General features: G+C 33.4%; 9 protein-coding genes across 9 annotated transcripts; 6 read left to right on the top strand and 3 right to left on the bottom strand.

The window, feature by feature from the left end:
* Nucleotides 1-326: 326 nt before the first annotated feature.
* LOC105800897 (uncharacterized) lies at nucleotides 327-3,342 on the bottom strand. Its single transcript, XM_052623713.1, has 4 exons — nucleotides 3,159-3,342; nucleotides 2,436-3,064; nucleotides 1,006-2,342; nucleotides 327-759 (listed from the first exon to the last, which is right to left on the bottom strand). The coding sequence occupies exons 1-4, from the start codon at nucleotides 3,340-3,342 to the stop codon at nucleotides 327-329; spliced, it is 2,583 nt and encodes an 860-aa protein (XP_052479673.1).
* Nucleotides 3,343-4,701: 1,359 nt separating this feature from the next.
* LOC128034844 (uncharacterized) lies at nucleotides 4,702-6,663 on the bottom strand. The gene is made up of 3 exons (XM_052623714.1): nucleotides 6,562-6,663; nucleotides 5,101-6,415; nucleotides 4,702-4,925 (listed from the first exon to the last, which is right to left on the bottom strand). The coding sequence occupies exons 1-3, from the start codon at nucleotides 6,661-6,663 to the stop codon at nucleotides 4,702-4,704; spliced, it is 1,641 nt and encodes a 546-aa protein (XP_052479674.1).
* Nucleotides 6,664-23,434: 16,771 nt separating this feature from the next.
* On the top strand, nucleotides 23,435-26,999 carry LOC105802223 (triacylglycerol lipase OBL1). The gene is made up of 5 exons (XM_012633728.2): nucleotides 23,435-23,824; nucleotides 25,077-25,270; nucleotides 25,361-25,394; nucleotides 25,483-26,090; nucleotides 26,488-26,999. Exons 1-5 carry the CDS (start codon nucleotides 23,512-23,514, stop codon nucleotides 26,788-26,790), a joined length of 1,452 nt encoding a protein of 483 aa, XP_012489182.1. The 5' UTR covers nucleotides 23,435-23,511; the 3' UTR covers nucleotides 26,791-26,999.
* A 3,023-nt stretch (nucleotides 27,000-30,022) lies between these two features.
* LOC105802222 (triacylglycerol lipase OBL1) lies at nucleotides 30,023-32,397 on the top strand. The gene is made up of 5 exons (XM_012633727.2): nucleotides 30,023-30,332; nucleotides 30,417-30,610; nucleotides 31,111-31,144; nucleotides 31,311-31,912; nucleotides 32,002-32,397. The coding sequence occupies exons 1-5, from the start codon at nucleotides 30,023-30,025 to the stop codon at nucleotides 32,293-32,295; spliced, it is 1,434 nt and encodes a 477-aa protein (XP_012489181.1). The 3' UTR covers nucleotides 32,296-32,397.
* Nucleotides 32,398-34,868: 2,471 nt separating this feature from the next.
* On the top strand, nucleotides 34,869-37,316 carry LOC105802219 (triacylglycerol lipase OBL1). The gene is made up of 5 exons (XM_012633724.2): nucleotides 34,869-35,304; nucleotides 35,389-35,582; nucleotides 35,682-35,715; nucleotides 35,810-36,426; nucleotides 36,742-37,316. Exons 1-5 carry the CDS (start codon nucleotides 34,992-34,994, stop codon nucleotides 37,018-37,020), a joined length of 1,437 nt encoding a protein of 478 aa, XP_012489178.1. The 5' UTR covers nucleotides 34,869-34,991; the 3' UTR covers nucleotides 37,021-37,316.
* A 14,170-nt stretch (nucleotides 37,317-51,486) lies between these two features.
* On the bottom strand, nucleotides 51,487-52,319 carry LOC105802221 (uncharacterized). Its single transcript, XM_012633726.2, has 2 exons — nucleotides 52,076-52,319; nucleotides 51,487-51,991 (listed from the first exon to the last, which is right to left on the bottom strand). The coding sequence occupies exons 1-2, from the start codon at nucleotides 52,211-52,213 to the stop codon at nucleotides 51,620-51,622; spliced, it is 510 nt and encodes a 169-aa protein (XP_012489180.2). The 5' UTR covers nucleotides 52,214-52,319; the 3' UTR covers nucleotides 51,487-51,619.
* Nucleotides 52,320-55,115: 2,796 nt separating this feature from the next.
* LOC105802220 (triacylglycerol lipase OBL1) lies at nucleotides 55,116-57,135 on the top strand. Its single transcript, XM_012633725.2, has 5 exons — nucleotides 55,116-55,477; nucleotides 55,564-55,757; nucleotides 55,842-55,875; nucleotides 55,960-56,576; nucleotides 56,660-57,135. The coding sequence occupies exons 1-5, from the start codon at nucleotides 55,165-55,167 to the stop codon at nucleotides 56,927-56,929; spliced, it is 1,428 nt and encodes a 475-aa protein (XP_012489179.1). The 5' UTR covers nucleotides 55,116-55,164; the 3' UTR covers nucleotides 56,930-57,135.
* Nucleotides 57,136-58,985: 1,850 nt separating this feature from the next.
* Nucleotides 58,986-62,972, top strand: LOC105802218 (triacylglycerol lipase OBL1). The gene is made up of 5 exons (XM_012633723.2): nucleotides 58,986-59,440; nucleotides 61,500-61,696; nucleotides 61,773-61,806; nucleotides 61,896-62,512; nucleotides 62,593-62,972. Exons 1-5 carry the CDS (start codon nucleotides 59,131-59,133, stop codon nucleotides 62,857-62,859), a joined length of 1,425 nt encoding a protein of 474 aa, XP_012489177.1. The 5' UTR covers nucleotides 58,986-59,130; the 3' UTR covers nucleotides 62,860-62,972.
* Nucleotides 62,973-63,890: 918 nt separating this feature from the next.
* On the top strand, nucleotides 63,891-66,371 carry LOC105802217 (triacylglycerol lipase OBL1). The gene is made up of 5 exons (XM_012633722.2): nucleotides 63,891-64,255; nucleotides 64,748-64,941; nucleotides 65,018-65,054; nucleotides 65,140-65,753; nucleotides 65,843-66,371. Exons 1-5 carry the CDS (start codon nucleotides 63,949-63,951, stop codon nucleotides 66,167-66,169), a joined length of 1,479 nt encoding a protein of 492 aa, XP_012489176.1. The 5' UTR covers nucleotides 63,891-63,948; the 3' UTR covers nucleotides 66,170-66,371.
* Nucleotides 66,372-66,850: the final 479 nt, after the last annotated feature.

The raw sequence follows: 66,850 nt of genomic DNA on the forward strand, positions 1-66,850 counted from the left end.
GCATTCTTTAATCAAAACGGCATCACTTTATAGCAGAACGTCCCCCATAACGTGATGAATGTAGTCTTTCTCATGTCCTCAGGATGTATCTTTATCTGATTGTACCCCGAAAAACCATCCATGAAGGAAAATAATGAATAGCCTGCCGTATTGTCTACCAATGCGTCGATGTGGGGTAATGGGAAGTTGTCTTTCGGGCTAGCCTTATTCAAATCCCGATAATCCATACACATTCGTACCTTTCCATCTTTCTTTGGAACTGGTACGATGTTGGCCACCCACTCAGAATACCTAACTTCTTGCAGAAATCCGGCATCAAACTGCTTTTAGACCTCCTCCTTTATCTTCAACACGATATCAGGCCTCATCCTTCTGAGTTTTTGCTGCACTGGCTTGCAATCTTCTCTTATAGGGAGACGATGGACTACCATGTCGGTACTCAACCCTGGCATATCCTGGTATAACCATGCAAACACGTCCTTGAACTCTCGGAGTAATTCAACGAGGTCATGTCTTGTCTTTGCAGAGATATCTGATCCGATCTTCACCTTTTTACCCTCCTCTAAGCTCACGACTTCTATTGATTCCCTGTGAGGTAGGATTTGTTTCTCAACCATTTCTACCATATTTGACAAGTCAGGAGACAAACCACAGTCTTCGTTGTCTTCAAAATCATGCGATCCCTCTAAACACATGTTTCGTTCAAAAGGAGACTCTAAATTTGTAAGAGTGACATTCGCATCACTGATATCATGGGACCTGTTATAAGTATGAAAAACAATATGGATTTAGGAATTTGTTTGGTGCAATATGGTCATGAATGAAATGCAAGTGTAGTTTAAGAGAAACTTAAAATAACTGCTCTTATGAAAGAAAGATTTGCTCCAAAAATGTTTGCAAACATGAACTTTATTAAAATAACGATTTTCTGGACATGAGCCTATTTCACAAAAGAATCCTTATCACTTCTAGGCTAAAAAGCAATAAGGGTGTTTTGGACATTACTCTGAGGAAATCCTAAAAACTACAGGTATTTCTTCTGCAGTCCAGTTGTTTAGCTCCCTTTCCGACTCGTAAGGACGAATATCTGGCAAAGCTCTTCCTCGTGTCGCTCCTTCATACACGGCATGAATACTCCCTAGCTCCGTGTTAATACTTCTGACCCCTAGCATTTCTAGATAGACAAATCCTCCTGATACAAAGGTTTTGGAAAGGTGAGGAAAAGTCATGGGTTCCCATTCAACTTCATCCCCGGTCAAACGAGCCCTTCTTCTCATTCGTTTCTTTTCCTGCTCTATCCTCTTCTGCCTAGCATCTGGCTTGTATCCTAAGCCAAAACGGTCCTGCTTGTCTTTCAATACTGGAGCCTCAACTCTGCCCTGAAGATACTTCCCCAATCCTTTTCTCGGCGAAGCTCCCTTTCCTACTGTCAGTTGCAGACCCATCCTTGTGGTCTTTGATATTCTCGGCATCGGGATCTTGCTCCCCTCAAGGATGAATGTTGCATTTACAAATTCCAAGGAACGGAAAGAGCACTCGATTGCATCATCGCTCGTTTCTAGATAAGGCGCATCGTTGGTCACAGAAGCAATGATATCTTCTTCAGCGTCTATCGTCACAACCCTGCCTTCTGATACCAGCTTCAGTTTTTGATGTAACGATGAAGGTACCGCACCTGCTGAATGAATCCATGGCCTTCTTAATAGGTAACTGTAAGAAGGCTTGATGTCCATAACTATGAAGTCCACCTCATAAATAGTTGGGCCAATTAACAGGGGAATGTCAATTCTTCCCATGACCCCCCTCTCAGTACCATCAAATGCTCGAACCACGTTCTGACACGACTTCATATGCGAACTATCCACAGGTAGCCTGTTGAGCGTGGATAGGGGCAATACATTTAATGCCGATCCATTGTCTACCAGAACCCCCGGTAATATGCATCCTTTACACCTTGCAGTGATGTGTAAAGCTCTAGTAGATCCCATACCCCCAGGTGGTATTTCGTCATCGCTGAAAGAGATGAAGTTATCAGCGCTTATATTGCCGACCAGTCGATCTAACTTGTTAACAGAGATATCGTCAGCCACGTAAGTTTCATTTAGCACCTTCAGTAATGCATTTCGGTGTCCCTCCGAGTTCAGGAGTAAAGCTAGCACAGATATGCAAGCTGGTTGTTTGTGTAGCTGGTCCACAACGCTGTACTCGCTATGCTTGATGAACTTCAAGAACTCTCTAGCTTCATCCTCCTTGATTGGTTCATTGACCAACAATTCAGGTTCGACCGTCTTCTTCTTCCCAATCGAAGTTTCTTCTCTTATTGGCTCTACTCGAGCCTTCACCTATTTGTCATGCCCTCCTTCATCATGGTCCTCTTTATTAATCACGTCCTCCTTCCCCGGGATTGTCACATTACAATTGTAATTCCAAGGAACCCTCCTGTTATCCTTGTAAGTAAACACGGCCAGTTTTTGAATGATAACCTTTGGTGTTATTCGTGCCCCAACCTCACTGTTCTGAGGTCGCGAAATGATAACCACATGACGGTTAGCCTCCGGGACTCCCAACGCCAACTCTGACGTGCATACATGATTCTCCCTCTGAATTCCTTCACAAAATTCCACCTCCTTATTATCCATCATACCCTGTACCAAGGCTCTGAACTCCGTACACTCTTGGATTTCATGCCCCACTTCATTGTGGAACTCGCAGTAGTTTTCCCTCTTTTCACAACTTTCTTTTGAGACGATTAGTCCCCTTTTCACCATCTCCTTCCAGACCCATCTCAAAGGAGTTTTTACATCCGCAATGTTTGCCTTGATTCTTCTGTCTTCACCCACCATATTTACCCCACCATCAGTGTGATTCGGTAATGGATTTTCTGCTTTGGTGGCTTCATCAAATTTAACGACACCCATACTAATGAGCCTTTCAACCACCTTATTGAAGGCAGTACAGTTTTCTATGGAATGTCTCGTGATTCCCGCATGATAGTCGCACTGTGCATTTGCGTTGTTCCATTTGGGGTACGGGGGCTGTAAGGGCTTTAGATAGAATGGGGAAACTACGTGTGCGTCGAATAAATTTCGGTATAGTTCCCTGTATGACATAGGAATTGGCGTGAATTGGGGCCTCTCCGTATTTCGCCTTGTACCGACCTCCTGTCTCGACGAGCTTTCTTGATTGGCGGCCGTCTTTCTGGTGACTCACATCACATCGACTTGAGTAGCCCTTGTTGTACATGCTCGTGTTGTTCACCTCACTCTCATTCCTCCTCGAGGCTGATCTTCTGTTACTCTCTCCAGCATCGATCTTCCCACTCCTGATGGCATTCTCAATCATCTCGCCATTCATGACTATGTCAGGAAAGCTTTTTGTGGCACTTCCTAACATATGTGTAATGAACGGTGCCTTCAGGGTGTTAATGAACAACATGGTCATTTCCTTTTCCAGGAGCGGTGGCTGAACTTGGACTGCGACCTCCCTCCATCTCTGTGCGTACTGCCTGAAGCTTTCACTCGGCCTTTTCTCCATGTTCTGAAGGGTGATTCTGTCAGGAGCCATGTCAGTCACATGACTATATTGTTTCATGAACGATTGTGCCAAGTCCCTCCATGATCCAATCGTGGCACAACTCAACTGATTGTACTACTAGGATACTACTCCAGTAAGGCTGTCTTGGAAACAGTGTATCAAAAGTTGGTCGTTGTTAACATAACCCGTCATTCGCCTGCAGAACATGGTGATGTGAGCTGCTGGGCAGCTTGTCCCATTGTACTTTTCAAATTCAGGCATCTTAAATTTATGAGGGAGTACTAAATCTGACACTAAACTCAGCTCTTTCGCGTCAATGCCTCGATAACTCTCAGCAACCTCTATCGCCTTGAACTTCTCTTCGAGCCACCTGCATCTTTCTTCCAACTGCTTCGGTAACTCTTCCTTCACTCTTTCCTTCTCAACCATTTCATCAAAGTCAGGGATGGCAGAGTTAATAGGATTGTTTTCGGGATTAAAACCTGGCCTAGTTTGGAGGTTCGAAATACCAGCTCGAAATTGCTGAGGCATGATGGTGACAGTAGATTTGCGCGGGTATTCAGCTTGAGCTTGCTCATGTGGAGGGGTGAAACCTGGAGGATAGAAAAGTTCATCATCATTTCCCTCATCGACATCTGCCATGGGGCCCTTTCCTTTGTCACCTCCCTTGGTTATCAGTCGGGTTAGCTTTGCCACTATATCCTCTTGAGATTCCCGCATCTTCTCAGACATTTCTTGCTTCATCTTGTCTAACCGTTCCTGCATTTGTAACTGAAGCCGGTCTTGCATATCTTTCTGGTGCTGTTCAAGCTTTTCTAATCTCTGATCCATATCTTTTGTCTTTGCTCGAGTCTTGATCGGTGTTGGATTGGTTGGTTGGTTTCGAGTTAAGCGAGCAATAATTTTAATTAATTAGGATCAATTCAAAGTTTTGAATGCATATGATGCGATGCATGAGATGAATGCAGGAAAGGCGTTAATTATGATTCAATTCCACTTGGAAAACTTTATTAGAAAACAAATCTCTTTACATAGAATAGACTACAAATACGACTTCGCCCTAATACTTAAGACCTTGATTTTTTGAAGCAACGAGGATAACTCCCGTCCCCGGTCTGACTCCAATTCATACTTTACGCTCAACGTGTCAGCTTGTACTGCCAGAGTTTATAAGTGATCAGCTACTTCTCGAATCTGAACCAAGGCTTGTCCCATGACACGATCCCTGCTTTTGACCTGATTCTGGAGATAGTGAAGCTGTTCGCTTTGATGATCTTTGTTTTCCTCCAAATACTCAATCCTGGCTTCACAGTTCTGCAATGCCACCTCTAGTTCTTCTATAGTTTTCTTCATTTGCTCAATTCTACTTAGACTTGCTTGCAGTTCCACCACTGAATTACGATTTCGGTATTGATGAACAATCTTCTCAAGTTCGGCCACTCTAGCCCTTAGTTTATCACTTTCATCTTGATTTTCTAACAAACTCTTCTCAAGCGATCTATTTTGCATCTGGGCTTCTTGGAATCTTTCTTCCCATCTGCCAGCCTTGGCTTTTTCTTCTTGAACCTCTTGACGCCATTTGCTCGAGGTTTTTCCCAACCAATGATTCTTCACGACGACGTAGTCTCTTATAATCCGTCTTCAAGCTGTTCAGATCCTCCTCGACTTTGCGCTTCCCTTTTCTCAGGCCTTCAGTTTCCTGCTTTTGAACATCTATGTCCAACTTTAAATTCACCTTTTCTTCCTCCATTTGTTCTAGTTTTTTCTCTAACTCTGCATTCTTCCTTTCGAGGTCTTGCTTTATGATTTCTAGCTCAGAAGGGACGACGCGCAAATGCTCCTCTATCGACTGACTATTTTCTGAACTTGGCCCGATAATGTTGTCATTGATCCTCCTAGCACGCCATTCGTTATATTCAGAAGTTGTCATTGGACCGACGGCTAACCTCTTCATTTTGCGAGTCTGATTCCACGCATTGGCCATCTCACGAGCCTTCCTTTTGTAGCCATCATCCTTATATGAGAATTCACACTCAGCTAGTCCTTGAGTGGCAGGCACAATCTGTCTTAACCTGTACTGTCTTAACACTAGCAATGGGGCATAGCCAACAGCTCCCCAAATCCCGAGCAACGGAACCCAGTCGAAATCGCCACACCTATATAGGATCTCATCTGGAAGCAACCACGGAGCTCTCCACTTGATATCTTCTTCTTGCAGATTCTGAAAGATTGCCATCCATTTCTCCTCTGTAATATCATCTCTCCTTGATGCAGCCACTATCTCTTTCAACGGTGAATAACTTTCAGAGAAGACCTGATATGAAACCTTATCAACCTTCCATAAGTGGCTATGGAACCACCCAAGTAATAACTGCGCACATCCAATAAATCTGCCCTCTCCCGTTCTTCGGCATGCATTTAATGACCTAAAGGTTTCTGCCAAAATCACCGGAACTGGCGTAACTCCCTTGTCAAGCCGGTCGAATAAATCAGTGACCGCCTCATCAACATGTCCCAAAATCTTAGGGAACAAGATTAGACCATATATACTTAGAGCAAAGATGTCCACTTTCTTCCTCGCATCTGGGTGTGCTAAAATGAGGTCCTTCAAGCTTTTCCAAGGAATACACCTACTATCCCCTTTTTGCTTAATCCGAGCTGTAACCCACTGCTCACTCATCCTTGTTATACTCATCAACTTCCTCAAGAAGGTTGGTACATTCACCGCTTTCGAATAAATTCTATCCACCTGTACCTTCGAACACCGAAGTAAAGTCGTGTACTCCTCTATTGTAGGCACCAGGTCAACCTTTCCGAATGTGAAGCAACTGTAGGCCGGATTCCAAAACTGGACAAGAGCTCGAAACAGACGCTTGTCTACCTTCATGTCAAGTAAATAAGGTAAATCCCCATAATTTGAATAGAATAACTGCTAACCTCATTATCCCATTGATCCCAAATCTCCTTCAATTCCTGCAAGTTGTTCTGAGCTACGCTAACACGAGTGAAGTCTCATAACTCTGATACGTATCCCACGACCAAACTATCACCCTTTTCATGCTGTATCTTCTCAGACCAAGTCCGGACAGCCGCATTGTCTTCCACTCTATCAAGAAACCCATTTCCCATGATAAACTTTCTATATGGCAACCGAATATGAACCAACGCCTTTATAATGAAATGTCATGCAATTATGATGTCATGCAATCAAAACAAAAGAAACCCAAGTTAGTATCACATATAAAAATATAATCCAAACAAGAACACTTATTTAGGAATCTACTAGGGTTTGGTATAGTTCTACCTAGGGCAAGTTCCTAAAGCTCACTATATGAGGTTTAGTTTCTAGAGTAAGGGTACCCGAACCAGCAGATTCCTCGATCCTCACCCATTATAGGCTCATACAGATCGAGTTCAGTTCAGGGGGACACATTTCCCTATGGCTGCACGGAGATGAAAATCTCACGAAGACATAGGTACGGATGTATCCCGGAAGCGGTCCACTATCCTGCACGGAGGTGAAAACCTCACGAAGGACTAGTTTCTCGCTCCCACTTAAGGGTAAAATGCAAAATGCAAATGCAAAGTTGCCAAAGTTCCATGATAAAATATCAATGAGTGCAAAGGGAAAATTTTTAAAAACTTTTTGATTTTCGACACAAAAACAAATATGATCAGTTTATGGCTCGACTCTCTAAATGTCCCCAGTGGAGTCGCCAAGCTGTCGAAACCGCTTTTTTTGAAAACAAAAATTTAGTTGTCGACTTTTTAAAAAAATAAAAACTGGAGTCGCCACCGATCCTTTATTAAGGTGTGACCGGCCCACCTTAAAAATTATTTTGGTCTGCGAATTTTGAGAAAATAGGTTCGGAGTCGATTCACATACGAGGAAGGATTAGCACCTCGTAACGCCCAAAATTGGTACCAAATTGATTTTTAAATGCATTGGTGTCGAAAATTTGAAAAGATTTTAAAAGGAAACTTTTATTTCGTGAATGGATTAAGACAATTCTTACTTCAAAGAAATAAAACACTACACCCATAAGTTAGGGCACAATGTTTTAAATCTTCAAAATACTCGAATATTGCCTTTTGTTTTGAAAACTCTTATTCGAGGGAAAAAATGTCATGACCAGTAAGTTAGGACCCAACATTCTAAATTCCCGAGAATAAGTTTTTATTTAAAATTTGAGTTTATTGCAAAACAAATAATTGGTATTCTAGATTCATCGAAAAATAATCGCAATCCAGTAAGTTAGGACACAATCTTTCCCGAGAATCATGAATACCAAATATTTTGGAATTTGTAAAACAGGAGGATTTCAAAACTTTGAGAAAATCAAAATATAAATTTTTGGAAAGAGATCTTTGAAAAGGTTAAGGTATAACATGAAATAGTTACTCTAATTTCAAATATAAATGAATAAGTATTTACAAATATATATGCAAGCACAATTTACAAGTCAATTAAAGATACGAGTGTGAATATATTTTAAAAAAAGTATACATGTAAGAGAAAAGGAATGAAATGTATAAACAAAAACCTTGTAATAAATTATAAAAAAATGTATTTATGTATATGAAAATTACGAAGATAAGATTCAGTAAAATAGATATATGTATATGTATAGATATTTACAAAATAAGAATGTATAAGTATATATAAAATATAAAGTATATAAAAGTTTAAAAAAAATATAAACATATATATATAAAACATATGTATAAAAATGCAAGTATTCAAAATTTTTTAAAAAAATACATATATAAAAAACGTATATATTTTATACAAGAATATGCGTATGTACTACATGAAAACATATATATATATATATATATATATATATATGTAAAAACCATGCGTGTAAGAATATAGAAATAATGATAATAATGATAATAATAAATAAATAAAATAAAGTAAAAATGAGAAAAATAGCTAAAATGGGCTAAATTGAGCTTAAAAACAACAAATGGGGTAATTTTGAATAAAATTTTAAAAGAAAGGGCCACTTGAACACGCGTAACATAGGAGGACCAAAGGAAATTATCCGTCCTTCCAAAACGTCACAAGAAAAAGGGGCCAAATTGAAACAAAAATTAAATGTGCGCCCAATTTTGAAGAAAACAAAACAAGTTTAATTGAAATCTGCTGCAAACAGGAGGGGCCAATTGCATAAATAGCCCATATGACGTCGGTAGCGGATCCTCCCTCCGGGTCGGGTCACCGCAGTCGAGGCCCAGAAAACGGCGCCGTTTTGTCTCATTACTTAAAACATATTTTTTTCTCTAAAAATCATTTTCATCAGATTGAAAAGAAAAAAAATAAAAAAAAGGCTCCTTTTGCTCTGCTAGGGTTTTGTCCCTAGCATCATCGCACCACCGTTCAGGCGGTTTGGTTAGCCCGAATTCAGGCACCGATTTCGACGTTCGGCCAAGCCCCGATTTGAGCGAAGTCGCCGTGACTTCGACGGAGAGTCCTCAAAGGTACTACCCCCTTTTTTGATTTTTGTTTATGAAATAAAAATAAAAAAAACAACCAAAAGAGTAGAAAATCTGTAAGAAAAAAAAAACCAATTCACCTTCAAAAACTTTGTACTTTCTTGTATTTCCTTTCTATTTTTTGGTATCTATTTTTCCCCGTCCCCCTGTTACAGATTATAGAAGACCCTTTTATAGGCCGAAAAAAGAAAAAAATACAATTATTTCGCTTGTTTTTTTCTCTTCGGACTCTTTGAGTCCGCATTCGCAGGTGAACGTGGAGCAAACGGCGCGCCTGGGGTGGTCGATTCCGAGACGTGCGGCGCCTGGGAACTGCTGGAGGCGGAGTTGGGCAGACATGCGGCTGCTGGGTGTATTCGGGGCTAGGGTTTCCTTTCTTTTTTTGTTTTTGGTGTATTGGGCTTGTGCAGGCCTGTATTTGTTGGACTGTTAATTTTATTTGGACTTGGGTCAATTGTGCCCTATTACAATCAATATTTAAAAATTTTAAAGATTCAAGAAAATGTATAAAAATTATTTTTAAAATTAAAATTATCAAAAATATATAAACAATATAAAAAACAATTTTGATAGTTTAAAAAAATTAATTAAATGCTCACATCACAGCCAGGGATGGAGGTTGAAACAATCATTTCTTCTTTCGATATAATATAAAAGATATTGGTAATGGGAACAATAAAAAGTAAATGGATGAAATATAAATGGTATAGTGAATAATTCTTCTAAACTGCAGATTTTCCATTGGTTTCTGGATAAATTTTACACTGCTTTTTTGGGATTCTTCATACAAGTTGTGGAAGAAAGAGATATAAAATGTAGAGCTGTTCATATCACATTGAATAAGGCCACCGTCATTTAAATTTCAACCTTGATATTCTAAACAAATTTCGGATATATTTTCGATCAAGTTTGTAACTACATCATCCATCGGCCTTTTGTTTTGGTTATTAATTTATAAAATGAGCAAATCTGATTCATTTTATTTGACAACAAATTTAAATTTAACTTAATCAAATTAAATTATTCGAATTTTTGGATTAATTTCAATAAGTAATTTGATTTTTAAATTCAAGATAAATTAAATTTTACAATTCACATAATAAATCGTGTAAATACAAGTTAAGTTCCTGTCAGTTTTGAAAATGAGTAAATTAATCCCTCTAAAAAATTATAAAATAATTAATAATCTTCCAAAAATCAAAATATTTATAAACAAATTTTAAAAAGTCTTAAAAGGTAGTAAAATTCTTCAGGTTCATCCTCAATATTGACATGGTATTGAAAGAAGCTATTCGAATCGAGGGATATGGTTCAACAAGATGTGGATTATCCAAGTTTCAAGTCACAATACCGGGTAGATATGGGAGGAGATTATGCCTAAAATGGATAATGTCCCTTGGTGTAGGTTGATTTGGTGTAGTTCCCAAATTCCAAGACACTCATTTATTTCTTAGCATATGGTATAGGATAAGCTTCCAACAAAAGACAAGTTTATCCCTTGGGATTATCAAGTTAGCCCTGATTGCGATCTTGTAGATCAACAACCGAGACAAGAAGTTGTGTTTGATTGGATTGTGTTCACATATTTGAAAGATTGATAATTTATTGAAACAAATCTTTGGGTTGTGTTGATGCTGTCGAATGAAGATAAATTTACTTGGTGAAACATATCTTGAGGATCAGATTGATTGTATCAAATCCCTTGTATCAAGGATGTTGAATCGGATCAAAACTTGGAGATACCAATTGTCCACCTTACTTTGGTGATTATTATAATATTGTATCTAGCTAATTTAGTTGTTGTTTAGAAGGGATTGTGATTGATCTTATTATATTTTAGCAAGTATCGATATCATTTATATATTTGAGAGACTTGTATAGGATTATGTACCGGATATAGAGAGCACTTTTCAGTTCATCAAGGAATGTTATTTGTGAAAGTAAAACCTTTGTGGTTGGTTTTTCGAGCTAAGTTTTTCAGGGGAAGAATTTAGTGGTGACAAATTTAGTCTTTGAGTACAAAAGTGAATATTCCTCACTGGGTGTGTTAAAACTAAGATAATTGGTTTATTGGTTTCAAAGATAGTAGATTATTCTCACAAAATTAGGTTTTAAGACGTAAGAAAACTGAATTATGTAAACAATCTTGTTGTCCTTTGTTTTTATTATAGTTGTCGTAGTTCGAACAGAAGTGCCTACCTTCGCTATCACTTCTGCTCATACTTTGTTCTTGCAAGTTAACAACTAGTTCAGGTTAATAATTGGTATCAGAGCTTCTCAATTAGCATAGCTAGTGGAGATTTCTAGTGTTGCTAATTGCAAGATATGGAAGGATCATTAACCGCCCATCCTTCAATGTTGAATTACGGAAATTATGCCTACTAAAAGGCAGAAATGAAGGTTGGTATCAAGTTCATCGATGAAAAGGCTTAACACTCTATTTTTACTGGATTGCAACCACCCATGATGGTAATTGAAGTTGGAAAAGTACCCAAATCTGGGCTAGAGTGGACAACTGATAAGGAACAACTTGCTAATGCTAACTCCGAAGCATTATAAATAATTTTTTATAGAGTTACCTAGCAAGAATTCAAGAGGATCTCAAAGTGCACCATTGCTAAAGCGGCCAGGGATATTCTGTAATGACCCGATAGACAGGGGGTGTCGAAAAGTGCATTTTCGGGACTTCGTTCCCATAAATTAGACTAGTAAATATTTTTATGTAGTTAATTAGGTTTCAGTTAAATGAATTTGCATGAATTAAGAGTAATTAGGTATAAGGACTAAACTGCATATAGGGTAAAAGTTGAATTATAAATTAAAGAATAATTAAAGGGACTAAAGAAGCAATTTTACCATTATTTTTTAGTAGGACGACATTAGGTAAGATATTTGTAAAATTATTATATATATTATATAATATGAAACCTTAATATTAAGTATATATATATTATATAATTATAATAACAACAAAAGTAATAAAAGAATGAATATATAAAAAAAGAAGAAAGCCAAACGAAATAAGAAAGAAAAGAAAGAAAGAATAGAAAGAAGAAAAAGAAAGAGACGCACGACCTTAGGGGCTTCAAAATTTTCAAGTTCAATTGGTTAGTCAATTTAGTCCCATTTTCTTGTAATTTTGATGTTTTGGGAATCTTGGTGTTAAGTATTACCCGACCCATATTTGGCACTTTGACTATTGAATTAATTTCATGTGTATATGGGATTATGTGAAAAATATATTTGTTATTTTGATATTGAATTGAATTAAAGTTGATTGAATTGGATTGAATTGATATATATATATATATATGTATAAATGTGATAATGCAATAATGTGCTAATATGATAATTAGTATTGGTTGTATTTGGAAAGTGAATTGGAACCCTATTAACTGTATCGGGCTGAGTCGGATATAAATGGCATGCCATTGGATAGGAGGAGTTCAGAGATTTCTTCGACTTTGAGTCGATGAGGCATTGGGTGCCAATTTACTTCGGTTTAACTGATGAAACACTGGGTTTCAAATTTATATAGCGCTGGGCGCATATTACTTCGGATTATCCGATGAGGCACTAGGTGCTAAACTGGTGTGTTGGTTGGATCCGTGTATCCGTCCGAGTCCGAGTCGTGTTAATAGGGGTAATTAAATAAAACGGTACTATGATTTATATTGGATGATATTGTACGTGAATTGAAAATGGGACAGTGAATTAAAACATGAAAATGAGATACATGAATTATGTATTCATGAATTGGATATGGAATGGTTAATGTTATTGTTTAAATGATATGTGGATCAAATTGTGAAAAGCTATTATATAGCAAATGATGAGAATTGATTATGGTATAAAATGATGTATTTATGATTTGAGTATTGATAAGCTAATGTCATTGTATGAATAAATGTGGTTTTAAATTTTCAATTGTGCTATAATTAATATGTACATATTATATTATTTTGTCTTTAAATATTCGGATTATAGAAATACCACTGAGTTTTACTCAGCGTACAGTTTTGTTTTTCGTGCGCAGGTTAGGTACTTAACTTTTGATCATCGATTCAGCATCTAACAACGATCCCAAACTCAAATGTGGTGATGTTTATCTTTTGTGTCGGCATGTACCTAGAGTGTCTAGATAGTAGTTATTTTGTGGATTGATTGTAAATGAGGTTATAAGTTTAATATTGGTTTGGTATATACATATAAACATGCGTTAGTGTTTGAAGCCATATTATGGCATGGTAAATTGTACTAAATTTAGATATGTGCATGTGAATTTAAGTTGGTGTTTAAGTGCTCATGAACTAGGCAAAATGGATTGAATTTGGTATGTTTATAATTTGGATTTGAGTGATGCTTTGATGATATGAATTGAGGATATAAATGTGGTACCAATGAAGGTACATTGGTTAGGCACCTAGGATGATTATTTTGACATGTTTTGATTGTATTTGATCGTGTTTTGAACTGGTTGAACGAGTGGTTTTTGAATTGTTTAATGTCCAAGCTTGCAGGGAATGATAAATTATCGTTCAATGCACCTTTTAGGTCTACATAGGCAGACACAATGGCGCGTGACTTGGTCGTGTGAGACACACGGATAGCACACGGGCGTGCGAGGCCATTTCAAATGGTACACGGCTTGGCACACGAGCGTGTGGCTTGGCCGTGTGACCCAAGTCAGAGAGTTACACGGGCACAAACACGGGCTGGAACACAGCCGTGTTCCCCTTCTTCAAATGCCCACACGGCCGTGTGAACCCTATAGTTAAAATTTTTTTCAACATTGTTAATTACCTGTAAGTTTTTCAACATTTCTTGGAAATGATGTTTAACGAGCTTGTACCCTGTCGAGAAAAGTGAATAGTTTATCCATCATGCCAACATCTATTGATCGGTTAAATATCAAACAACTGAAATAATGGCGAATACATACCTAGGTTGATCACTTTTGCGCGTTGAGCTGCAGAATCGTGCTGTCCATGGTAGCTCACTGCAACATGTCTTAGACAATAGCTATGGTGGACACGTTTTCACTCTAGCACTTTCAACTCCACACTTTTTCCCACTCACCTATCAGATATCTTGGGGTTCCCGGGATATATTTTTTGAAGATATCTCAAAGTTCGAAAATAATGCATTGAAAAATCTGATCGACCTCAACCTCCTGTGAAAAAATTGATCAAAACTCAATTGCATTAAAAAGAATTACAAACTAAGATTTAAATAAATCGAGTAGTTCGAGTTTCGATTATAAGTCGAATTGAATTTTACAATTCGAATAATTCAAATATACGATTGATGTAAATACGATGCTTCTAAAGATCGAATTAAATAATTATTAACTTTACATCTCAACAAATTATAAAAAAACTTAAAAAATATTTTAAAAATCAAAACCATAAAGAACACTAAATTTTAAATCTTAAAATCTACAAAACCCTAACTACACTTTAAGAAAAACAAAACCTTAACCCTAAAAAATCGATTAGAAAGAAAATACTTTCTGCTAGACGCGTTTCTGAAAGCGTCTTTTTGTCAATACATTGAAAACGCTCCAGTTGAAAGCGTCTTCCTGCAAATCAGTTAAAAACATTAAGTGTTTTTTTTTTGTTATTTTAGCCCAATCTCATAATTTTACAGAAACTCAATCTAATTTAATAATTATTTTAAAAATCATGATTTTTAAGAAATTCACTCTTCAACGTTACTTAGTCATTAAATTAATGATTATTACTCTAATTTATTGGGCGATGAAAAATTTGAGACGCTAATTTTACAATAAAACTCAACACTGTTCACATAATTTATTTTGGTATACTTAAATGGAAAATAATAAAAGATTTTGGTATATTTTAATAAAAAACCGTAATTAGTTGATACTGATAGTTATTGATGAATTTGTACTACAAATGAATTAATAAGGGTAGTTTGCTTGTCTGGAAATGCGTATAAATATATAATCGAATTGCTGATATTTGCAGTGGTGCAAATGTAACAGCTGGACCCCAATTTCCAGATAAACAAGTAATTTTTAAATAAATTATTATTTTAATATTATTCAGGTTTATTTTACCGTTCATGTCTAGGTTTATGACTGTCTTTTTTAATAATATTGTCTACAAGGTTCAAGCCTACATTCTCTCTTTATGAGTATAATTAATATGTTTTACTATTACACCTAGCCACTTAGTGGTAATAAATTATTATTTTAAAACACCATGTAATATTATAAATTTATTTTAATAATAAATTAAAACAATAATTATTGTTACGTTGATATACAATACTTATCTTAATGAAACATTTTAATATTTTTTGATTACTTTATGGAGACAATAATTGTAATGCTTAATAAAGAGTAAAAAGAAATCGTCACTACACCAAAAGAGGGCTTTAGCGGTATTTTTTGTGGCGTTTGTAGGTAAAACGCCTCTAAAAATCAGGCATTCGCGGCGTTAATTAAGGCTTACAGTATAGTGGTTTATAGTTTGGGGTTTGATGGTTACGGATAAATAATATGGTTGATGATTTTAGGGTTTCAGATTGGGGCTAGCTTTTAACAATTAATTAAGCGCTTTTGTGTTTAATCTTGGATATTCTAGATTAATATAAATGAAAATAATATAAATATAAATATAAATTAATATTTTAAAAATATATCAAAATGGGTTAAATCCCAAAAATATAATACTTGATTCGTTATGTATTTGTATAATAATAAATAAGAATTAGAAAAGCAAAAGAAAAATTATAACAATTTAGTCTAAAATATTAAAATTTAATTACGTATATAAAAGTAAACTTTTAGTAGTGTACAAATGTTTTAATAATTAATAAAATTTTATTATTATTGTATTATCATTGTCAAAAGTAATTAAAAGATACAATTAATAAAAGATACAATTAAGAAATAAATAAATAAATAAAAGATGTGAGATTTAGTAGCGTTTTCAGCAAAAACGCCGTAAAAAGTTATTAAATATTTGGTGAAAACGGTGTAGTTTTGTTTGAGAATTGAATGGCTTTTGCGGCACAAGTGTAGAAACGCCACTAAAGGTTGGATTTAGCGGCGCTATGTGGAAAACGCTGCAAAATTTCCGATTTTAAGTAAACGGTGTCGTTTTATCTGCCACATTAACAACATTAGTGGCGCTATGTTAAAAACGCCGCAATAGTTCAATCTGGTAAGACGCTGTCGTTTTTTAATTCGTGTCTTTCATCCCAATTACTCCCAATTCCACTTAGCTGAAATTCCCCCCAAATTTCTCCCCAAAATTGCCCTCGATTTTCCCCCAAAAATCCCCCAATTCTAGAACCCTAGGCTGCTGCGCCCCAACCATCTCTGCTACATTGCTCGTCGACCCTTCTGTTGCCGCTCGTCAACCGTCGTCCGTCACAGTCCTGTACCACCGCAGTCCTCTGCCGTCGCTAGGGTACAACAAAAGATAAGGTTTTCCTCATTCTCTCCTTCACTGAAATAGTTTTGCACCTGGTTCCGTCTGTCTTACAACCTCACATACATTGTTTTACACCTTTATTGATAACTGAATGCTCAAATTGTTGATGGGTTTTAGACAATTTTTTAGTATCGTGTTTTGGACAGAAAAAATTGGGAATTTGTTCTTAGAATTTTATCTATACCCGTTGCATGATTTAGTTCTTTATTTGTTTATTTCCTGTTTGTATTTTAAAAAGAAGTTTGAAACTTTTCATAATTTTGTTCATAATTTTGACTATCCTGTTGTAAATAAGAAAATGAATTTGCAGGCTTGTAATACTGTTTGTTCATAATTTTGTTAATATTAAGGTTCATAAGTTTTAAACTGTTTGTATTACAGGATTTGCAGGCTTGTAGTATTGGATTAATTAAACTGCGTTTTATATGCATAGTTGTTTTGTCATTATCCTTTGATGGCACTATTAGTGAAGAATTTGAGCATTATATACACCTTCAATTTGCGTTTAATATAAGCTTTTCTTGAGCTTATACCATGAAATAAAAATTTAATATGAAACCATCATATGGTACTAATAAAATGGATACAAAATTGAAATAGTAGATAATGTTTGAAATTACAGTTTTTAAATTCTTAGAGCACCAATTGAATTGCAAAATATCAAACTTTAGATTTAAAATTTTCATGCCAAATGACCTAACCTCCCTTGTATTTGATAGATTCTTCTCCGGAATTTTTTAACTATAAATTGATTCCTATAGTATGAAGTAGTTAGTTAATTGAAATTAATGTTAGTACCTATCATTTATGATGTTGTTAAATTTGACTTGAGAGACGTAGAAGCCACGTTTTCAGTCAAGTCTTGATCGAAATTATTGGAAATTTGGTTTCGTGTTTTGATCACCAAAAATATAGCATAATTAAAATATGTATATAGCTTAAATGAAATAAAATAAAATAAAAGAAATCTGGTCCTGCTCCTCCTTCAGCTCTCCCTCACTAAAACAACGTTGAATATATAGTTAGATGACAAAATTCATTGGTCATATGCAGTCAAATAATATAGAAATGCTTAATCCAGTGCATTTCATTAATGAAACATCTTATTTGTTTATATGACAAAATTCATTGGTCATATGCAGTCAATTTCTTCCCGCTAGCTTGCTGCCTCTTTCGCTGCATAAGTCGTCTATTCTTTGGCATGGAAGGTAAATTTTCATTCTTCTGTTGTAATGTATCAGCGTCAGTTAATCATGTAGAAATAAGTTTGAAGATAAATAAGTTTGAAAATGATGAAAAGACCTTAGTGGTAAACTTGTAGAAATAAAAAAGAAAAGCATGCAACTTTAGAATCCAAGGGTTTTATGCTTTTATATTAGATTTACATTTATCTTTTTTCTGCAAAAAAAGTCAGTAAACATATACTGCAGAAAGTAGTGTTTCTTTTGTTGTCAAATGAGTAAGACATGTACCTTTCCACCCCTAATTCAGTGGAAGATTAGTTTAAAAGCAAATTAGCCAATACTGTCAAGCTCGAACTCGATCGAATATTTATTTTTAAGTTCCAGCTTCACTCAAGATATAATTGAGTTACTTGAGTTTGAACTTAATTAAACTCGTTTACCACTTTTTGCATTAAAATAGTTAACTAACGGAGTTGACTGTTAGTTAATTGTTTGAACTAACTAGAAACATTATAAAAATAAAGAACCAAGTTACTTTAAACTTGAGTCTAATGACTAAATTTTAAATTTAAGTTTAATAGAAGGACCAAAACTGTGAGAAAAAGCTATGTTCAAATGTTCTAGTCCCTTCTCGATGGATAATTTTCAAATTTCCTTTTAAAATCATAATTATCTCGGAATTATAAATATAATTAAATTGTGTCATATATGAATAAAAATAAAATTATGTAACAACTATATTTATAAATGAGGTTCTAGTTGAAATGGAAAAATAGAGATGTTAAAAGCTATGTGTGTATTTTCTATTTTATATAAAAGATATAAAGAGATAAAAATATCTTTAAAATTATATAGTACATTTTGTAAAATTAGATTAGTTTAAAAGCAAACAAAGTTAGCGATGTGTTATTATATAATACATAACTTACATTAGTATTACACATAACTTACATAACTTAATTAATTAATATTATACATAACTTACAACTTACATTAATATTAAACATAAATTACATAACTTACATTAATATTATACATAAATTACATAACTTACATTAATATTATACATAAATTACATAACTTACATTAATATTAAACATAAATTACATAACTTACATTAATATTATATATAAATTACATAACTTAATTAATTAATATTATACATTAATTACATAACTTAATTAATTAATATTATACATAACTTACATTAATATTATACATAAATTACATAACTTAATTAATTAATATTATACATAACTTACATAACTTACAACTTACATAACTTACATTAAAATGTTTGGCAAAATTACATTAGTATTATACATAACTTACATAACTTAATTAATTAATATTATACATAACTTACATAACTTACAACTTACATAACTTACATTAATATTATACATAAATTACATAACTTAATTAATTAATATTATACATAACTTACATAACTTACAACTTACATAACTTACATTAAAATGTTTGGCAAAATTACATTAGTATTATACATAACTTACATAACTTAATTAATTAATATTATACATAACTTACATAACTTACAACTTACATAACTTACATTAATATTATAATAAATTACATAACTTAATTAATTATTATTATACATAACTTACAACTTACATAACTTACATTTTTTAATTATTCATAAATTACATAACTTACATTTTTTAATTATTCATAAATTACATAACTTACATTACTATTATACATAAATTACATAACTTACATTAATATTATACATAAATTACATAACTTAATTAATTAATATACATAAATTACATAACTTACATTAATATTATACATAAATTACCTAACTTAATTAATTAATATTATACATAACTTACATAACTTACAACTTACATAACTTACCTTTTTTAATTATTCACAAATTACATAACTTACTTAATTTTCATAATAAATAACTTACATAATACATAACTTATATGACTTACATAACTTACATAGCATAATTTTCATAATACACAACTTACATAATTTTCATAATAAATAACTTACATAATACATAACTTACATAGCTTAATTATACTTATTCCTAAATCCTAAACCCGTGCAATTTATTGTCAAGATTAGGCTTCAAGAAATAAGAAATGGACCGGTCTTGGATGAATTTGTCAAGGGTAAGCGACGGTTATCGAAATGGAGTACAAACTTTTCTAAATTTTGCATTTCAATATGCAAGCCAAGAGAACATGATTCTTTGCCCGTGTAAGAAGTGTGTCAACATAAACTGGCATTATCGTGAAGTTGTATACGAGCATCTAATTGTTGATGGGTTTGTTCGGGGTTATAAACAATGGTTTTTTCATGGAGAATGCCCGCTTAGTACTTCCTCTTCAAGGATGGATGTATCTTATGATAGTACCGCTTACCATCATCATTAGAGGGATGACATGGAAGGATGTTATGGAAGCATTTAATATTCACAATCATGGTTTACAGTCGTTCCCACCCGACTTTGTGCCATCTGAGCGATAGAAGCAGAGGTTCAAAAGAAATATGAAGAACTACAGCTACGACTTCAAAAAGATGCGGCATCGAGAGAAGCAGAGCAGAGCAAAAAGTACGATGAATTTCAACAGCAGCTTCAGATTATGATGAAGATGTTTCAGCAGTCGCAACTTCCGCCGTCATAGTGTATATTGTATAAATATTTTTATCATTTTAACTTTTAACGTTTTTGTAAAGAAAAGTATGAATTCACTTTTATTTATATCAAATTAATATTATTTTAGTCATTTAATTTGAAATATTATATAAATTTATTGTTTTTGGTTAGTTTAGATCTGGTTGCTTTTGATTTGTTGTTGCAGGAGGGCTGAAAAAACAGAAAATTTTATTTTAAAAAAATCCCAGATTAGTGGCGTTTTTTAAAAAAGCGCCGCTAAAAGTCATATCAAATAGTGGCGTTTGTGAAATAAGCGCAGCTAAAGAACACTACTTTTAGCGACGTTTTTGGCCACGCGCCGCTAAAGAACATGATCTTTAGCGGCATTTTCTTCCTAAGCGCCGCTAAAGAGCCGCTAAAGAACATGATCTTTAGCGGCGTTTTTTCCTAAGCGCCGCTAAAGAACATTATCTTTAGCGGCGTTTATTTTCTTAGCGCCGCTAAAGAACATGTTCTTTAGCGGCGTTTTTTCTGTAAGCGCCGCAAAAGTTAGCGATGTTGTCGTTAGCGGCATTTTTTGTGGCGCTTCTTCAAGCGCCACAAATGCCTTTAGTGGCGTTAAAAAGCGCCGCTAAAGGCCTAAAAAAACGCCGCTAAAAACCTGTTCTGGTGTAGTGCGTGTTTTCAAATAATTGGCCGACAGGATTTTATATTTTGTCTTTTCAAAGTAATAAGTATGGACTATGGAAATATAATATTATTATGAAAAGGTTAACATGCAACTTCGTCTACTTGGCTCCATGAGTCTCTTCTTACGCTGCCAAATCGCTGGAATTGTTTATTAACGATATATATCTTGCTCGTTCGTTCCAATTTTTAAATTTACGCACCATAAAATACAAGGACTGTCGAGGGTTGGTTTTGGTTTTAAGTTTAATGAAAATGGTTGGGAGTTTTATTGGGTAATATGGATGTTGGTTGTTGGGAATAGGTTTGAATGACTTTTTTTTTTCTTTTTTTCTTTTTATGATTGGGAGTTATTTTTGGTAAAATCTATATTTATGCTTCCGTTAAAAGAAAATTATGATTCCTAAACTCACACATTTCCCTTTGGCAGGATTCTATTAATCGATTTAATTAGGTTACCTGAAGATTTTAGTTAAACAACACTTATTGAACATGAACCATGTTGTATTGAATCGATGGACCACTTGGTAAGATGGATGTGGTTGTGCCTGTGCATGTTGCTTTACAACTTTTTTTTTCTAGTAAAGGTCGACAAATGTCCAAGTGCCCAAAAAGGATATTGGGTGGAGTCTGGATTCTTCTTTGGTGGTCTCCTTGTATTGTAACGTTGCCAATACACCATGCGGCCTGGGATATTATTATCAACTAAATTGGTCACTTTCTCTCATTTTCATTACAGAATTGCAATCTCCATGCCTAGCATTTGTAGACACTTAAATGTTGTAAAAAAGGTTACAGATTGTTCAAAAGTTTGAAATCAGAATTAGCATCAGTTGAAGGGTTAAGCACAAATTATTTACGGATAAATATGACAAGCAATTTACATACGAGATTCCCGTTTAATTCAATTTTCATAAATCATTTACACAATTATCATTATAGAACCATTTTGCAATTACAGACTACAAACACAAATGATTATATTTATCTAATATATTGATATATTTATTTATTTAAATATGTACAGAATTAAAGTATATACATCTAAACCACAATCAAAATTTATATATAAAATGAATCATTAAATTAAAATCCATATATAATTTTAATATTTACCATTCCAATTTTGTGTCAATAATGGAGTAAGCAAGGCTTTTCTGAAATCAAAATTGATAAAGGAAAAGACAAAGAATATCTATATTTTGGCCAAGCAAAAATAATAATACACTATTAATTGAGGAAGCTGATTTAGGTGTGTATTTTATTTATTTATTTATTTTCTGCTCAGCTACGTTAGTTAACAGTGTACACTGTGATTAGTTTATTTTATTTGACTTGAAAGAATAACAGTTTTGGTTGGTAGAGCGATTGTTTTCTACATGATTATTAGCTGTGGAAAAATAAAGCTGACTTTTAAACTCTGATTTAAGTATTTCTGACTTTTATGATAATTACTTTGAATCCTTTTATTGTATATTTTAATTAATTTGTATGTTATTTTAATATTTAAAATATGATTTTGAAAATTTATATTATTTACTAATAAAGTGTTTAAAATTTATATTAATATAAGTCTCATGTACTATTATCAGTGATTTTATCCAATGGTAAAATCAGAATTTTTTTGATGGGATGGAATTAAATTATATATATTTTATAATAGTAAAATGTAATTTCGTCATTTTAATACTCTATATATTTATAATTTTAGAGAATTAAATCAAATTTTATTATTTTTAGTGAGGCCAAAGTATAATTTTACCATTACTAATTTAAAATTTTATAAATTATAAAGGGCCTAAATAGAAAACTTTCCTCATCATTAAATAAAACAAAAAAATGGCGAAAGGCTTATAAATAAATACTAATAACTTTATTTAAACAAGCCTAAATAATAATTAATTATAAATAAATACTAAAACTCAAGATCCTAAACCAAGAATTATTAATATTTATTTATAATAGTTACTATTAATGGAATTATTAGTATTTATTTACAAGTCCTCCATATTTTTTGTTTAATCTAACAATGATGTGTCATATTATTATTCACTGATGGTGTATGAGACTTATGCATCAATGATGCACAGAGTGTAACAAGTACAATACAATTACAAACTCCAATGACTTTTATTATTATTCATTGTAACTACCATTTACAAGAACCTTATCTGGATCGGACATGATTTTTATGGGAACTGCGTAGAAGAAAACTTAAATATATCAAGTAGGTATATAGAAAAGTAAAAGAGATATGGAGAACAAATCCGAATAACAATTGACAGTGTTTAAAAACACGTGGAAAAATAATAATCAACCCTCTATAATTAATCCAATGCATGTCATTTGCCAGTATCCTACCCAACTTGGAGCCCATCTCCATGTTGCTTCTGCCTATAAATTTGGCATCAAACCTCAATAGCAAAGCATCCCTAAGCTGAATTCCCCCTCCCCCAATCATACAACTTAGTGTTTTCTTTTTGTTTGCAGCGGAGCCATGGAAGTGACGCCAGGCAGAAAGCAGTTCTATAGCAATTATATGCTATTGAACCCTAAGAAAGCCTCTTTCTTTGATCTAACCGCCCTCTTATTTTCTAAAAATTTAAAGAAGAGAAAATTTATCGAAACCAGTATCGAAACTGAGGACAGTTTCTGGTATAGACTTGTTATATTCCTCTCTACTCTGTTACAGAAGTTTCTGCTTTCCATAAAGATGCCAATGGCTTTGGCTGGCCAAACTTTTGAGGATATGCTCAACCTTTTCACTAACAATGGTGGCTTGTTTGGTCTCATTAAAAAGGTCATGACAGGTATACACACTACATATTCACCAACATATAAAGTAATTTACTTACATCTATTTCTTTGTTTAGGGTTTTTTATTTATGCATTACTGTTTTCGCTTATATTTACACCCAAAGATGAGCAAATTGATATCTTAAGCATAAAATAATATTGAAAAATTGGCTTCCAATATGTAAATCTATATGTATATATATTATTTCTATTTTCACCATTTGTATATCTTTTGCAGGACAAGAGCTCCTCCAAATTTCTAGTAAAATGGGATATTAATATTTAATTAAGTGGTCACTCTTCACTAAATAAAATGAATTCTCCATTAATTTTATTACTTGAATATTATGATGAGAACATTAACTAAAAATATTATGATTAAGGGATATAATTTAATAAAAGATGCAGATCTGAGTTTATTTTGACAAATGTTGATTATATTTTTAATTTAATGAGTATAAACAATACAAAATAGAAATATATTGTTTTATTTATATGCAAATGAGTTTACGTTCTTTAAAAAAAAAATTTGAAAGGAATCTTGATATCACCACCATCATTTTCTTTTGCTCAATTATATTTACAGTTTAGTAATTGAATTTTGCTGAGAGGTTTAGTGATTGAGTTAATAAACACAAAAAGTGCTTGAGAATATGACTTACTTCAGTTAAATTATTACTGTAGCAATAAATATAATTAATAATTGGTAAAGGCATTACAGTTTAAACTAAAGAAAAGGAGTTTTGTTTTAATTTTATTTTCAACCTTTTGAAGATTAATCTAACCATAACTAGTTAACTTGACTCCTAACAAAAATAAATCTAGATCAATATTTTTAACCGTAAGAATGTGATATTTTCGATCTTAGTTACCCTAGTTTCAATTTCGACATTTTTCTTACAAATCTAAGATAATATGAAAGAATCACCATTTCATTTTTTAAATAGAAGTTTTGGGTTGAATTATCATTATTCCCCCGAAGACATAAGTATAGTGCATGCATGGAACTAAAAATAAGAAAATTAAGGAGGCTGACGAGCTTTTTTTGTTCATGCTGTATTAAATATTTCTGTCTTCTGCAACAAGACTAAAGTGAAATTTCATCCTTATTGTAGAAAGCTGAAAAAAAATATCTTAGCCGAACAAACCAAAACCAAAAAACAACAAAACAGATTAAAAAAAAGAAAAAAACCAAACTAATATAGAAACCGTTCATTTAAGAGACGACATACAGCGATGAATTTTAATTATCTGTACGATGAACAGGGAAGGTGGTGATTCCAAGCCGAGAAGCAGCAACCTATGTCTCTGCTGTTGGATATACGGACTTGAGAATGGATTTAGACAAACAAATTATATACGGGAATTCTATGTATTATCCAGCACTTGCGATTATGACTTGTAAAGCTGTTTATAATAATGCTGCTTACAACAAATCTATAATCAAAAACAATTGGGGGGTACGATAATTTTTGTTTTGTTTAGTTTTTATTTCTGTTGATAATCAAACATCATTTGATTCTTACATTGTTTGTTGTCTTTGTCTGCAGATGGAAGTCATCGGATTCTATAATTATTGGAACGGTATCAACAAATACATTCGTTACTTCTTTTCGTTTAAAATTATCACTTTTAACAAATCGACGTTAACTGGATGGATTTGCTTTGACAGATTACCTGAGGCAACCGGATACCCAAGTGGTGATGTTCCGAAACAAAACTTCGGAGCACGACACTATTGTTGTTTCCTTCCGAGGAACACAACCGTTTTGTGCCGACGATTGGTGTTCGGACGCCGATCTGTCTTGGTACGAATTCCCCAACATTGGGAAGATTCACAGTGGTTTCTTGAAAGCTTTGGGGATGCAGAAACTTGTGGGTTGGCCCAAGTTTGTGGTTCCAGATCTTACCCGCAAAGCACCCTTGGCTTATTATGACATAAGGGATATGTTGAAAGACCTTTTGAAGAACAACCCTCAGGCGAAGGTTATAGTGACGGGCCACAGTTTGGGCGGCGCCTTGGCTGCTCTTTTCCCGGCGATTTTGTTTTACCACGACGAACAGTTGGTGCTTGAGAGAATGGAAGGCGTTTACACGTTCGGGCAGCCCAGAGTTGGTGACGAAGCCTTTGCCGGCTACATGGAGAAGAATTTGAACAAAAATGGGATCCAGTTTTACAGATATGTTTACTGTAATGATATAGTTCCTAGGGTTCCTTTCGACGGTATGTTCAAGCACTTTGGTACCTGCGTTTACTACAACAGCAAATATCAAGCAAAGGTAAATTTTTTTTTACAACATTATATAAAATTTAAAATAAAATAAAATACAAGATTTCGGAACCAAAATGTTTTAGATGAAGATATTGTCTTTTTTTCTTTTATGTTCGAATAGATATTGTCAGGATCCTGTCATTCACTATACACATGTGCTTATTGACAGACACATGATACTATATGTCAGATAATTTAGAAATTAAAAAAAAAAACCCAGATCTGCAATAATTATGTGGTTGATATAAAACTTGAAAATGGTTCCCTCGTTTCTCATCAAGAAATTAATTTTCCCAAGGGATGAAGACAATTATACGATATCCTCATTGGGTATGAGCAATGCATTTATTGTTTTATAAATATATCCCCTAACCTTTTTGGTAAATCCTATTTATTAAATGCAGATAGTTGAGGAAGTACCATACTTGAACTACTTCTCGCTGTTTGGATTCTTTCCGATGCATATGAACGCCATTTATGAGGTGATAAGAAGCTTCACAATGAAGGTTAAATATGGAGCAGATTATACAGATGGGTGGCTGATGTTTGGTGTGAGATTATTTGGAATGTTAATCCCTGGAGTTGCAAACCATTGTCCCCAAGACTATGTCAACTCCACTCGTCTTGGCAAACCCGATGATGTTTTATTCCTTCCTCTCCACACTAAAAAGGCACTTGGTTTTGAAGTCCCTTTGCTTGCTGCCTAATGCATCTTCCTCCATAATAAATATCTATCTGTGTAAACTTATCGGGCTTGGGATTTGGGAGTTCATGATGAATTTCCATTTCCATGATATCTGGGAGAATAACTGGAAGGTGTTCCAATACCACCAGGGTTGAATCTAGCCGTTGTGTTTACTTCCAAGTTTATGTATTTTCATCTGTGTTTGTGATAATAAAATTGTACCTTCGTCTACTTTGCATCCTTTTTTGTTTTCTTTTTACAGACTCATAATATATACTTTTAATGGAGTATTGAAGGCAAATTCAAATTATAAATATTTGTATCCAAATTAATAACAGTTATAATTCATAAGTTCATAATCATGTTGGGATTAATTACAGCATTAGGAACTGTAAATATGGGAGTGCAGCTTGAAAAGTTTGATGAAATGGGGTCATCCCTTTTTAAAAGTTTGCATTTCATTCACATTTTTAAATCTGTTTGGACACAACTTTATATTTTTTGCAGGAAAATTTCAATAAATAATATGTTTGGTTTCCCATCAATCTGGTTGTCTATTCAGAGTGGGAACCAATAATGGCATGCGAAGAAGATAGGGGCTATGATTGACCATAGCATCTGACATTTTATTAAAAGGTTCCCTCTCTCGTAAAGATAGCGTTTCTCGTGGAACATGAGTATCCCACTGCAATATTAATGTTTTTAAGACTACAGCTCTAATCATTGGCTTTTAGTTTAACTAGTGTGACCGATTGTATAATTTAAAATAAATATTATTAAAAAATCACTTTAAATAAAATCTGGATCTCTTAAATGTTTAGTTTATAAATATTGTTAAATGTTTAAGCTCATTAAAAAAAAAAAAAAACCATAATCTTATCATTTTCTACTATTACAGCATCCCATCTTCCCTAGCTCCCTTTTCTGATTTTTCATCTTTCATCACTCTCTTCTTCCTTTTTTTTTTTTTTTTCCCACAAATAAGTGTTATCTCAACTCATATATAAATAGATAACCAAGTCTTCAATATATAACAATATTAGACATGTGATTCTTCAACTCGTATGCTCGGGCATTAATGATTGGTTGAAAGTTATCTTCCTCAGAGTTTTTGCCTCGAAAAGTTCTCCGAAATGGGGGACAAAAAGTTTTGTAAACAATGTTATAAGACTTTTGATTTAGAAAGTGAAATTTCGAAATAATTTAATATACCCATTCTTTAAAAAATAATTATCTTACTGATCCTTTTATCAAAGATTTAAAGTAGAAAATGATATCTTTCACTTTCAGATGCTTGAAAGTGGAAGTGGAGATCATTATCATTCCAGGAATATTGCTACAACTATCCACTGGACTGCCTATTTAGTGCTTTATAAGGAGTGAAAAATAATCATTTTTATTGATATCAAATGCAGCAATTCCCATCCAGAAACTGGAATCATATAAAATGCCTAAAAATCCAACTAAAATTCTATGTTTTATCTTTTCCATTCATTTTCATTTTAGGCAGTTAGACTTTTTTTTATTTAAGTTCTAATCCAAGATGTTAAGAACCCTACAGAAGATTGAAAATAATACAGTAAATGAACACATAAACTTAATATTTATTAAAATACCAAGGAAAACTCAATTAACTAAACCAAACGTGTTCAAAGATTTTCTTTTTCTCACTCACAATCAACTCATTACTTAGACCAGCCCAAAGCTCGGCCTTTACCTCATCCAGTCCAAAGCTACATTGCCTGCCACCGCTGCACCATCTTATTCAATCAATTTTGCTTTATTAAGGACATATATACATATAATTTTAAAACGCTTCAATCATAAAATATTTTACCAAAAAATAAACATGCAGCTTATAGTTTAGCTAAGGTGATTTTATTGTATGCAAACCGTTTTATTTATGTTATTGTTTCCATTTGTCTTATAAGTATTTTGAATAATGATGTTTTTTTTTTGGTTTATTCATGAAAATTGACGAACCTAAAATGGGCGTATAAGATAAATCTATCAACTTAACATTTTGATAGCTTCATACTAATGAGATGCTTTTATTAAAAAAAAAATCCTCCAACTTCTTCTAACATTTTGGTGATTTATTGGATTACATTTGTTGTATAAACTATTTTGTTCTCTTGGTTATTATCTTCAACATTTCAGATTTTTAATGAAATATATTATTACTTGGAAAAATTAATTTTAAAAATAACATCCATCATAACGAAAAGTTCCTACATATATCAATTCGATTTCCGGTATAATATGAACGAATGTATTTAATTATTTTTATATATATTTAATAAACAATAATTACTTTTTATTTATATATAAATAAACACGCATCCCATAATTACTTGTCAATTAACTTTTAATTCAATTGATATCGATGATGTTAAAATAATATGAAAAACATGGATGTCAAGGTGGGAGAGGAAGACGTAGGCAGACAAGTGCATGGATATTTGGAGTAGAGCTGTATTAATACAGAAAAAAATGACGATTAATAATATTGTTGATTGGATGGAGGAACATGGGGTTTGGAAGCAATCCAGGGCCAGTGCGTTTGAAAGTTCAAAGTAAAAACAGGCTGCCGCTGAACATACCTCCATCATAGCTCCATTGAGGCGATATCTATCAGCCGATGAGATTTTAAGTAAAAATTCTATTGATCGGTAGATGTCAAATTTTTCTATTTTTTTTAATGAATTTTTAGTAATTTATTTTATCAAAGTTCGTAGAAAATTAGGGAAGGAAATAGAGTTTGAAAGCGGACAGCAGTGAGGAGGGAATTACGAAATAGTTGTTGAATCTTGAAGCTGTTTGGGAAAGGATAGTAGGGTGTGGAATCATGAAGATGCTTTGTTTTATGATTAGATTTAGTCCATGTGTTGATTCTTACTTCAACTCACCAGAATCTTAGAATCTCTCCTGGGTTAAGCAAATATATGTATATAGTATTCGTCGGAATCTTCATCGTTGAAACGCCAAGTAATTACCTAACAATATTCCATTCACTGCTTCAACTAAATGCTTAATTATTAATTAAATCAGATGATCAAATATCGTTAGAGGTAATACGTTGTTGCAAAATTGCTGGATTACGAAGCTAGGGATATATACCTATACAACTCGTGTCTACAATGTCTACATTAACCGAATATAAAAAATTTAATTAACACAAATGCGTTGTAATTATAGTAATTAAAACAAATAAAACCAACTCTCGAATACATTTCCTTCGACCCAATAAGCCTATGGCTTCTCAGTCTCATAATTTTTCCGGAAATTATTTAGTGTTGAGGCCAAACGAAGTGAGTGTTCTCGATCTTTTCCGCCTCCTATGGGACCATGAACTTGAAAAGAAAGCCTTTGTGGAGTGCCCACCGGAGAAATTCCAGGAAAATATCCGCCGGAAATGGCTTATTTTCATGTCTCTATCGTCCCAAAAGATGCTTCTCCATGCAGCGAAGCCCCTGAGATGGATCGGCGAAAAGCTGGAAATGTGGGTGAACTTGGTCTCATTGAACGACAACATTTTCGTGCTTTTCTTCAATCTTTTGCGAGGTTATAATTAACCCACATTAACAGATAAATTGCTGTAAATAAAAACAGAGAATGTGCATGGATTGATGATTAGCTTGACTACAGGTAAGGTGAAAATGGTGGATCGAGAATCGGAAGCTTTCGTGTCCTTCATTGGAAGCCTAGATAGGCGAGTTGAATTAGATCAGAATATCAAACCTGGAGATTGCAGATACTTTGGAGCATTGGCGGCTATGGCGGCTAAAATTTCTTACGAGAATCAAGCTTTTGTTGAAAGAGTTGTTAGGGATTACTGGAAGGTAATTTCTTTAAAATTTTAATTTATTTTTCTGAAAACTCGTGTACGCTGCATGCAATAAGTTAATGCATATATTCTTTTCTGTGTTAAAAATGAAGTGATTTCTGGAATTTGGAAGGTCGGGCAAATTTCATTGTTTACAATTGTGATGCCTTTTGTCTGATTTTTCGACTGTTGGATGGATTATATATCGTAGTTAATGGGATATATATATATATATATATATTACTACATATCTAATTTTACTATTTGAAAGATCAAATGTTAGTCAATATAAATTATTTAAAAAATTATACATTTTAATATTTATTGAACCTACAAAATACAAAAATAACGTTTTTTTTGTAATTTGTAGTCAAACAATTGATGACAATTCTTTTTACACTTTAACATCCTTCTTACAGTTCTTTTCCTATCCATCCATTTAAAATAATAGATCCAATTGATTGAATATTGAATATTGAATATTGAATAATATGAAGAGGCTACCAATTGGTGCAGATGGAATTTATTGGGTACTACTGCTTCTGGAATGGTAAGAAAAAATCCAATCTTTCACAAATATCTCGCTCGTATTTATATTTGTAAGATCATAATTTCTGTATCTATATTTTAAAAATAAATAAATAAAGAATCGGATCCACATAATTCTTTTATTATTTACAAAATTAAACTCCGAAGCACGGAAACTCCTTTAGCAGATTATCAAAAGAAGAGCAACACGCAAGCCTTTATGGTCCACGATAAAACAACAGACATGATAATCGTAGCCTTCAGAGGAACCGAACCCTTCAATGCAGATGATTGGAGCACCGATTTAGACCTCTCCTGGTACGAACTCGACGAGATGGGAAAGATCCATGGCGGATTCATGAAAGCTTTGGGGTTAGTCATGGAAAAAGGTTGGCCACCTCACATCGACGACCACCGCCGCTCACTGGCTTACTACACCATACGGGAGAAGCTGAAACAAAAACTGAATCCGAACAACGAAACCAGATTCATGGTGGCTGGTCACAGTCTGGGAGGGGCTTTATCGATATTGTTCGCGGCTGTTTTGGCGTTGCATAAAGAAACGTGGCTGTTGAATAGAATGGAAGGGGTGTATACGTTTGGGCAGCCGAGGGTCGGTGACAAGAAGTTCAAAGAGTTCATGGAATTACAGTTGAGGAAGCATGGGATTAGGTATCTGAGATATGTTTACTGCAATGATATGGTCCCTAGAACACCTACCGATGATTTGACCTTTCTGTATAAGCACTTTGGGGCATGCCTTTACTTCAATAGCTGCTACAAAGGGAAGGTGAGAGTCCCAAAAACCTTTAACACATCGGATTATTGTTTCGGTTTGGTCAGTTTTCTGGAATAATGAAATCTGATTTTGTGGAGCAGGTACTTGAGGAACAACCCCACAAGAATTACATCTCACTGTTTGTATGGATACCCAGATTCTTGAATTCGGGATGGGAACTTGTAAGGGGGTTCATTCTGCCATTGATAAAGGGTCCAGAATATAAAGAAACTTGGTCGCTTATTGTGCTTAGATTATGGGGACTTGGTTTCCCAGGCCTATCTGCTCATAATCCCCATGAATATGTTAATGCAACTCGATTGATTTCTCGTCGGATATATCACCAACTTCAACATCATCGCCATCCATGGAAAACTATCAATGGATATGCCTAAAATAAGAGACCTTTTTAACACCCATTTTAGCTAATGAATTAGAGATGCTGTACTTCATTTTTATTCTTCAGAACAAATGGAAATGATCACTTTAATTAGGGACTTTGGGCAATTGTTTGAAGATTATTGCTGTGATTATAAAGATTCATTAATAGAATTAAAGAAGTAATAATCGTAATGATTTGCAAAAAATGATGAATTCATTTTGGTGGAGCTCCAAAGCTGATGGAAGACATAAAACTCATTGGATGTCTTGGGATTGTCTTTGTCAGGGATTTAAATAGCGGTCCGTTACCGAAATAGTGGCCGTTATATAGTGGTAGCGGCACCATCCAAAATTGTTACTGTAAAAACCACGCGCTATTATATTTTACAATAAGTTGTGTGAATTTTTTTTTAAATTCACGACCACGATACCCGCAATTACCGCAATAGCATCCGTTATATCCGTAACCGCGAAAATGCAATACGACCGAAAACACGGCCGTGACCGCAATTTAAATCCCTGGTCTTTGTGTTCCTAAGAAATTGGAAGGTATGGGGTTCAAAAGTCTTCACTAGTTCAACTTAGCGATGCTTGCAAAACGGGGTTGGAGGTTCTTGCCGTATCCTATTTCTCTTCCATCACAAATCTTCAAAACCAAATATTATTCTTATTAGTGAACTGACTACGCTCAGTTAATGACTGTTAACAGTTTGTTAGTAGTTAGGTTTCAGTTTGGTCGGCGTTAATCAGTTTGCTATATAAACACAGTCCATCTTGTATTGTAAGTAAGAGTTTTAAGCTGAAATAAGAAAGTTTCATCATCTTCTTTCTTTAGTTTCTTGTTTTGTGTTCATGGTATCAAAGCTATTGCGTAATAGCTTTTGGAGTCCTGTTGAGAATTATTTATATTGACTGAACTAGTGCTGTAAGGTTGTACAGTTTTGCTGGCGTTTCTATTGGTATTCAGGGTTCTAGTGTAATGGCTGTTGTGACATACAAAATTCAAAACAATCCTGTAAATCAACATGATCGTGGTGACCCTATCAATGAGGAGCTTGAATTGACAGCCTGTGTTTCAATCAGGTACAGGGATGATGCCACCACCGTTTCACCTAGGTACAGGGATGTCTTCTTAGAATGTTAATGAGTTTCTTGGTCTTCTTTTTTACCAACCCATCAGTTTCCAAAGCATGAGATTGTCAAGTTGACTGAGAATAATGACATTGTATGGAAACATCAAGTTACATTGATAGTTGAGGGCTATGGGTTAAGTGGTTTTGTTTTAGACACTATAGAAACTCCTCCTCAGTATGTCAAAAAGGAGGACAGTGAAGTAACTGAGAATCCACAGTTTGTTGGTTTTAGACAACAGGATAAGCTACTTGCATGGTGCAGTTAGTATCAACAGCTAATGATGATATCGTACCTCATCTGATTGGTACAAATACTGCTCTTGCTGTATTTAATTGCAGATATCAGATACAGTACTTAATTGCAGTTAAGAAAATAAAGGAATTCATCAATCAATAATTCAAAACTCGTCCCTGCTAAACAAATGGAAGCCACTCAAAAGTCTATCGCAAAATGTCATCAATAATGACAGATAAAAGTAGTAATAAATGCATCTCACACTTTCAATTTAAAATTTTAATGTAACGATTGATTAAATATTTATAACCGTGCATGGTCTATCTTGTGATGTACAAATGATTCTATGCATGATACAAGCTAGATATATAATATATTATTATTTATAACCGTGCATGGTCTATCTTGTGATGTACAAATGATTCTATAATATATAATATATTATTAAGCGTCTGGTGCTCACATTTCACTATTATTATTTATTTTATTAATTTCTCTTTCTTCACAATTCACGAGAGGTTGAAATTAAAGTTACTCACCCAACTTTCAATATTATGAGGTGTTACGTTTTCATCATTTCATTATCATAAAATTAATGAATAATTGAATTATAAATAAAAATTAACTTTTATTTATTTACTTTAACTATAGATAATTTTTTAAAAATATCAGAAAATTCAAAAAAATTGAAATTTATAACTTATTTTCAAAAATAAAAAAATTATTTAAAAATTTATAATTATACTAATTTTTAAAAAATTTTATAAAATTCTAATCAAATTCATAACAACCTTTACAATGACTATTATATTTAAAAATTTAATAAAAAATGGTATGAATTTTAATAGTTGAATTCAAAAATACTAAAATTATAAAAATAAAAGTAGGTAAACTAAATGAAAAGCGTAGAGTAACATAATAAGAAAATCAAGGTGAAAAGGTATTAGAAACGGTAGGTGAAAATAAACTTGTGAATAAAAAGGAATTTCCTTGCAATTTCTAGTATTAGGGTGGCATCTGATGACTTTTAAACACTCACCGACTTACACCTTTTAATGATTTTAAATGTCAACAGCTGAGTACCCAAGTATTGACGGATGGATTTATATTACTTGATGGAATCAACAAGGTTAAGGTTGAATTTTTTGCTTTATAGACAAATAATTGTGATAATAAATACACGTGAAAATAAATATTCAGTGTGCCAACTGCCAAAGACGTGTTGTATATCTCTAGGTAATTTCTTTCTGCCTATAAATTTGGCATTTAAAGCTGATTCTCAAGCATCCCAAAAAGTAATCGAAGCCCCCCTCCCCACAAATAGTGTATTCCAGTGTCGATCATGGAAGCCAAACCCAGCAAAAAAGACTTGTACACAAGTTATTTGCTTATAAACCCTAAGGAAGCCTCTCTCTTTGACATTTTTAGCGTCTTATTTTCCAGAAATGTAAAGAAGAGGAAATTCATCGAGTCCTCTCTTGAAGAACTAGAAAGTTTCCTGTACAGGCTTCTTATAGTCATTTCTGCACTGATACAAAAGTTTCTGCTAAAGTTATCCATGCCGATGGCGATGATAGGGAGAACCATAGTGTTTTTACTCAACTTTTTCTACATTAATGGTGGCTTCTTTGGTCTCATAAGAAATATCATGCAAGGTATATAAATATTTATGTCCTTCACTTTGAGATATTAGCTTTGGGTGCAATAAATATAATCATGTCTGGTTGTACGTTGAACAGTGAGGGTTGTGATTCCAGACAAGAAGGCTGCAACCTACCTCTCTTTTGTTGGATTTACAGACACGAGAATGGAGTTAGATATTAATATTAAATATGGAAATGCCATGTATTATCCAGCACTCTCGATTATGGCTTGTAAAGCAGCTTACAATAACGCTGCTTATAACCAAGCTCTTATCGAAGGTCAATGGAAGGTATGTAGGACGATGGTTTCCTTTTACTTACTGTTATTTATAAAAGAAATTAGGTTAATATTCATAATTGGACTTACAGTTTGCTTGGTTCGTGTGCAGATGGAGTTCTTGGGATATAAAGATTATTGGAATGGTATCCGATTACCTCTTGATTTGCAGTATAATTAATTATTTTCAACTTATATTAATGGAATGATTTGTTAATTAATTGTTAATGACATGGACAGATTTCCTTGGAAGAGCCGATACACAAGTTGTAATGTTTCGAGATAAAAGTGTTGACCACGACACCATTGTTGTGTGCTTCAGAGGAACACAACCGTTTAATTCCGAAGATTGGTGTTCGGACGTTGATTTGTCATGGTACGAATTCCCTCACATTGGAAAAGTTCATAGCGGTTTCTTGAAAGCCCTGGGGATGCAAAATAATGCAGGGTGGGCGCAACAAGTGGACCACGATTCAGCTCACCCTCCACGCCGAGCACCCTTGGCTTACTACGACATAAGGGATACGTTGAGATACCTTTTGCAACAGAACCCCGAAGCCAAATTTATAGTGACGGGCCACAGTTTGGGCGGGGCGTTGGCAATTCTTTTCCCGGGGATACTGTTTTACCATGACGAGGAATTGTTGCTTGAGAGGATGGAAGGGGTTTACACGTTCGGACAACCCAGAGTTGGGGACGAAGCGTTCGGGCAGTACATGGAGGAGAATTTCAGAAAGAATAGGATTGAATATTACAGATATGTTTACTGTAATGATATGGTTCCTAGGATTCCTTCTGATGGCCTCTTCAAGCACTTTGGTACCTGCGTTTACTATAACAGCCAATATCAAGCATCGGTAAGAAAGTCAACATCATACATATTTCAACAAATTAAAGGGGTTTTCAATATAGCTTATAAAAAATTATGTTATTTCCCGTTGATTGGAAATCTTGTTTAGGGTTAAATCTAGATAACATAATCCTCTTCTCCTTCTATAAAAAAAAATAGTTATAATATATTATTGTGGTCAATTCAACCGACCAGAGTTATCATCTTAAATGTAATAGTCAAGACCCAATTTAGTTACTAAAAATGCCGAAGGCGACATTATTTAATCAAGCCTTTCTTGAAAGAGCTTGACCCGGTCTGATGAATTGGGAAATGTATGCAGATAGTTGAGGAAGAACCATACAAGAACTATTTGTCAATTTGGGGCTCCATTGACATGCGAAGAAACGCCATTTATGAGCTGATAAGAAGCTTCATTATGTTGACCAAGTATGGAGCAGATTACAAGGAAGGGTGGCCGCTATTTTTTATCAGAATCTTTGGATTGATGATCCCTGGTATACCAGCTCACTGTGCCCAAGATTATGTCAACTCCACTCGTCTTGGATCCCTCCGCCATCTTCATTTCCATCCTTTCCACCATAAAAAGAACCGTTCCTAAACAAGAGTTTCGTTTGCACTTTTAATATTTCAACAGAAATGTTAAAAGTTTAAATATGTACTAAAGAGTTAGTGTGATAGGTTGTTAGTTGCATGAGCTTTTTTTATGGTTTCTATCTAATCCTCTTGTATAAATCTAGCTCATCTCTATTAAGGAATGAAAGTAGTTGTGGTAGTTAGCTGCAGTTGTGGTAGTTAGCTGGTATTCTGGTAGTAGTTAGTTAGCTGTTAATACTTAGTGTTAGCTTGTATTTCAGATGTATGTTAAGAATGTACAACTATTATTCAGTTTCTCAATGTTCTTCTCTTAATTCTCTTTATGGTATCTGAGCCATAAGTTGTTTTCTTTAATGGCAACAGATGCAGTTTCAGGTAATGATAATGGTAACCATCCCTCCATTCATATTTCCTCTTCTGATCCTGATCCTGGGTGTGGTTTTTTGAGGAAAATTTAGCAGTTTCCCAAACATGATACAATAAAACTAGGTGAGCGTAATTTTCTGTTGTGGAAACAATAAGTCTTGTTGATTCTTGAAGGGTACGGACTACAAGATTTCGTTCTTGGCACTGTTAGTGTTCCTCCACAGTCTCTTGTTGAAAGTGATGGCAATCTTGTGGCTAATCCTGACTTCTTGGTTCACAAACAGCAAAACAAGCTGTTGGCTTCTTGGCTGTTATCCACGATTTTTGATGATATTCTGGTACATCTTGCTGATGCTCGTTCGAGCTTTGATATCTGAAGTGCTGTTATTCGGAGGGTTGCTACTAAATCTACTATGTCAGTCTCTACTTTACGACATACTTTGTATTCTCAAAAGAAAGGGCATCTCACCATTAAAGAATATTTGTCCAAGATAAAAATTTTGTTTGACACATTGGTTGCTGCTGGTCATCTCGTGTCTGCACTGGAACATAATAGCATTATTCTTGCTGGATTGCCCATAGAGTATGAATCAATCTGTGTTGTCGCTTCAGCAATGCCTGTTTCTCTTGATCTTCTTGCTGAAATGTTGATTAATTGTGAGGCTTGACAGCAAGACTCAGTTTTGAGCATGCCTTTGCAGGTTAATATGGCTCAACAAAGTGCAACTAATGCCAAAAATACTGAGCAGCTTGAAAGTGGTTCTCGACCACCTTATAGAGGCCGTGGCTCTCGGTCGTTTCGAGGCAGAGGTTAAGAAAGGCGTTTTGCTCACAATAAGCCTCAGTGTTAGTTGTGTGGTCGCATTGGTCATACAGTTTAGAAATGCTACTACAGGTTTGATGAGTCATTTGAAGGTGTGTCCAACCAACCTATGCAAGCTCATTGTCATCAGTTTCAGGATATTTCAAACTCATTTTGTGGAGGTCCTCATTGATGTTCTCAAAAGCCCTCTGTGCATCATTCTGACTTGCAAGTCAATACTACTTCTACAAATAGTCATTTTTCTACAGGATCTTTGAATACAAAGGTCTGGTATCCCGACTCCAGAGCTTCTAATCATGTTACCAGTGATCTGGAAAATTTGCATGAGGCTACCCAATACACAAGTAACAACACGCTCTTCATGAGCAATGGTATGTCTGTGCCAGTAGCTAACATTGGGTCTTCTTCCTTTGCAAGTTCTAATAAAGTTTTTCATCTGAAATGTGTATTGCATGTCCCACAAATCTGCAAGAACTTATTATATGTTGCTCAATTTGCTAATGATAATCAAGTTTTATTTGAATTTCATCCATTCCATTGCTTTGTGAAGGATATCAAGACAGGGAAAATACTGCTGGTGGGCCGCATTCATAATGGCTTGTATCAGTTCGATTTGTCAGACACTCAAAGCTGCACTGCTGCATTAGCTTCATATACTACTGTTCACACCACCTCCCTAGAGCTACCTGGTTCTAATGTTTCATTTTTTGACCTGTGGCACAAACGCCTTGGTCATCCTTGTAATAAGACTATTATGTCAGTTCTTCAAAAATGTAATCTTGCTTCAAAAGTTTCAATGATGAATTCAATTTGTTCAGCATGTCAACTTGGCAAGTTTTATAAGTTACCATTCTCTCCTTCTACAACTGTGTACACAGCTCTTTTTGAGCTTCTTGTCTCTGACTTATGGGGTCCTGCTCCTATGGCATCTGAAGGATATTTTTATTATATTTCTTTTGTGGATGTACACTCGATGTACGTTTGGATCTATCTTATCAACCGAAAGTCTAAGGCTTTAGACAAATTTCTTCAATTGCAGAAATTGGTGGAGGTTCAATTTGGTTGTAAAATTAAAGCTCTTCAAATAGATTAGGGATGAGAGTTTCGTTCTTTTCCAAAGGTTCTTTCTCGACTAGGGATTCAGCACAGGTTGTCTTGTCCTCATACATCTGAACAAAATGGTTTGGTTGAGAGGAAGCATAGACATTTGGTTGACACTGGACTAACCTTGCTAGCTCAAGCTAACATGCCTATGCACTTTTAGGCTCATACCTTCATTAGTGTTGCATATCTTGTAAACAGACTTCCACCTACAGTTCTAGCTGGTAAGTCACCTTTTAAAGTATTGCATAAGACTGTGCCAAGCTACAAGCATCTAAGCGTGTTTGGATGTAGGTGTTATCCTTATCTTAGACCATTTAATACTCATAAACTTCAATTTTGGTCCAGACCATGTGTATTTCTTGGTTATAGTCTTGTTCACAAGGGATATAAGTGTCTTGTTGACAACAGCAGAGTGTTTATTTCTAGGCATGTGGTTTTCAATGAGGGGTGCTTTCCTTTTGGCAGTTCTGCTAGCTCTACTAGTGATTTGTTACACACACAATTTGGTTTACAGCATCAATGGTCTTCAGTTCCAGTTGTGGTGCCTTTTAAGGGTCACTCCAGGTTAGTTCTCCTAGTGTCTCTATTTCCTCAAATCACCAGGTTTCAGGTTGCATGTCAGGGTCTGCTCCTTCTCATTCTACTCCACTCCCCTTTAAGTCCACTAGTTTTCGAGTGCAGCCTCATACTCATACTTCACCAGGGTCTGCATCTTTCAGTAGTAATTCTAATTCTGCCTCATTTTCTCTTCCTGATCTTGTCATTCCTCCAGTTTTGGTTGCTCAGAATCCTCCTGTCAACTCCCATGTCAATGCTCATCCTATGACAACCAGATCCAAGAATGGTATTTTTAAGCCCAGGGTGTTCTCTGCTGAGCTGAGTGAGACAGAGCCTGCTACAATTGACAAGGCCCTTGCGAGCAAAGAATGGGCGCTCGCAGCTTAACAAGAGTATGATGCTCTCCTGAAGAATGATACCAAGGATTTGGTTCCCTTACTAACAAATCGACGAGCTGTGGGGTGTAAATGAGTTTTCAAGCTCAAAAGTCGTTCAAATGGCACCATTGCTCGATACAAAGGTCGTCTGGTGGTTAAAGGCTATCTTCAAGAAGCTGGGGTTGATTTTCAGGACACATTCAGTCCTATTGTTAAGTCAACAACTATTACAGTTGTCTTGGTAGTGGCGGTTTAGTTTGGCTGGCAAAGCAGGCAGGTGGACATCAACAATGCCTTTCTCAATGGTGACCTGTCAGAGGAAATTTATATGCTTCAACCACTTGGATTCGAACAGAACCATGGTGACAAACCAATGGTATGTAAGCTAAAGAAGGCTCTGTATGGCCTCAAACAGGCTCCTAAGGCCTGGTTGTAACAGCCCGATTTTGAGTCTAGTCAGAACAGTGGTTTTTCGACTACAAATCCGACTAGAAAAAAATTATTTTTATTATATGTTTATGGTCTACAATTTCATGGAATGATTTCGTGAAAATTTCGTTTGAAAATTTTGACGTTTGAGCACTCAATTTATTTAAAAGGTCTAAATTGATATGTGATCCCGAAAATTTTTACAGTAAGAGAGTAGGGATTCTTGATATAGTAAAATAAGTAAATTTCGAGGACGAAATTTATTTTAAGGGGAAGAGAACTGTAATACCCCGAAAATTTTTACAGTAAGATATTATCTTTGATATAGTAAGGAAATAAAGTGACAAAAAGAAGAATTTTGAGTTATGACAACATTGGGAAATATATGAATGATTTGTGTATAATTGGTCATAGGCTTGATTACAATTGATAAACGATGAAATAGAAATGATGCTTATATTTGTGCATTATTGGTCATGGTTTAAGCTCATGTGTGAAAATAAAGTTTCATAGTATGTGTGTATGGTATATTCGGTATATGATTTGGCATGAAATAATGTCATGAATGGTTTATGAATTAACACATATTGGTAAGCGTGATACATGAATTAACACATATTGATAAGCGTGATACATGCTTAGGCTTTGGCCAAGTAGTGGCTAGATTATGCCACGTTAAATTTATAAATTATGCATTGAAATGGTAAGTGCCTAATTGAAAATATGCTTGTGATCAAGAAAAGGGTGGTAAGGTTTAAATTATGTAATCTCTAGTGAAATGGTTTAACATGTGGTTAGTTCAAAAAAAGAGTTATGTTTAAATACACTAGCTTGCGACTATGGTTGAATGATATGTTTATATATTGTGTGATGTGTATAGAAAATGAGTGTGGAAATGTAATGAAATAGTAAGTTCATATGGCTGAAATTTAATGATTAAATGTTAATTTCATGAATTATATAGTATATGATGATATATATTTGTTGATGGATTGAGAATAAAATAACAATACGAAAAATCGAGTAAATGATCAAATTGAGAGGAACATCGGATTTGAGTACTTCTAACAAGTGACAAGTGATAAGTGGTAGCTTTAGCTACACTTATCTGATCAGTGACAAGTAACAAGTGATAAGTGGTAGCTTTAGCTACACTTAACTGATCAGTGACAAGTGATAAGTGGTAGCTTTAGCTACACTTATCTGATTAGTGACAAGTGACAAGTGATAAGTGGTAGCTTTAGCTACACTTATCTGATCAGTGACAAGTAACAAGTGATAAGTGGTAGCTTTAGCTACACTTATCTGATCAGTGACAAGTGACAAGTGATAAGTGGTAGCTTTAGCTACACTTATCTTATCAGTGACAAGTAACAAGTGATAAGTGGTAGCTTTAGCTACACTTATCTGATCAGGGACAAGTGACAAGTGATAAATGTGATCCGTGTAAGACCGTGGCAGTGCTATGGCTTCGGAAAGTTATAAGTGATCATATGCAAGACCATAGTTATACTATGACAAAGTGGAAGGGAAATACTCAATTTTCCATAACCGTTCCCTAATTTGATTAAGAATGGTAAGTGAGAAATGGGCCCAAAAGAATTAAAGTAAATGGATAAGTGGTAGTGTATTTATACCAGGATGATGTTGTTATTTAAGCTAAAGTGATATTTACATTGCAAAATTGAGTTAAATGGTATAATCAATAAACGTTGAGTTAAATGGTAATTACGTATTAGTGTTGAACTTAATGACATTGAATTGTACGTGAATTAAATGGAAAATGCTAGTGATATAATTTAAATTGTGAGCATGAGAAATTACGAATTGAATGAAATGAAAATGATGCATTGAATTGCATGAGTATGTATCGGGTCTAGTAGGCCCTATTTATTATGATTATAAATTGTGAAGAATTATAAAAGCATGTTAATAATTTTGAAAGTTTTAATTTAGATGTAATTTTATAACTAGGATAAATACGTTTACAAGTGTATGTGTTCTGGTAATGCCTCGTACCCTATTCAGGTGTTGGATACGGGTAAGGAGTGTTACAGTGGTTCTCTAAACTTTGAGATTTCCTACTGTGTTCACAGTTTTCTTTGGCCAAGTCTGATGGCTCACTTTTTATTAAGAAGACTGATGATGTGCTTTTATATGTCTTGGTCTATATCGATGACATAATTATTACTGGAAACCATCAGGCTAGTATTGATCAGTTTGTTACAAACTTGGATACTTAGTTTTCTCTGAAGGATTTGGGACATCTCAGCTACTTTCTTGGAATTGAGGTGTCTTCCACCTCTGCTGGCTTGTTTCTCAGTCAGCGCAAGTATGTGCTCGATCTTCTCCGAAAGGCTAAAATGGATCATGCTAATAGCTTTCTTACACCCATACTCGCCTCTTCCATCTTGTCTCAGCACACTGGATGTGAGATTGAAAATGCATCTGAATATCGCAACATTGTAGGAGCACTGTAGTATGTGGTCATCACCAGACTAGAAATCACTTTTGCTGTCAACAAATTTTGTCAGTTCATGCATCGACCTCTTGATGCACATTTTAAAGCAATCAAACACATCATTCGATACCTGCAAGGTATTTTGGACTATGGCATTCAGTTTTCTCCAATTGCCACTTTGGATGTTGTTGGCTATTCAGATGCGAATTGATGCACTGATGTTGATGATCGAAGGTCAACCTCGAGGTTTTGTGGATCGAAGAAGCAACAGGTGGTCTCTAGGTCCATTGCAGAAGCTGAGTATAGAGGGCTAGCTCATACAGTGACTGAGGTGGTCTGGCTTGAGTCTTTATTGTCTGAACTCCATGTTTCACCTTCAAGGAAGACCACTGTGTGGTGTGATAACTCTGGAGCTGTTACGGTTTCTGCCAATCCAGTGATGCATTCGAAGTTTAAACATGTTAAATTTAACTTATATTTTGTTAGAGAAAAGGTTGCTGTTGGGAAGCTAAGTGTGGGACATGTTCCAGCACAGAAGTAAGTTGCGAATGTGTTTACAAAGCCTTTAACAGTGCCTTTGTTTACAAAGTTTAGATCGTGTCTTAAGGTGACTATGAAAGCTGATCACTCAGCAGGAGTCAAGACGATGGGAGCATGTTAAGGAATGAAAGAAGTTGTGGTAGTTAGCTGGTATTCTGGTATTAGTTAGTTAGCTGTTAATACTTAGTGTTATAAATACAGTGAGCTTGTATTTCAGATGTATGTTAAGAATATACAACTATTATTCAGTTTTTCAATGTTCTTCTCTTAATTCTCTTTAATCTCCATTTGGAGATATTAGAGATTATTGAATAAAATAGGTAGATCTGTTTTTTTTCTCCCAGCTTCATTCTTTCTGGTTTCACTAGTTGAGGCAAAAGGTGAATAGTTTTAGGGATTTGTGGGTAGATACGGAGTGGGTTGGTGTCGATGATGAAGATTGTTGGCAATAATATGGTCTATGGGTGACTTTTCAAGGGCAAATGATTTTTTTTAGATTTGAAGAATTAATGATAAAGTTAATTAATTATTTTCTTTAAATGGCGAAGCGATTTTTTTTAGGTACTAACTTGATGATATGACAAGAACACATTAGACGAGATGTTTTTTAGTGGATATGTCAATATCTTCAATAAAAGTTTGAGTGTTAATTTTTGGAGGTACCAATGTGGCAATGTGCTGGAGCACCAAATTCTTTAGGTTTAGGGCTAACTAAAATTTACATTAGGGCTAACTAAATTCTTTTAAAATTATTAATTTTATCGAAATAAGGGTAACTGAACATGAATTTCAAAATTTAAAAGGTTAAAAGATTAATTTCTTAAAAAAATTGGCATATGTTAACCATTACAAAATATGTTCAACATGATCTTGTATTTTTCCTTTAGGCTAGAAGCCAACAAAATGCAAAGGAAAAGCTTTAAACATATGTATAATTAAGGAGGCTAAAAACATCATCATTCAGCACATCAAGAATCATTTTAAGAAGGTTTAAAAGTAATTGTAGCCCAGATCCATTTGTTAGAGCTAATTTCGTATCTGTATAACTAAGGAGGCCAAAAACATCATCATTCAGCGGGTCAACAGCTCGGTTTTGACCCTAGTCGGACAGTGGTTTCAGGACCACAAATTCGAGTTAGAAAAATATTTTAATATTATTTTCCGTGCTTAAAGTATGTGAATTAGTATGTGTGAAATTTTCGTGATTTAATTTATCCGTTTGTGTGTTTAATTTGATAAAAAGAATTTAATCGCGTAAAGTGAAAATTTTGAAGTCTATTTGTTAAAGGCATTAAATTGATATAAAATGGAAATGTGGAGCACTTGCATGTCAATTACACCATTAATAATAGTGATGGAAAATATTAGACAAGGTTAGTTGAATTTTTATGTTAAATAATTAAGGCTAAAATAGTAATAAGTAAATAACATAATATTAAATAAAATAAAACACCAAATTTTACATGCATTTGGTTTGGTTTTGCCGAAACTTGAAGAACAAAAGAGATATATTGGTGTTTTAGGTATTCGACACATTAGAAGCTAAAAATTGGTATGTATTTTGTTTGATTTTTTTTAATTTTTACGTTTCTGAGATTGATGCTTAGAGTACTAGCTAGCCCATGCCTAAATTTTAGAATTTGACGATGAATTTGAGTTATGCCATCGTTGATTTTGTAAGCTTTGTGATGTTAAAAGGTGAAATATGAAAGCTTGACTCTTTAGCCTTCTCTTTTCCTTTTTCTTCAATTAGGTCCTCTCCTTTCTTTTCTTTCTCTTCAATTTCATATAAAACATATAACATTTATATATTAGAGAAAAACAATCAAATGATTTTCCTATATTATTTAATAAAAATAAACATGTATGATATAATAAATTCATCATTTCTTACCTTAGCTCACATTTCAATTTAATTCATAACTATAATTATTTCTATTTCTATCACAATCTATACCTTATTTTTACTTAAATTCTACTTATAACTTAACTTAACTCTCAAATTTTCACTAATAAACCCTAATTTCAAATTTCTTACAATATTAAAATAAATTTTTTTCTAGCTCAGATTTGTGGTTACGAACCCACTATTCCGATTTACTGAAAATGGGTCATTACAACATCTAGGACGTTGGCCTCGATTTGAGATTTAAGTGTAAGACCATGTCTGGGACATTGACGTCGTATATAATTACGTGTAAGACCCTGTCTGGGATAGTGGCATTGATATTTAATTACATGTAAGATCACGTCTGGGACGTTGGCATTGTACGAGCTTTATGGAACTATCCGAATATCCTAATTGATTCTGAATAGTTTAACGAGCAATGTCAAGTTATGATCGAATGTGAAAATCTAACTAAATGGTTCCGGTACGTGTGAATTAAAATGATTATAAAAGTAAGGTAAGTATAGTATTTGAGATGAAGATATGAAATTTGTTTGTTATAAAAGGCTACTTATTTGTACATGTGATTATTCTTATTCAGCCAAATGACATTATAAGGTTAATGTTCATGTGATGATATAAATGAATTTGCAAGTATGATAAATGTATATGTGGTTAAGGCTTTCTTGATTTGGCCTAATTTGGCCTAGTTTAATTGAATTATGTATGTCATTGAAATGATTTAATTGCTTATGACTTACTAAGCTATTTAAGCTTACTGTGTGTGTGTTTGTTCATTGTTTTATAGATTTAGAAAGCTAGTTACGAGCTCGGGGATCGTCAGAGAAATCCGTCACACTATCGATTACTATTTCGGTATTTTTTTTAAAAAAAAGCTTGAATTATGAACCTATGGCATGTATAGGCTAGTACTTGTTTTGGTTGATTTTGAAATTGTAAATATAAAGCCATGCGAAAATGACTATAGATGATGTTTATGTTTTTTTTGTATGTTCGGTCATGGTATATGTTCATGTTGGAAAAATTATGTTTCATGATATTTATATATGTGGTAGGATTTGCAAATGTGGATTGTTATGACTCGGTTCAAGTGAATTTGGTATGGTTGATGAATGTGTTTTAGTTGTGATTATTGTTGGCTTATTAATGAAATGTATAATTGGTATTATGAATTGGTTTAGAAGTGATAAATGATGTGATTATATGTTTGGTTAATGATAGGTTGATTGAATATGTATATATATAAGTATGACATATTTGTCAATGAATGAATTGTTGGTAAATTATTTGATTCGGTATATATATATATATATATATATATATATATATATATATGTTTCAATTTGGTGTATAAAATGTTGTTCAATTTGGTGTATATATGCTGTCCAATTGGTGTATAAATGTTGTCCAATTTGATTTATATATGTTGTCCAATTTGGTGTATATATGCTGTCCAATTTGGTTGTATATATATATATATATATATATATATATATATATATATATATATGTTGTCCGATTTGATGTATAAAAGCTGTCCAAAATAGGGTAGATTACCTATGTTTGTAATATGTTGTATAGTTAGTAAATTGAAATGAAATAAATGTGTACAAATAGATGTTTTGATATATGCTTGGTATATGATATGTAATGATAAATGTTTGAAAATGTTTTTAGTATTTGAATGATATCAAATTTTGATTAGGTAAATGATAATGATATGGTTGAATTATGAAACATGGTTGGTATATGTAATTTGATTAATGATGCATGTTTGATTTTAAATGGTTATGTGCTTATATACATATGAGAGAGAAAAAAAAACAAATATATATACGAAATGAAATTTAGTGATTGGGTTAGTCTAATTTATGCATAATTTTAAAATGAAAGAATGTTCTGAGTTGGATTTTGATCGATAATGCCTCGTAACCCTAATCCAGCTACGGACACGGGTTCAGGGTGTTACAGAAGGTCTAAAAGTACTTGTAGCCCAGGTTTATTTGTTAGAGCTAATTTTGCTAGGCAATCAGCGACCACATTACCTTACCAACCTTCAAATATGCCAAACATGCACTATTTAGTTCATTCTGCATAAGTCTTTTAACTTTTCGAAACGGATCAAATTCCACTATATCATCACCTTGACAATTTGGGAGTTAACAAAATGGATCAAATTCCACTATATCATAACCTGAATTAGTAAGCGGGTTAACAATTTGAAGATTATCACATTCCAACATTATTTGCCCAAAGCCTTTGTTTTAAGCAATATACAAGCCATCATGAAAACATGAAGTCTAAATCTGTTCATTGGTTCGGTCAGCCGTCCAGATCAAAAGGCTTGTTCAAAAAGTGGAGAAATTTAGACAAAAATATAAGTCCAAAAAAATAAGCTTAAACAAAAACTAAGACTCGTTTTCTAAATGGATCAAGTCTCGGGTAGAATTTTTTTGCCCAGACTTGGCTTGACTCGAATCAGCCTAATTTTTTTCTGCTATTGCTTTGTTGTCATTTCGCTATTAAATTGTTACTATTTTATTATTATTATTTGGATATTGTATAACTTTTATTTTATTGTTAAGTTTGCTACTATTTTAGAAGCATTTGCTTGCTAAGTTGCAACTATTTTAGTGTTATTTAAGTATAAAATTTTTAAATATATTTTTAATTTGTCGGAAATATTTATTTTAATATTTTTAATATATTCGATTTATTCGGTTTTTATTTCGACAATGAAGCTCTATATTCTATATTCAACCCAATTTCAAATAATGTAATACTAATATACCCTCAAACAAAACATAACTGGAAAACTTCATTGTCGTCTAATTACTTGCTTTATTGACAAAAATTTCAAAGTTTGATTAGATGCAACAAAGCAATTAAAATAATATATTTTTTAGAGTTTTACTTACGTTAACCTCTTAAAATCACGAGTTACGATTTTAAGTTCCCGGTCGTTCTTAACAAGTACTCTTTTAAAATATGGTAGAAAATTCAATGAAAATAAAATAAATAGATAATTTGTGATATAACTTACGAACTTAAAATGAATCGAAACGAACCAACGTTATAAACGTGACCTAATTTCTATAGAAAGAAGAACCTTGATCTACTATCTATATGGAGATAAGAGCCAAAGGTATAGAGTTGATCACCACACTCAAAATACGAGAAGAGAAGAGATAAAATTGAAAATGGATCAACACCACAAAACAAATTTTTAATATGTTGGGAATAATTAATAAAGAATAATTAAGAACAAAGAGTTATCACTCAAAAAAAAGTATATTTATCAAAATAGGCTAACCTTTTACAAAACATATGACTAACTATATATAGGAAAGCATCTAGGTAAATAAATGGCCACAAATACGACCATGAATTACATGTATAAACCTATTCATGAACCAATTTAATGATGCAAGTTCATTCATAAAGTCACATTCTTCCCCCATGCCGTATACATTCATCTTAAGGCCGTTCAATGTATATGAGAATGGACACATTCTCCTACCTTTGGACGTGCATGCATGTTGACATTCATTCCCTTTGTCAAATGCATCTCCTTGCATGTTCATGCATCCACAAGTTCATTGTTCAGCATTTAGTTTGTACAACACCCCCTTGGACGTAGATGCATGTGGATGTGCATGTATCAGCCGAATAGTCACTTTAATCCCTTGTAATGCTATTCATTCATGGCAAGTTCATACATTGAATTCGGCCATGCGTTCATGTGCAGAAACCTTGAATCTATGGTGGAATATGAAGAGACGTATGGACTTGGTTGAGTACATGAATCCATGGTGCATGTGTTTGTCATGGAAAACGATCAACCACTTGAGGAAATATGGTCACACGAATGAACCTGAAAACAATATAAAAGGGTTCACGAGATCACAACCAAAACACTCAAACAAAGATATAACACATAAGACTTGAAAAAAGGAAAACATAGCTATATTACTAATGAAATTAAACATGTTGTGATCATAAAATAAACGTGAAAATATTTAATCTTAAAAAATCGTGGAATTTAAATAAAAGTAATTTGAACTTCAAAAGTTCACGTGTAAAATGTTGCATGGATTTGTTAGTTTTCATCTTGCATTTAGACCCTTCGAGTTTGATTTAATTTTAAGTTCTTTTAGTCGATTTACATGATGTGACCCGTATCACATCACTTATTTAGAGATATTTTAAGTTCTTTTAGTTCTTTTAGGACGAGTTTTGTTTTAGAGTGAGAATCAAGACCACTAGACAGTGTAAAGATGCTAGCAATAAGAGCAGTGGTAACATAGATGACAGTGGCTAGGGTTCATTGTGGAGAAAGAAATGAAGAAAATGAAAGTAGAGAGAAAGAAGATAAAAAAGAAAACAAAACAAAACAAAATAAATGGGTTTAGAAAACATGATGGAGTATAAATTTAGGCATCTTTAAAAGATATATAATTCGAAAACCATTTTCCTTAATAATAAAAACAAAATAAGCGTTTATAATAAAATATAGGTTCAAGTATAATAAAAGATGTATGATTCGATAACGAAAGCAAAATAAGTATTTATAAAACACGATGGAATATAAACTTTAAGTATCGTTAAAAGATATATAATTCAAAATTGTTTTCCTTATTAAAAGAAAACAAAATAAGCATTTATAATTAAATAGAGGTTTAGGTATAGCGGAAGGTTCAATGAAAACCCAACTTGGAGTAATCTACCATTGAAGTCATGACACTAATCATGTGGGTCGCAACACCAAGCCTTAAAGCTGCAACTACAAGCCCTCGAAGTTATGACTCCAAGCCAATTGTTCAAGTGAAGGAACCTAGTGCCATTGTCGTCAAGATCACGACAAGGTGCCCCCAAGCCAAGCTCGTGCGCACTGCCATGAATGTCGCAACACCGAAAGCCTAGGTGTTGCGACACTCAAGTCTAACGGGTGAAGAAAAATTGTAAGGGTAATTTTGTGTCCAAACAAGCTTAAGTCACTTTTTCTTTAAGGACATAATTTTCAATGTTAGGTTAAATTTTTTTTCCTATAAATACCACCTTATATCAACTATTTGGGTGACTAGGTCAGCGTAGAAAATTATGTTAGACATTGTATAATTTTTACTCTTCTTTTCTTAGCTTAGGTTTTCATTTATCTTTTCTCTTCTTTTCTTTTTATTTCTTTTTGTTGTATTATTTTTCTTCATTTTTGGTAGAATCTTGTGGATAGAGATGGATTAAACTCTCGCACTCCATCATATTTTTATCTATTTATAAACATTTTCTTAGCCCAACATTGCTAGAACCTTGTGGATGGAGATGGATCAAGGTTTTTTTTTTTTTTGAAACTTTGGTTGAACTTTTTGTTGGTTATGGGGAGGTCAAAAGCGAGAAAGAGAAATGGGAAGGACGAGCTTTGTTTTAGAGTGAGAATCAAGACCACTAGACAGTGTAGAGATGCTAGCAATAGGAGCAACGGCGACAACAATGATGGTGGTGAGGGTTCATTGTGGAGAAAGAAATGAAGAAAATGAAAGTAGAGAGAAAAAAGATAAAAAAAAAAGAATAGAAAATAAATGGGTTTATAATTTTTTAAATTTAATACTTTTAATTTAATTAAAAAATATTTCTTTGTTAAAAGATATATTTTAATAAAATTTCATGTATGTTTATTTGATTTTCTAAATGATATTTAAAAAATAAAGGAGAATTTTTTTAGCAAATCCAAAAATTCTATTCTTTTAACATTTTGCCCTAATCACTGTGCCATATCACATTCTATCAATAGTCTATGTGTCAAATTTTAACACAATGTTCCAAAAAATAAAAATATAATTAATAAATCAAATAAATTAAAAGTACAAATACCACATTGACAATTTCATTAAGGCACAAGAGTAACTTTCAAACTGGAGTATGTCATTCCAACAATATAGAAACATAAAGTCACACCCAAAATCATCTTTGAAAAACCAATGATAAATTCCCCATCCTGTTCAAAATCCTTAACGAATCCAAAAATCCTTGACAATAAGACTAGTTTAGGGTTGAGACCCATCTTCCAAAACTACCATCAAATTGGGGTGGCGGTTTAAGAAGAATGGAGACATCAATGGAGGATCTAGGCAGTGAAAGTAAACCAAGAGTTGCCTCACCCCCTTCTCTAGAGCAGTCATGGTTACACCAAATCTCTATTCTCTTCAACTTGGCACCTTTCGTAATCAGATGCCTTGGGAATTCCATTTCCCCATCTTTCCCTTTGAATCCCTTAATGGATACTTGTTTTAGTGTGAATGTAATACAGTCGCACAGCCCCCTTTTCTCCCATAGCTTTGTCTCTGGATATGGCAATCGGTTGTTTACACTACTGTAATCCCTGGTTGCTTCCTCTATTTCACTTCTACTTTCCTGAATATAATGCATAAATCAAGGATCATCACATGTTCATAACATTTCCACCACTACAGGATGATCTAAATATATATAAATTACCTCTATGTTGATTTCAAGTTGGTGTAGACTAAGGCAGCGTTGTAGAACGATACAGAGGATCAACATTTCCCTTCTATCGTTCAAGTCTAAATCAATGGTTAGCTCCCTCAAATTCATAAACAGATTTAGGTCTTCCATTGGTTCATTAGCTTCATAATTAACAGGTGTCTGCACGGGCCAACCAAAATAATTTATCAAGTCATCATGTTCGTTTTGCAGTTCACAGAGACCAATTTTTTCGAGATTCATGATTGCTGCTCTCAATCATATCATCTCCAAGGTTCGAATCTAAATTCTCCCCTTAAAAATATAATGTGTTTTACAATTACATCCAATATTTTTCGGTTATTTATATCTAGCTATTCATCTCTTTTAACACCCAAACATTTATATATAACACTGCAATTTACGTATTAAAAACAAAACATGCATGAATATATACACGATAATATGTATAATTTAAAACTACTAATGCATTAATAGAGTAATCATTTATACAACACGAGAAAATAAAATTTAAATAAAAGGTGTATAATTCAAAAGTTACTTATTAACATAAATTACAAGTATTGTAAAAGATACCTAATTTGAAAACCAATTTGCATATTAAAATAAATACAAAATAAGTATTTATAATAAAATACGGGTTTAGGTATAGTAAAAGGTGTATGATTTCAATAACCAAAGAAAATAAGCATTTATAAGACATGATGGAGTATAGATTTAGTCATCGTTAAAAGATATATAATTTGAAAACCATCTTACTTAATAATAAAAACAAAATAAGCATTTATAATAAAATACAAGTTTAAGTATAATAAAAGATGTATGATTCCGATAACGAAAGCGAAATAAGAATTTATAAAACACGATGGAATATAAACTTTAAGTATCGTTAAAAGATATATAAATTGAAAACCATTTTACTTATTAAAACAAAAACAAAATAAGCATTTATAATAAAAATATAAGTTTAGGTATAGAAAAAAGTGTACGATTCCGATAACGAAAGCAAAATAAGTATTTATAGAACACAATGGAATATAAACTTTAGGTATCGTTAAAAGATATATAATTTGAAACCATTTTGCTTATTAAAACAGAACAAAATAATCATTTATCATAAAATAAATTAATAAATACCATTTTGCAACTATTTTAGTGTTATTTAAGTATAAAATTTTTAAATATATTTTTAATTTGTCGGAAATATTTATTTTAATATTTTTAATATATTCGATTTATTATATTTTTAAATTTGTTTTCAAGGACAGGTTGGGTCAAGTTTGGATTTAACATTTTTAATTTAGGTCGAACTTCGACAATATTTTAAGCTTATTTTTTGAGTCTAGCCCAAACTTAAAAAATGTATTTAAAATTTTGCATTAACCCAATCTGATCTATGATCAGGTCTAAATAGGGCATCCTAAACAAAAGGAAGACGCTGGTAATTATGACAAATACTAACCTCCCAAAAAATTATTTAAAGAAAATGAATACCCTATTTATTTTAAGATTAATTTGATTTTGAATTGTTATTGTAAAAATTTATTTGGGTACATAATTATTTATTTTGTAAAAGCATGTATGCACTTCACACGTTCACATATATAACTATTTTCCAATGTTTTTGTTCACTTTGATTACAACTTGTAAAAGGAAGGCAAGTTGAACTTGCATCGATTTTTGTTCTTCAAATATATATCAATTATTGCGATATACCAATGATTCTATGCATGATACGAGGCAGATAATAAAGAAATCTGTTTTTATATGATTTTGCTGCTCAATTGATTGGATTCGTTTTATTGTTTTTTATTCAAATTATACTAATCAATCAAAAATCCAAATTGTAGCTTGGGGGGGGAAAAGGTGTATATAGATGTTGAATTTTCAACCTATGCCTGCTGGATACAAACCATTAATTATATTTATATCATTTTAAATTCAATTGAGGGGAAGGTACTTTGAAGCGTCCATTGAGGGATTGTAGATCAACATTTGCTCTTAATGAGATTTAAACCCATGTTAGTATTTGGCCTTCCCTTAGCACAACAAAAGTTTATTCAATACAAAGATTAAACATTACAAAATGACTATATTTATTACATCATGGATATATAATCTAGTTATATTTAAATAATTGGTTGAGCTGGTGACATAAATTAACCGATTTTCTAACTTAGTTAAATTTTATTATAGGCGAATATATATTTTATAAAATAACAACTTTAAACCTTTAAAATTAAAATAGATAAATAGTTTTGTAAAAAAAGAGTACATTTTAACGTAGGTTGAATTGTGAAGGAAGGTTTCTTTTCTTAATTCAAAGTCAAGAAAGGAAGTTAAATGACTCCCATTTGCACCAATGCTTTTTTTTCTTTTTCAAGTTCAGATTTGCACTAGTTACATAAATATCTCACAATTAATAAAAGATTATTATCCATAAGTGGTTAAGAAAATGGAAGAGGAATTCCTTTTTCGGATTAAATTTATATTGTTAAATTGTTTTTACATGAATATCATTTTGATTCGAATAAGATTAAGCTGAAAATATATAATTATAAAAAAGAAATTAGGTACAACTTCAGCTGCAATGAAGCCAATAGTAAAGGAAAAGGAGTGTTACAGTTTCCACACAAAACCAAAATAATTGCAAAGGCCATGGCATGAATCTGTTGGAAGCCATTCCGCAAAGTCCCACCATCAATCGCAAATTAAACAAATTCAAAAAAAGGGGTTAGTGAAGTGGATTAATGAAAGAGATGGTTTTCTTCTTTAGGGTTAAATTTCTGTAAAATGCATTTCAATAATAGAAATTTAGACTTGCTTCATTGAGATGCCCGAGAAAGATGTCTTCAAAAAAAATATGAAGCTATTCTGATCCTATTAAATGCATTTCACGTGGGAAAAAAATTATATAATGTGGCCTGACAAGTCATACTTCTAGGTAATATATCCTGCCTCCCACATTGCGTCGTATCTCCATTATTTTTCTGCCTATAAATTTGGCACCATAGCTGATTATCAAGCATCCCAAAAATCAATCAAATCCCCCCCCCCCCCACTTGTGTTTTGCAGTGTTGACCATGGAGGCCAAATTGAGCGAGAAAGTGTATTGTTCAAATTATTTGGTAATAAATTCTAAGGAAGCCTCATGGTCTGATACTGTTAAAGTCTTATTTTCTAGTAATTTAAGGAAGAGAAAATTTATCCACTCCTCTTTTGAGAGACAGGAAAGTGTCTTCTATAGATTTCTTATAGTCATCTCTGTGCTCTTACAAAAGCTTCTGCTTAAGATAGCTTTCCCAGTGAAGATCATGGGGAGTATCATAGTGTATTCACTCAACTTTCTCTATGCTAATGGTGGCTTCTTTGGTCTCATAAGAAATATCTTGCACGGTATATATCTTTACGTCCATTTCTTCTATCATTATTTTCGACATTATTTGGAAACTGACGAACCAACCTAATGATGTCCTGAACAGTGAAGATTGTGATTCCAGACTATAAGGCCGCAACATTTATGTCTTTTATCGGATTTATAGACATGAGAACCAAGTTAGATAGTGATATTAAATATGGGAATCCCATGTATTATCCAGCAGTTTCCATCATGGCCTGTAAGGCGGTTTACAATAATGCTGCTTACAATAAGGCTTTAATCGAAGGTCAATGGGAGGTATAAAGAGGGCTTTCGTTTCTTCTATTGTTATTATTTGTAATACCATTGAATTTTACATTCATTATCAATGTTTGTGTGCAGATGGAGTTTTTGGGATTTAATGATTATTGGAATGGTACCCAACCTAACCTCTCGATTTTCAGTATATTTATTTATAAATTTGATTGTTTCATTATAAATTATAATGACTTTTGGGCAGATTTCCTTGGACAAGCTGACACACAAGTTGTCATGTTTAGAGATAAAAGTGTTGAACACGACACCATTTTTGTGTGCTTCAGAGGGACACAACCGTTTAATTTAAATGATTGGTGCTCCGACATTGATCTGTCATGGTACGAGTTCCCCAACATCGGAAAGATTCACTGCGGTTTCTTGAAAGCCTTGGGGATGCAAAATATTGTAGGATGGGCGCAAGAAGTGGAGTTGGAATCAACCCACCGTCCACGCCGAGCAGCCTTGGCTTACTACGACATAAGGGATAAGTTGAGAGTTCTTTTGAAAAAGAACCCCAAAGCCAAATTTGTAGTGACGGGACATAGTTTAGGCGGTGCATTGGCCGCGATTTTCCCGGCGATTTTGTTTTACCACGACGACCAATTGTTGCTTGAGAGATTGGAAGCGGTTTACACGTTCGGACAACCCAGAGTTGGGGACGAAGCCTTTGGGAATTACATGGAGAAGAATCTGAAAAAGCATGGGATTCAATTTTACAGATATGTTTACTGTCATGACATGGTTCCTAGGGTCCCTTTTGATGGCATCTTCAAGCACTTCGGTACCTGCGTTTACTACGACAGCAAATATCAAGCGTCGGTAAGATAAATTATAACAGTTTCCTATGTATTAACTTAAATAATTTTTGAGAGGAGAAATAAATGGTGGGAATTGGAATGCAGATAGTTGAGGAAGAAGTACCATACAAGAACTACCTGTCGATTCGGGGCTGTTTTACCATGCGAAAGAACGCCATTTATGAGCTGATAAGAAGCTTCAGAATGTGGACCAAGTATGGAGAAGATTACAAAGAAGGTTGGGTGCTGTTTTTCCTTAGAATTTTCGGACTGCTGGTTCCTGGTTTGCCACCTCATTGCTCCCAAGATTACGTCAACGCCACTCGTCTTGGATCCCACCACCATCTTCTTTCCCTTCCTTTCCACCATAACTAGTGCTGCTCATGAACCACAGTTGCAATCGGCATGTCTTTCGCAGAGTTGGACACAGATAACTAAATCAATATTGTTTCAGCCCTGTTTAAGTCTTCATGTGTTTTTTTGTTTTAATTTGACCGTATGTGATTCACTTTGTAGATTATCATTATTAATATTCTTATCTATTTATCTCAATAAATGATGATCTAATTGCAGTTTAAAAATATTATGTGGTAAAATCGTCTATTACTCCTTTGATGACTTGCCTGCAAGTGTTTAATTGTTACAGAATCAATAAAATCAAAAGCATATATTCCATAATAACCAACAGTATAAAGAGGTAATAGATCAGAACAACTGAGCATAAAAGGATTACTAGCTACGTTACATCCAATCAGTGAACAAACTTAGAGCTATGCTTTGGTGTTGTTGAATCCTGGGAGTTTTCTGCTGCCATGGACACTGTTAAATATATCAAGAACTGTTTTGGAGTGAGATTGTACGTTTTTTTATTTATTTATATCTGTAATGTCGATTTTGTTTGTCTGTAGGATCTTTTTTTATTTACAGTCACAAAGTCATTTTCATTAGAAAATTAGAGCCCATATCAAAAGTTGAAAGATGGGAGCATTCAGAAATAGAAGCAGAACAACACTCTGGTTTCGTTATAATCCAGCCTACTGCACTTACTATTACCATCTGTTAGAAACGTGACAAAAGTATGCCATGGCACAAATTACACCGTCAAACGCTGACTCAACTTCCATGTTTACCGATTCTAATACCAAAACAAGCAGATTAAACTATCCACTTTATTCAGCCGAGTACCATTTGGGTTTTGGGTAGACTTTTTATTCGAATCTCGTTTATGGAAGCATTTAAATTTAATTTTTTATTTAATTAGTATTTAAATTTAAATTTTGTCATCTACTATTAGAAAACAATAACATGAGAATAATAATAATTAATAGTATAGTCACATGTGATATCTTTATATCAAGGTACATGACAAGCATTCATGCAAGTGGTGGAACAAAAACGATAGTAGAAGTAGCTGTCAAATTTGGGCATGCGAAAAGAAGCCATTTATTAGCTGATAAACAACTTCAAAATGTGGACCAAGAATGATCCAAGTTACAAAGATGATGGTCTGGTTTTTGTCGTAATCTTTGAATTGCCATCTCAATCTGTTGTGCCCAAATGATTTCAACGATCCACTCACCACCACCACCACCACCATAAAAAAAGAGAGTGGAATTTGGCACTTCTTTTGCATTTTGAATATTCTAATGTTTCCATAATCTCATAATTCTGGATTTGTAGTTGGCTGTTATTGTTAGCCTATTTCTGGGACTTTTGTTCTGAATTTTAATAATTTTATATGGTTGGTAGAGAAAAACAAAGCAGCAGCACATTCTAATAATTATCTTCCCAAATTTGTCTTTTCCGCTTCATTAATAATTTACCTCCATTTATTAAACTATACGCATGTACCGCGTTCCCCTTTTTCTACAACATCCATCACATTCCCAGTTCCCACCCACAACCACGTTCTTCACGATGAAAACGAAATTTGAAATTAATAAAGTGGAGGGGCCAGATGTTAACAATTCATTTCTTGGGTACTACTGACATCAATAATACTAAGTTTTTTTATCTTCAAATCATAATATTGTAGTACCCGTGGCTATTTTGTCACTTCATATTTCAATTGAAAAAAGAATTAAACAAGTTACAAAATAGTGCTTTGTTTCACATCAAAATTCTACAAATGTTGAATCACACAGATTATTTGGTCTGCCATAAATTTTTTTTTATAATATAAGAAAATCATCTTAAACCCTTATATCGATCGAATATTCTTTTAAAAATTAAATTTGAATATGATTATTCGTGTAATTATTTTAATTCTTATTTTTCCGCTAAAACTAGAAAACTGTAATTAAAATATTTCAATTACCCGAGTTAGTAAATGACTTTCCAAATACTTCGTTACCAAGATGCTAAGGATTTTTTTTTTTTTAAATAGTTGGGATCCTCAAATATCAAATTAATTACCTTATTTAATCATTAGCATAACAGCATACAAATCAATGCTTTGTAAAGAAATATAATAAAATCGCCTCACTACTGCTATCTCGAAAAAAAAAAAGAAGGAAGAAAGAGGCATAGTTCGAAAGTCGAAACCGAGAAATTCCATCATCTTCTCTGCAGTAGTAATGGAAAAGCAAGAAGAAAGCAGGGAATGCGACAAGGGTTTCTCTTGCAGTTTCATGCTATTGAAACCCGAAGAAGTTAAATTCATTGATCTGTTTCGGATCTTGTTTTCAAGTAACTTGGAGGACCGGAAATTTGTGGATAGTTCGTCGGAAACTGAAGAGAGTTTCAGATACCGATGGCTGATATTCATCTCCATTCTGGCCCAGAAGATGCTCATGCTTACGTCCAAGCCAATGGCATGGATGGGATCCAAGATCGAGATGTTGCTAAATCTTCTCGCTATTAACAACTTCCTTGTGCTCCTACGAGGTATTCATCTTTCTTTCTCTGCTATCAACGCTCATAGAATTTGTTTTGCATATGATGTTCTTGATGATCCTTCACCAAAATTTTTTTCAAATAAAAAGTCGTCTCAGTACTACTTCATAGATCACTGCAACTGGTTTTCATCATTAAAATCTTGAGCATCAATTAATTATCAAACCACCAAATTAATTAAAAGACAATGAATTTTCATACTACTGTTGTCCCAAAAAAAGGATTTTCTTGGTATGAATTGTCTTGTTTTTTAAAATAATTATCACTTTACTTAATGTCGCGTTGATTAAGATATTTCGTTAATTTATTACGTGATGACTTTAGTTTCAGAGTTAATTGTATAATTCTTTTTATTATAAAGGAAGCTAATAGTAAAAACTTTTAATGTTTCCTTTAAACTTGGAAAGTGAACAGAACATTGCCTTTTACTTTTATTGGTTTGTGGGATTGATTCTTTTGTTGACTTACTGTGTGAGAAAACCAAAAGGAAAGCTAGTGGTACAATACATTATCAAAATTTGTAATGATAAGATTAAACTTTGTATATTAAATTAATTGGTAAATTGGACCTTTCATCTTTAATGTAATTCACATAGTACATCACGTGTATCTTATGTCAACATATAAAATTAATTTACTCATTTTTAAATAAAAAGATAAAATTCTAGAAAATAAAAACCCATAGATTCAATATATAAGCCATCATAAAGATACTTAATAAAAACTTTAACTGTTTTTTAATGATGCTTTTAATCTTCGTTATACTGGCAAAAAGTAATTCATATTAAAATGGGTTCATAAATTATCCGTAATATAATATGGGTGAAAAGTTTAATAATATATACTTATAAAATATAATATAAAATTTTAGTAGTTTTTATTAAATAAGGGACTTATTTGAATCGATTATTTAAGAAAAGTTATTTAAAGTAGTTAATTCTTTTTATAAAATAGTTATTTGTTAAATATAATGATAAGACACGAAGAGAATTTAAGACAATATTATTAGAAAAATTCCCATTATATTTTTTTATTTTTCTAAATTATGATAGGATATGGATGAAAGAATTTATAAAAATATATATATTTATTGATTAAATCATAGGTGAAATGATAAATCACTCGTACACAAACTAGGTTCATTTTAATTATTAATTATTAATTGTTTTATTTAAAAAATAATATAAGACAAAAATTTAAAAAAAAATCAAATTGATTATTATTATGGATATAAATTAAATAATAGTTTGGTCCACTATTATTTAAATCGATGAATGTGGGCCCATGTCGGTGGTGCACCAAAGCCTACCTACCCTGCTCCACTATTTTACTACGGTCACTTAGCAGCCTCCTTCCTTTTTTTCTTAATTAAAATTGAATATAGTAAAAGTCCTAGTTCAAGTCTCCTCATCTGCATCTTTTATCTTAAAAAAAATTTAATAGTAAAATATTTAAATTTAATTATAAAAAATATAAAATCAATCAAACATTTTTGTACCGCTTTATTTCTGGAGAAATTATTACATGGTCCCTTCCGATAATAAGTGTTTTTTACATGTCACTTCTTATTTCTAATTCGTCGCATGCATCTCTATCTTGCCTTCCTTCTCCCTCCGTCTTCCCTCTTCCTAACCACTAGAGAATCACAGAAGAAAACCCAGTACAGAAAGGATGAATCAAAAGAAAATAAGAAACGATAGAAAACCTAAAAAGTATGACTTAATGTTTTCTGATATCTTAATTCATGAACCTGCATTTTCTGGAATGAATTTTATGGTGGTTTGATTAGAAAGAGACCATGTTTGAAGGGATTTGGTGCGAAAATAAGATTGACATTTAAAAACATGCTTATGTAAAGATTGACTTGTGTGTCTAAGGCATTTTTGGGTGTATATATAAAAGAATATAATCTTCTGAAGATCCATCAAAACTTAAAAAAGAGTTCAACATACATATACTTATTTGGAACGATCATACCTGAGTACGTAACATAACAGTTCTGCATGTCGAACAATCAATAATGTAATCTTTTTTCCCCATTTCCATACAGGAAAGACTAAGAAGCCAGATAAAGATTCGGCAACATTCATCTCTTTCATCGGTAATATGGACAAGAGAATGAAGCTGGACAGTAAGATCAAACCCGAACATGGATGCCACTATTATTCGGCACTGTCGATGATGGCTTCCAAAGCATCGTATGAGAATCGAGCCTACATTGAAACTATTGTCAAGGATCATTGGAAGGTATATATGAAAGAACTGAGAGAAATTGTATTGAAATATGACAAATAATTAACTCCTTTTGTAATCTTTTTGGCAGATGGAGTACTTGGGGTTTTTTGATCACTGGAATGGTAAGACCCGATAATTTCTTCAAGCTTGTTAGACTTAAATCCGCAATGGGGATGCATCACCATTTGTTTGCGTGTGTTTGGTTTGGCAGATTACCAAGAAAAAGCCACGACGCAACTCTTCTTTATGCGTGATAAAAGTGAAAACCATGACACCATAGTTGTTGCCTTCAGAGGAACGGAGCCATTCGATGCAGATGCATGGTGTTCGGACTTCGATTTGTCTTGGTATGAGCTTCAAGGAATGGGGAAAATCCATGGCGGATTTATGAAAGCTCTAGGGTTACAAAAGAACGTAGGGTGGCCAATGGAATACAAAGCAAACGAAACCCGGAAAGAACCCTTAGCTTATTATTTCGTTAGAGACAAGTTAAAAGCACTCTTGAGCGAAAGTGAAAACACAAAGTATATATTGACAGGTCATAGTTTGGGCGGGGCATTAGCCATTCTTTTTCCTTCAATTTTGTTTCTCCATGAAGAGAAATTGTTGTTGCAGAGATTAGAAGGGGTTTATACATATGGCCAACCTAGAGTCGGGGACGAGAAGTTCGGGAAATACATGGAAAGCAAGTTGGAAGAACATAAAATACGTTATTTCAGAATTGTTTATTGCAATGATATGGTGCCGAGGTTGCCATACGATGACAAGGATCTTTTGTTCAAGCACTTTGGCACCTGCGTCTACTATAACAGGCACTATCAAGGAAAGGTAAGACATTGTCCCTTTCTATCTTTCATTTGATAAACAAAAAAAGGTTGCAAGTAATAAATGTGTAGTTTTTGTGGCAGGTTGTAGCAGAAATACCAAACAAGAACTATTTCTCACCGTTGTCGGCAATACCAATGATGATAAACGCCATTTGTGAGTTGATAAGAAGCTTCACTATATGTTATTCAAAAGGAGCGGAGTACAAAGAAGGTTGGTTTTTAAGAGTTTTTAGGATAATTGGATTGGTGATCCCTGGAGTTTCAGCTCATTCTACTCAAGATTATGTTAACTCTACTCGTCTTGGTTCCTCCGATGTTTTTCTTCCATCCGAGGAAACGATTCCATAATTCTAATCCTTTTACTTCCAACATGATTGAAAACATCAAAACTTCATATTTATGTCATTACGGAGCATAATATTGAGAATATATATATATAGTTAAGAGTATTTTTACACTAACTGCAGATAAACACGCCGTTCATACAAATTTATCTCACCCTAAATATATATATATATAGTGCAGTGTATTTAGCTTACTTTTTGTCTCACATTACGGTATCTAATCTCACCGTCACCGCTGTTTTTACATTAACCGCAGATAAACACGCCGTTCATCTAAACTTATCTTTAATTTTATGGCTCCCTCGGCCCAAAAGTATGAACCCAAAATTTAACATTTGTGGCTGGCAAAGATTTCAGAGGTGTAAAAAGCCCAAGTTGATTTGTATGATAAATTTTGTTTAGCTTGTCTCCCATGTGTTACATGAAATGGAGTGAAATGTGTTTCTCATGTAGTTGTAGAACCAGTGCTTTCCCAAATTGTCACTCTTGGGATATATATATTCATTTCAATCTTGTTATTCTTGACCAAACAAATTAAAACTTTATTATTAGAATCCGAATCTCCATTTGCTAAATGTAAAAGCAATCACCATGTCATGATCCTCCTCTTTTACTCAACTTCTTTTTTCTTGCTAAATGCTAACTCTCAATGATATGATTATACAAATCAATTAAGTTGTAGATTCAATTAGGTTGCAACTTCTATATAAGATTCAAAACATATAAAATGCTGCTTATTAAAGGTGATTGGATATTAACCCAAATGAAATAAATGATCTATGATTTAATTTATCAAACGTGACACATGCATTGATTAAGGAGCTAATTACACATTAGCAAATGCTGAAGAGCCTTTGGTTAAATATAGTTGAATGTTTCTACTTTATTTTACCCCATCTATAAATTCCTTATTCCTATGGTTTTCAATTCCTTTGATGAGTGAGAAAGCAAAGCATATATCCCGCAATGCAAATGTAAGTTTGCGACAATATTTAAGCAGCTGATAATAGGTTATGAAATTCACACCCAAATCAAACCAAAGCCTAGTATTCTCTTCTTCTTCTGTGTGTTTTTTGTCTGATTAATTAAAGCCATGGCTGTTAACAAATACCAAGCAGACCATTATTTAATGCTGAAACCAGATGAAGTGAGTATACGGAAGGTTGTTCGATTATTATGGAGCAAAAGAATGGAGGAAAACGATTACTTTTATATACGAGAAAGTGATGAAAAGGAAGATTTCATTGAAAAGGGACTTGCCATCGCCTCGCTCGCAGCTCAAAAGGGTCTGCTCCATGCTGCCAAACCCTTGAAATGCTTTGGACAAAAGCTGGAGATGTGGTTGAACCTCGTCTCCTTTAACACCAACATTTTCATGCTCTTCTTCAACACTCTGCGATGTTAGTCACTCCTTTCTTTCTTTTCTTTCATGTTACATTATCTTTTCGACAAAAATATTGATTTTATTCAATTTTTAAAAATTTATTTTAAAATTTTTATATTAGAATTTGAGTAAGATAAAATTATTTTAAACAAAATATATTATTAAATTTAAATTAATTTAAGGTTAGCAATTTACAAATATGAATAAATTGACCTATTTTTATTACAAAACTGTACTTAAGTAAACATGTATGATATACATACGTTAGCCCAACACTAACGCTTGCACCAAATTTTAATATGTATATGTTGAATATTTTTAGCCATAAATTTTGAGATGAGATTATTATGTTAAAATTCAATTTGCCAAAGTTTATTTGTAGCAATAGTTAGAACTCTTATTTGATACTTATATAATACGAATTCAAACCTTATTATCTCCCTTCCCCTTCTCAATTATGTAATGATAAAAAAACATTTCATTAACATATTAATTTGTAAGTATTTAGGTAAAGTGAAAATTCCAGAGCGTAAATCAGATGATTTTATGTCGTTCGCGGGGTATATAGACAAACGGGTTAAATTAGATGAGAAGATAGAACCTGGAAATGCGAGATATAATTCAGCACTGGCTATAATGGCGGCTAAACTAGCTTATGAGAATAAGGGCTTTATTAGGAACACAGTTGAACAACATTGGAAGGTAATTTTCCTTCCTGCCTCTTAATTATGGATGATATAACTTGTTTATCTCACTTTGAAGAGTGTACATGGTGCAGATGGAATTCATTGATATGGACACCGACTTTTGGAATGGTATCAAATTCCATTTCTATTTTTGTTTCTTTTGTATTAATTTCAAATTTATATACACAAAATTAATTATATTAAATTTGGACAGATTATTTAGAGAATTATCATACCCAAGGCTTCATGTCTTATGATGAAAGCGTGAATATGATAGTGGTATCTTTCAGAGGAACAGAAGCTTTCAACGCATACGATTGGTGTACGGATTTCGATATCTCCTGCTTTGAAAACCCGGAAATGGGGAAGATCCATGGCGGATTTATGAAAGCTTTAGGCTTAGTAATGGAACATGGTTGGCCACCTCATCTCCCTGCCGATAAACGAGACAAGAACTTGGCTTATTATGCCATAAGAGATAAGCTTAAAGAAAGGATAGATTTAAACAAAGAAACCAAGTTCATAGTGACCGGTCACAGTCTCGGCGGTGCATTGGCGGTATTGTTCCCTGCGATCTTGGCATTGCATGGAGAAACAAAGTTGCTGGAGAGATTGAAAGGGATTTACACGTTTGGACAACCCAGAGTTGGAGATGGCAAGTTTAAAAGTTTCATGGAAGAACAAGTGCTGGATAGACATGGCGTTAAATATTTGAGATTTGTTTACTGCAATGATTTGATTACCAGATTGCCTTTCGACGATCCTGTAACTTCCCTTTACACCCATTTTGGAACTTGCCTTTACTTCAACAGCTGCTATAAAGGACAGGTGAATGGTTTGAATTAAACACGCACAACAATGGTCGAAACTGAGATTGATTTTAACAATTAATTTATTTTTCACTTTGGGGTTTGCAGATACTGCCCGAAGAACCACACAAGAACTACTTTGAAACGTTTGGAGGAACTCGGAGGTTCTTGAATGCACTGTTTGAGTTAGTGAGGTGTCTTTATCTGCCATTGTTGAAAGGAGGAGATTACAGAGAAGGTTTAGCGATGATATTGATAGTTAGGTTTAGTGCACTGGCTTTTCCAGGGGCGGCGGATCATAATCCTTTGGATTATGTTAACGCAACTCGATTGGGATCCAAGGAAGTATTTCAAAGTGCTGAATCTTCCAAGAAATGGCTCAAAAATTCAGCAACTTCTGGTCGGGAGGTCCAAGATAAGATTAAATATTGTTGACAGTCCAATGTACACTATTTTAGGTGTCCACTACCGTACAAACTTTTATAGCGAGAACCGTGGAATTAAAAATAACCGGCACATCACATACGAAGTTTCATATTTGTTGATTTGTCCATGTCTACATAACTTTATTTAGCTGATGCAAATGTAATCTAATAAATTACACAAGTAATAAAGCTACCATTATTTAATAGAATAATATTTAGTATTGTGAAGTAAAATTTTTAGACTTCACAAGTAAACTTAAAGAGTTGATAATAGTCCTACAAAAATATAGTAAAATATTTAAAATAAACGACACATGACAATTTTCTAAAATTGTTTCTAGAATAAAAAGAATACAGTGTATGTGTACCAAATACTAACCCTTATTTAATTAAATAAATGTGCATACAAGCGATGTCATTATAACCACATATAACTTCACTCAATTAGATAAATAATTAATCAATTAATTGTACAATTCAATCCAAAATGTGTATATATAAGTAAAGTTATAATATTGAATGAGTTGATTGTTTACAAGGCACATTTCAGTCTTTCTCTTTTCTTTTTGCATTTTACAGAAAATAGGTCAAATATCACTTTTGCTCCTCTATTAGGCCTAAAATTAAGATTTAATCTTTATACTCAATTTCTACAATAATTTGGTCCTGTTTTTTTTTATAATGTTTAGTC

Source organism: Gossypium raimondii, chromosome 11 (genome assembly GCF_025698545.1).
Source record: "Gossypium raimondii isolate GPD5lz chromosome 11, ASM2569854v1, whole genome shotgun sequence".
NCBI lineage: Eukaryota > Viridiplantae > Streptophyta > Magnoliopsida > Malvales > Malvaceae > Gossypium > Gossypium raimondii.

Bases quoted from the DNA above. Each gene is read 5' to 3' on its own strand.
- LOC105800897 (XM_052623713.1), bottom strand. From the start codon at position 3,342: ATGATTGAGAATGCCATCAGGAGTGGGAAGATCGATGCTGGAGAGAGT. The intron at 2,343-2,435 runs GTTCCTTGGAAT...CATGACAAATAG, and splicing joins CTTACAAGGATAACAGGAGG to GTGAAGGCTCGAGTAGAGCC. The intron at 760-1,005 runs GTAATGTCCAAA...TACTTATAACAG, and splicing joins GTTTTTAGGATTTCCTCAGA to GTCCCATGATATCAGTGATG.
- LOC128034844 (XM_052623714.1), bottom strand. From the start codon at position 6,663: ATGGGAAATGGGTTTCTTGATAGAGTGGAAGACAATGCGGCTGTCCGG. The intron at 6,416-6,561 runs GTATCAGAGTTA...CTTGACATGAAG, and splicing joins ATAGTTTGGTCGTGGGATAC to GTAGACAAGCGTCTGTTTCG. The intron at 4,926-5,100 runs GTTCAAGAAGAA...ATCGTAATTCAG, and splicing joins CGAGCAAATGGCGTCAAGAG to TGGTGGAACTGCAAGCAAGT.
- LOC105802223 (XM_012633728.2), top strand. From the start codon at position 23,512: ATGGAAGTGACGCCAGGCAGAAAGCAGTTCTATAGCAATTATATGCTA. The intron at 23,825-25,076 runs GTATACACACTA...TACGATGAACAG, and splicing joins CATTAAAAAGGTCATGACAG to GGAAGGTGGTGATTCCAAGC. The intron at 25,395-25,482 runs GTATCAACAAAT...TTGCTTTGACAG, and splicing joins ATTCTATAATTATTGGAACG to ATTACCTGAGGCAACCGGAT.
- LOC105802222 (XM_012633727.2), top strand. From the start codon at position 30,023: ATGGCTTCTCAGTCTCATAATTTTTCCGGAAATTATTTAGTGTTGAGG. The intron at 30,611-31,110 runs GTAATTTCTTTA...CAATTGGTGCAG, and splicing joins TTGTTAGGGATTACTGGAAG to ATGGAATTTATTGGGTACTA. The intron at 31,145-31,310 runs GTAAGAAAAAAT...CTCCTTTAGCAG, and splicing joins GTACTACTGCTTCTGGAATG to ATTATCAAAAGAAGAGCAAC.
- LOC105802219 (XM_012633724.2), top strand. From the start codon at position 34,992: ATGGAAGCCAAACCCAGCAAAAAAGACTTGTACACAAGTTATTTGCTT. The intron at 35,583-35,681 runs GTATGTAGGACG...GTTCGTGTGCAG, and splicing joins TTATCGAAGGTCAATGGAAG to ATGGAGTTCTTGGGATATAA. The intron at 36,427-36,741 runs GTAAGAAAGTCA...AAATGTATGCAG, and splicing joins ACAGCCAATATCAAGCATCG to ATAGTTGAGGAAGAACCATA.
- LOC105802221 (XM_012633726.2), bottom strand. From the start codon at position 52,213: ATGGAAGACCTAAATCTGTTTATGAATTTGAGGGAGCTAACCATTGAT. The intron at 51,992-52,075 runs GTAATTTATATA...CATTATATTCAG, and splicing joins AACTTGAAATCAACATAGAG to GAAAGTAGAAGTGAAATAGA.
- LOC105802220 (XM_012633725.2), top strand. From the start codon at position 55,165: ATGGAGGCCAAATTGAGCGAGAAAGTGTATTGTTCAAATTATTTGGTA. The intron at 55,758-55,841 runs GTATAAAGAGGG...GTTTGTGTGCAG, and splicing joins TAATCGAAGGTCAATGGGAG to ATGGAGTTTTTGGGATTTAA. The intron at 56,577-56,659 runs GTAAGATAAATT...ATTGGAATGCAG, and splicing joins ACAGCAAATATCAAGCGTCG to ATAGTTGAGGAAGAAGTACC.
- LOC105802218 (XM_012633723.2), top strand. From the start codon at position 59,131: ATGGAAAAGCAAGAAGAAAGCAGGGAATGCGACAAGGGTTTCTCTTGC. The intron at 59,441-61,499 runs GTATTCATCTTT...ATTTCCATACAG, and splicing joins CTTCCTTGTGCTCCTACGAG to GAAAGACTAAGAAGCCAGAT. The intron at 61,807-61,895 runs GTAAGACCCGAT...TTGGTTTGGCAG, and splicing joins GTTTTTTGATCACTGGAATG to ATTACCAAGAAAAAGCCACG.
- LOC105802217 (XM_012633722.2), top strand. From the start codon at position 63,949: ATGGCTGTTAACAAATACCAAGCAGACCATTATTTAATGCTGAAACCA. The intron at 64,942-65,017 runs GTAATTTTCCTT...TACATGGTGCAG, and splicing joins CAGTTGAACAACATTGGAAG to ATGGAATTCATTGATATGGA. The intron at 65,754-65,842 runs GTGAATGGTTTG...TGGGGTTTGCAG, and splicing joins ACAGCTGCTATAAAGGACAG to ATACTGCCCGAAGAACCACA.